The sequence below is a fragment of the Tachysurus fulvidraco genome, chromosome 9 (genome assembly GCF_022655615.1).
Source record: "Tachysurus fulvidraco isolate hzauxx_2018 chromosome 9, HZAU_PFXX_2.0, whole genome shotgun sequence".
Taxonomy (NCBI): Eukaryota; Metazoa; Chordata; class Actinopteri; order Siluriformes; family Bagridae; genus Tachysurus; species Tachysurus fulvidraco.
In genome coordinates this window covers 28,653,695-28,714,642 of record NC_062526.1, presented here as the reverse complement: position 1 = coordinate 28,714,642, position 60,948 = coordinate 28,653,695, and the positions used below count along the sequence as shown (strand labels likewise).

At 39.7% G+C, this 60,948-nt stretch overlaps 9 protein-coding genes across 9 annotated transcripts; 6 read left to right on the top strand and 3 right to left on the bottom strand.

Moving 5' to 3' along the window:
- Window positions 1-5,480: 5,480 nt before the first annotated feature.
- LOC125145554 (trace amine-associated receptor 13c-like) lies at window positions 5,481-6,473 on the bottom strand. Its single transcript, XM_047818868.1, has one exon. The coding sequence runs from the start codon at window positions 6,471-6,473 to the stop codon at window positions 5,481-5,483; it is 993 nt and encodes a 330-aa protein (XP_047674824.1).
- Window positions 6,474-9,387: 2,914 nt separating this feature from the next.
- LOC125145563 (trace amine-associated receptor 13c-like) lies at window positions 9,388-10,380 on the bottom strand. Its single transcript, XM_047818942.1, has one exon. It carries the CDS (start codon window positions 10,378-10,380, stop codon window positions 9,388-9,390), a length of 993 nt encoding a protein of 330 aa, XP_047674898.1.
- A 2,997-nt stretch (window positions 10,381-13,377) lies between these two features.
- LOC125145553 (trace amine-associated receptor 13c-like) lies at window positions 13,378-14,370 on the bottom strand. The gene has a single exon (XM_047818866.1). The coding sequence runs from the start codon at window positions 14,368-14,370 to the stop codon at window positions 13,378-13,380; it is 993 nt and encodes a 330-aa protein (XP_047674822.1).
- Window positions 14,371-15,881: 1,511 nt separating this feature from the next.
- On the top strand, window positions 15,882-16,874 carry LOC113651775 (trace amine-associated receptor 13c-like). The gene has a single exon (XM_027160622.2). The coding sequence runs from the start codon at window positions 15,882-15,884 to the stop codon at window positions 16,872-16,874; it is 993 nt and encodes a 330-aa protein (XP_027016423.2).
- Window positions 16,875-28,261: 11,387 nt separating this feature from the next.
- Window positions 28,262-29,254, top strand: LOC113651739 (trace amine-associated receptor 13c-like). Its single transcript, XM_027160584.2, has one exon. The coding sequence runs from the start codon at window positions 28,262-28,264 to the stop codon at window positions 29,252-29,254; it is 993 nt and encodes a 330-aa protein (XP_027016385.2).
- Window positions 29,255-32,235: 2,981 nt separating this feature from the next.
- LOC113651738 (trace amine-associated receptor 13c-like) lies at window positions 32,236-33,228 on the top strand. The gene has a single exon (XM_027160583.2). It carries the CDS (start codon window positions 32,236-32,238, stop codon window positions 33,226-33,228), a length of 993 nt encoding a protein of 330 aa, XP_027016384.2.
- A 9,354-nt stretch (window positions 33,229-42,582) lies between these two features.
- LOC113651684 (trace amine-associated receptor 13c-like) lies at window positions 42,583-43,575 on the top strand. Its single transcript, XM_027160526.2, has one exon. It carries the CDS (start codon window positions 42,583-42,585, stop codon window positions 43,573-43,575), a length of 993 nt encoding a protein of 330 aa, XP_027016327.1.
- Window positions 43,576-54,056: 10,481 nt separating this feature from the next.
- Window positions 54,057-55,049, top strand: LOC113651770 (trace amine-associated receptor 13c-like). Its single transcript, XM_027160618.2, has one exon. It carries the CDS (start codon window positions 54,057-54,059, stop codon window positions 55,047-55,049), a length of 993 nt encoding a protein of 330 aa, XP_027016419.2.
- Window positions 55,050-58,680: 3,631 nt separating this feature from the next.
- Window positions 58,681-59,673, top strand: LOC113651757 (trace amine-associated receptor 13c-like). The gene has a single exon (XM_027160604.2). It carries the CDS (start codon window positions 58,681-58,683, stop codon window positions 59,671-59,673), a length of 993 nt encoding a protein of 330 aa, XP_027016405.2.
- Window positions 59,674-60,948: the final 1,275 nt, after the last annotated feature.

The following is a 60,948-nucleotide window of genomic DNA, read 5'->3' as shown; positions in this document are numbered from 1 at the left end:
ATAAAGATGAATTTAAATAATGCTAGCAGCAATACAACCTGGAAGTTAGAGCTGGAGGATAATGGTGGGAAAATCATTTAATATAAATTTCCTCCTTTAATATTTTAATTGCAATAATTAACCACCTCTGATTGACCAAAAAAAATTTTTTTCCAGTATATTTTCGAAAGGAATTGCAAATTGTATTTTTCAATATGTGGGCCATAATAATACCATAATTTCTTATGACAAATTATTTAGATTTTGTTTTTAGAATACTTTTTCACTGGATGTATTCTGCTTTATAAAAAAACATGCATGACTTTCAGTGCATGAGAGAGCTTCCAAGGGACCTTCTGCAAAGTGCAAATCCCTAAAAGCGAATACTAAAAAACAGTCAATAACCACCGTAATACACTGTACTGTCACCAAATTCAGCTCACACATCACTGATGTCCTGATAGTTATACTACAACACACTTGGGGGAAATGTGTTTAACTTTTGGGGGAAATATTTTCATATTAAAAAAAAACATTAAAATTATACAAAAAGACATTTCTCCAAAGTTTTTTGCACTTTGCAGACAGTCCCTTGGTTCGCACATAGAGACCTGTATTTTGTCCACGGTGGAGGAAAGCTGATTTTGAGAAAAATTGGGTTGTAGCTGCCTCTCTACATTACTACTATTTGTGTAGTAACAGCATTTAGCTCAGGAGTTATTGACTTGGAAACCTCCAATCTGTGAATTTGCGGCCAACTTTACTTAATTACTGTTGATTTATAGTCCAAAAACATCGGAATTTAAAACGCCAAACCAGCGGAACCCTAGCGTACATTAAATTGGATTGTTAAACTGAGGAAAATATTAGCTAATTTGACCGCTTCCTCAATTAAACTAATAACTAAATGCTTAATAACATGCAATATTGACACATAATGCTGCATATTTCAATTATATGACTGTAAAGTGCCAATCACTTACCTGAGCTTACACAGTCGTGAGGAAAGCAGAAATGCCGCCCGCTGTCCATGTCTCGGTCACATTCCCTCCATAGTCTCACTCCACCAATAGGAGGGAAGCTGCATAGCAACCTGAGGTGTGGGACGGAGGATGTCTGCCGCACTTGATTTCAGGATTCCTGTGTTTTTCCACGTATAAGCCAAAAGTTTACCAGAAGTCCGTGTTTCTCACCGTGTGCCATAGCTCAACCACATATGGTTCTCATGTGTTCGTTGTTATCTGGGCCATATACCTCAAAATGAGTTGTGAACCAAGGGAGCATTTCCAGCCGATTTAAAAATGGCAAAACAAATATGGCCACAATTTGGCCCATATCTGTATAGCCACACCACATCTAGGCCATATGTGCCAGATAATACCCACATGTGGCCCAAACGTAATTGCTATCTGGGAATTATATGTGAAGGCAGAGAAATGTGAGTTCCATGTCACAAAGACCACCTTCTTGGGCTTCATTCTGGCAGCAGGAAGTGTACGGATGGATCCCGACAGAATCAAGGCTGTTAGATTGGCCCCGCCCTGAGACATGTAGGCAGCTTCAGCAGTTCTTGGGATTTGCCAATTTTTATCGTTGATTCATCCGGGGCTACAGCTCTGTTGATGCACCCTTGCACCAGCTAACTTCCCCTGTCAACCCTACTCTTGGGTACCTCAGGCTGAGCAAGCCTTCAAGAAGCTGAAGCAGCTTTTCACCTCGGCCCCCTTCCTCACCTTGCCCGATTCCACTCGACAATTTGTGGTAGAGGTTGATGCGTCTGATACCGGTGTTGGGGCCGTCTTGTCTCAAAGGGACAACCAGGACAATAAACTTCACCCGTGTGCCTTTTTTTCCTGTCGTCTCTCCTCGTCCGAGCGGAACTACACTATTGGCGAACGTGAGTTACTGGCAGTCAAACTAGCACTGGAGGAATGGCGTCACTGGTTGGAGGGTGCGGAACAACCATTTCTGGTCTGGACGGACCATGAGAACTTAGAATATCTCCGGACAGTCAAGAAGCTGAAACCTCAACAGGCTCGTTGGGCACTCTTCTTCAACTTTATGCTGTCCTATCGGCCGGGAACGAAGAACGGGAAGCCAGATTCTCTCTCTCTCATCTCTGGTCCCAAGTTCTCCAGTGGTGTTACAATTCCCGGCTTTTCTGTCACCCTGGCTTCTGTCAGACCCTGTCAGTTCTCCAGCGATGGTTCTGGTGGCCCTCGCTCAGACGTGACACTCGTGACTTTGTCGCGGCCTGCCCAGTATGTGCGCGACACAAGAGTTCCCAATCTCTCCCATCCGGTCTCCTTCGGCCTCCGCCAATCCCTTGGTCAAATATTTCGCTGGATTTCGTCACCGGCCTCCCTCTTTCCGATGGCTACTCCACTATCTTCACTGTGGTCGATTGCTTCTCTAAGCTCGTCCATTTTGTTCCCCTGACCAAACTTTCTTCTGCCAAAGAAATGGCGTCCTCCTTCAGCATGTTTTCCGGCTCCATGGCATTCCGGGAATATAGTCTTTGACAGAGGACCCCAGTTTACCTCCAATTTTTAGAAGGAATTTTGCCAGCTCTTAGGCGTCTCCATTAGCCTCTCCTCTGGGTTTCATCCCCAGTCCAATAGGCAGATGGAACAGCTCAACCAGGAGCTGGAGACGGGTCTCCACTGTCTCTGTGCCGAGGATCATTCGTCCTGGGCCTCCAACTTGGTCTAGGTCGAGTATGCCCATAATTCTCTGCCCTCCGCTGCCACAGGTCTGTCCCCTTTTCAGGCTGCCTATGGCTATCAACCCCCATTGTTCTCTATGCAGGAGCCAGAAGCCTTGGTTCCCTCAGCCTTGGCCCTTGTGAGATGCTGTTGTCGAGTCTGGAGAAGAGCTCGCCTCGCCTTGCTGAAATCTTCCCTGAACTACGCTCGCTGGGCCAACTGCAGACGCCACCCTGCTCCTCCTTACCGTGTCGGGCAATAGGTGTGGCTTTCCACCAAAGACCTCCCTTTGAAGCTGGCATGCAGGAAACTTTTTCAAGGAAGCTTTTTCATTTCCAAGGTTATAAACCCGGCTGCGGTCCGGCTCAAGCTCCCCGGGGTGTTGCGCATCCACCCTACTTTCCATGTTTCCAGGCTGAAACCTGTAAAGGCCTGTGCCAGATGATCTCTTTTCAGTACGTCACGGTCTGTTCTCGCTACTGTCGACTCAGAGTGTGGTTGCCAGGTTGGTTTTATTTTTTCCCCTTTTGTTTTTTTAAGAGAGTTGCTGCTCTGTGCTGCCTCCCTTTTTTCCAGTTTTTTGTCCTCCGATGTTTTCATGCCGATTGGAGTTTATTTTTTGTATTCGGATTACTGTGAACTTTTCTCTCTTCTGTTCCAGTGGATTATTTATTTTCTACTTGTTTTGGATTACTATTATTTCCTGTGAGTGGATTACTTTTGTTCCGCGTCAGAAACTGTTACTCCCACAGAATAATTCCTGCTCCTGTGCTCATGTGTCACCTCCTTACAGTGTCCATGCATGAGGTTTATGTGAACACCTTTACCTGCTATTGTTCCTACTTATTGACTTTACTTACGGACCTCCACCTATATCCATTGTCCAACAAAAAGTGGTACAGCTTTTACAGTCAGATTGATTCTAGGCCTTACTGGCACAAAGTTACAGGGGTTTGAATGCAGATTTTCCTGTCCGCCTGGGTTGTTTCTCTGATAAACTGATTAATCTTATTTTTCTGGAACATGTTAGGGACAAACCAACAACTGTCATAGCCACATGTCTTGGCTTTCACCAAAAAAAATTTCAAGTCAAAAGACCCAAAAATGGATTTTATATGAATATTTTTCTACGGCCCTGGTCGTCGGGTGCAGCGTTTTTGTGTACTTGTTTACTATATAACTTTGAAATAAAAGGCTGCAGGCTCAGTCTGACAAGCCATAAATAAGCCTAGACTCTCGCTCTATCACTCTGGTGTGAAAACAGGCCTGTAACTTGACACCCTGAGCTGTGAGAGGGACAAAAGGTCAGGGATTACGCAAGAATTCTTCTGCGCATCCAGTTCACGCAGACACAGGCAAAGAATGTAAAGCATGTCGCATACCGTTGGAATCGTCTGCTTATTGGCTAAATGGCTGTATAGGTCCCGGCCCATTTCATTGCTATTGGAAGGAGTAATTGTCAGTCAAATGCGGGTTCCCAAAAAATGAGGTCATGCCACCATTGGCTTCCCAGCTGTCTATCTCTGCCATACAAGCACCGATTGGCTCAAATGAGGGCTTATTTGATTCGTTAGGACCTGGGCTATAAATATGACATAGGCTTTGAATTTTTGAATATCCCAATTAGGAGTTAGAGCGGCAAAACGAGATGATGGCGCACTTCTGTTTCCAGTTTTCCGAACACTAACGGAATATTTGCGGCGTGACCAGAGCGTTTTGGATTAAAAGGCTTACAGATTTCAATACCTTGGACCTGTGTGGATTTTTGTGGATTATTTGTGTTGGAATATATTACCCCAGTGAAGAAAGAGACGCGTCTAAATGTAAGGGAAAAACCGGTCTAGCGCCACCTAGGTCAGTTTTGTCCAAAATTTTTTTCTAATTGTATGAAGGCTGTGAATCATACTGTGCTTTGTGTGTGGGCTTAAAAAATTATTGAGAGTATAAACTTTACTAGGTAAATAGGTTTTTTCGTGTTTTTGGAGGATTTGATGCTTTAAAGTTGAATTGAAGCTTGTTTCTGCGTCATCCCCTAGTGGTCACTTCTACTTCCGTGCCGTGTACGGCACAGGGCCCGTAAGAGGTTAAAGCTCTCTTTTGAACATTGGCCTGCATTTGGGTTCTCCCCACCGAGTCTCTCTCTCTGAATGCTGATAGTCACCTACAGTATATAGAGCTGAAATGACAATACAAACTTCTTGACTTGACCTGATTTGGTGTCACAGAAGGGTGTGATTATAAATATACAGTTTGACAATTGTGTATTGATAAGTAGGACCTTCATTGAGACGTCCAAACTCTTTATGATAAATAACACAATTTATGATATCTTTTATTTTCTTGGTGAAAATCTGTTGGTCTTGTTGATGCATGTTAATTTGGAACAAGTGAAAAAAAGATTATTAATGCAGAGTCTTCTAATATCTGCAGAGTTAGAGTTAATTTAACACACCTCATGAAAAATGGATAAAATAGAGCATAAATAACTGGATTAATGGTGGAGTTAAGACAAAGTACGAGCAAAACTTTCAGTAATGTTTAATTTTGTGGTCGAATAATCGTCCAATAAATTGTATGTAAACTGTTAATAAAATATGAAAATAAATACAACAGAAGCTAAATATTTAATCCATATTATAAATTTTTGTAGCAAATATAATTCCTACAATTTACATATAATACAGTACAGTTCACAATATATTCGTGGTTGAAATTTGATTTGTTATAGAAGCTGAAATTATATATAACAGCAATATTTACTGTAGGGACATTAACAGAAATTGTGAAAGAGCGTTTTCATGACCGAACATTGATTAATGCAGAGTCTGTCTGGAATATTTGTAGAGTTACTGTTAATTTAACACACCTCCTGAACCACGGATAAAACAGAGCATAAATAACTGGATTAATAGTGGAATTAAGATAAAGTAGGATCAGAAGTTTCTGAAATGTTTCCATCTGTATTTCAATAACATTCCCTAATAAACTGTAAATAAAATATGGAAGTAAACAGACCAGAAACACAGACACTAAAATACCGAGGACTTTAGCTGCTTTTCTCTCAGATTTCATGGAGTATGAGGTGATTTTCTGTGTTTTAGGCCGTGTGTGATTATTAAGCTCTCTGATAGCAGTGGCATGTTTCTTAGCAATCACAAAAACTCGAGTATACAATATGATTATGACAGAAAGTGGGAATATAAATGAATATATGAGATCAGTTACAGACAAAACCTCATTCAGAATATAATAACACTCGCCAGGACACATTACAGAACCTGTGAAGTTTCCATTGAAATACATGAATGTTAAGTTATAGGCAACCACCAGACACCAGTCAAAAACTATTACAACAGCAGTGACCCTCACAGAGACTCTGGAAGAGTAGAGAAAGGGATTTGAGAGAGCCAAATATCGATCCACAGCAATCAGAGTGATATTATAGATTGATATGATTGTAAGGAAACCATCAATGAACCAAAAACTGATGCAGAAATCTCTCCCAAAAATCCAGCATGACTCGATCGTCCAGGTGAACACAGGTGGCATCACTAAAGCACCAACAAGGAAATCCGACACAGCCAGTGAGAGCAGCAGCATGTTTGTTGGTGTGTGAAGCTGCTTGAAGTGAAGAACAGAGATGATGATGAGCAGATTTCCACACACTGTTAGCAGAACCACAGCAACTGAACACACGTACAGTAAGATATAAACTGCAGGAGATACAGATCTCTCTGGACAGGAGAAATGATCACAGCCATCAGACTGATTAAACTCTTTCAGGTTCATCAATACAGCATTTCTCTAATGGCTGCAGAGTTTAAAGTAAAACAGAAAATGCAAGAAATCATTATCAAATGACTCATGGCTCAGAAGCTCTGGTGATTTTATAGTTTATAGAAATTAGTCACGCCTCCCAAATTTGAGTGACAGTATAATAGATATGATGTCATGGCTTGTGGGAACAAAAGGCCTCAACTAAATATCCCCATCTCAACAACAACATTCAATATAGTGAACATTAGATAAGTGTATAATAAATGTCAGTTAATTATATTTATTGGAAATGTCACTACAAAAACCCACCACATTGGTCACAAACAGATTCAGCTCTTAGTGTTTGTCCTGCAGTCTGTAAGGTTTTCCATTTATATCTGGATCAGTTTAATGCATGACAAATATGTAAATATTATTTTTATTGTGTGAAGATGAACAATGCTGATTTTGTGTCTGTAATGAATAAACATTAATACAATATCCTGCTCTATTGGGGGTAATTAAGGCTGCTCAGGTACTTGTTCAGTCTCTTGTCATTTCAAGACTGGATTGCTGCAATGCACTGCTTGCAGGTCTACCTATGAACACAATTTCTCCTCTGCATATGATCCAAAATGCAGCTTCACAGCATTTTTCAACTTGCCTAAGTTCTCACATACCACTCCGCTGCTGCGATCCCTCCACTGGCTTCCGGGTAAAGCTTATACTATCACATGCTTATGTCAGGGCTATTGTGAATCTGCTACAATCTTCAATGAAGCACTGAAGAATAGTCTAGACCCTGTGACGGGTCTCCTGCTTCCCTGCTACGGCCGGCCAGTGGGTGGAACTGTGTTGCTAAATCGGGTGCCCCTGTTTCTTGTTATCTCTCCTTATTTAAGTTTGGTGTTGATTGTGTTTAGGAAATCTTTTTTCCGCTTGGGATCTGTTTGGGGTTGTTTTCTGTTTTGTTTCTTCATTATTTTGTAAGTATTGTTTTCCATTTGAGTTCTCCACTACACTGTCACGTGTAAACTGTTAAAAACATTCTGTCAAAGCTCAGATTAATGATTCACAAATATTTATTAAATAAAAAATTAACTAGTATTTTGGTTTTCACTGTGTCCTCCCTTTTTTGTCATGACTTGAGCCAGTTGTGATAACCCACTGCAGTTATCTAACAAGTCTGTGTTGCGTCAGTATGTAGATGACATACCTTTACCCACACCAACTCAAGAACAGTGTGAGAAAGACACCATTAAATTGCTCTGTCACATCGCTAAAGGGCGACACAAAGCGAGCAGTCAAAATTGTAATTTGTTCAACAAGAAGTGAAGTTCCTCAGAAGGTAAAATACTCAAGTCGAGCAAAAGAGAGGCAATTCTGAAAATTCCCAAACTGGAAAAAACAGTTAATGTCATTCTTATGCATGCTGTAGGATGTGCTATTGGATTATGCTATTTTAGAGGCACCAATGAGTGCTATTGCTCATGGACAATGCCTGCAACACAGAGCAAAGTGACATGGATGGAGACTGCAAATTATGCATTTGAACACCCACATTAGGTATCTCTGACCAATGAGACCATTTACACAGACTGTGGACAAAAAAGGGGGGTGCATGCCATCAAACTTGCTCCAAGATCATGGGGGCAAACTCAGACCAGTAGCATATTTTTCAGCTAAATTAGATCCAATGTCAGCAGGCCTACCCATGAGTCTCAGAGCAGTGGCTGCAGCAGAAAAGGTCTGCTTAAAATGCTAAAAAGCAGAAAAATACCTCAAGGGACATTGTAGGCTACAGTGAATTAACTCTATTGGTACCACATGCAGTCTTGCAACTGCTTTATAGCACACCCTGCATCCGCAAATCCAACAGCATTGTGGATGATCCCACACACCCCTCACACACACTTCTCCTGCTGAACAAAGGTACCAAAGCATTTGGGCCCTCACAACCAGACTGTGTAACAGTTTCTTTCACACTCCTCCAATATACATCCATGTATACAGCACCACCCGTATCAAACAGTTTACATGCTGTCTTACACATTTCAGTCAACTGCTGTTCTGCACAATACCTTATATTTCTGCTGCTACTATATTAAGTGTTTGTTCCAGTATTTTTGAAGATGCATTATAGAATGTACAGTATGTACATTTTTTGCACTGTCTTTTGTCTTGCACTGTTTGCACCAGATTGCACAGATGCACTTTATGCGGCTAGGACTAACTTACTTATGTCCTCTTTCTTTGTTCTATGTAGCTCCATGGTTTTGGAGAAATGCCTCCATCACTGTGTCACCTACAGTATATAGGGTTGAAATGACAACAAAAGTTTCTTGACTTCACTTGATTTGGTGTCACAGAAGGGTGTGATTATAAATATACAGTTTGACAATTGTGTACTGATAAGGAGGAACTTCATTGAGACGTCCAAACTCTTTATGATAAAGAACACAAATTATTATATCTTTGTTCTTGGTGAAAATCTGTTGGTGTTGTTGATGCATGTTAGTTTGGAACAAGTGAAAAAAAAACTGATTAATGCAGAGTCTTCTAATAACTGCAGAGTTACAGTTAATTTAACACACCCCATGAAAAATGGATAAAACAGAGCATAAATAACTGGATTAATGGTGGAATTAAGACAAAGTACGAGCAAAACTTTCAGTAATGTTTAATTTTGTGGTCAAATAATCGTCCAATAAATTGTATGTAAACTGTATTTATTTTCATAAAATATGAAAATAAATACAACAGAAACTAATTATTTAATCCATATTATACATTTTTGTGGCAAAGATATTTCCTACAATTTACATATAATACAGTACAGTTCACAATATATTGGGGGTTGAAATTTGATTTGTTATAGAAGCTGAAATTATATATAACAGCAATATTTACTGTAGGGACATTTATCAGAAGGTGTGAAAGAGACTTTTCATGAAAGAACATTGATTAATGCAGAGTCTGTCTGGAATATTTGTAGAGTTATGATTAATTTAACACACCTCCTGAACCACGGATAAAACAGAGCATAAATAAATGGATTATTGGTGGAATTAAGACAAAATATGATCATAAGTTTCTGAAATGTTTCTATCTGTAGTTCAATAACATTTCCTAATAAACTGTAAATATAAAATGGAAGTAAACACACCAGAAACACAGACACTAAAATACTGAGGACTTTAGCTGCTTTTCTCTCAGATTTCATAGAGTGTGAGGTGATTTTCTGTGTTTTAGGCCGTGTGTGATTATTAAGCTCTCTGATAGCAGTGACATGTTTCTTAGCAATCACAAAAACTCGAGTATACAATATGATTATGACAGAAAGTGGGAATATAAACGTATATATGAGATCAATTACAGTACAAACCTCATTTAGAAAATAATAACACTCGCCAGGACACATTACAAAACCTGTGAAGTTTCCACTTAAATAGATGAATGTTAAGTTATAGGCAACCACCAGACACCAGTCAAAAACTATTACAGCAGCAGTGATCCTCACAGAGACTCTAGAAGAGTAGAGAAAGGGATTTGAGAGAGCCAAATATCGATCCACAGCAATCAGAGTGATATTATGGATTGATATGATTGTAAGGAAACCAATAAAGAACAAAAAAATGATGCAGAAATCTCTACCAAAAATCCAGCATGACTCGATCGTCCAGATGAACATCGATGGCATCACTAAAGCACCAACAAGGAAATCCGACACAGCCAGAGAGAGCAGCAGCATGTTTGTTGGTGTGTGAAGCTGCTTGAAGTGAAGAACAGAGATGATGACGAGCAGATTTCCACACACTGTTAGCAGAACCACAGCAGCTGAACACACGTACAGTAAGATATAAACTGCAGGAGATACAGATCTCTCTGGACAGGAGAAATGATCACAGCCGTCAGACTGATTAAACTCTGTCAGGTTCATCAATACAGCATTTCTCTAATGTCTACAGAGTTTAAAGTAAAACAGAAAATGTAAAAAGTCATAATCGAATGACTCATGGCTCAGAAGCTCTGGTGATTTTATAGTTTGTACAAATTAATCACGCCTCCCTAATTTGAGTGACAGTATGATAGACATGATGTCATGGCTTGTGGGAACAAAAGGCCTCAACTAAATATCCCCATCTCATGTGTTCTTGAATGGACTGATGGGACACTGGTTGCTGTAACGGTAATTCGTGGAGAATAGAAAATTAAAACCAACAACATTCAATGTAGTGAAGATTAGACAAGTATATAATAAATGTCAGTTAATTATATTTATTAGAAATGTCACTACAAAAACCCACCACATTGGTCACAAACAGATTCAGCTCTTAGTGTTTGTCCTACAGTCTGTAAGGCTTTCCATTTATATCTGGATCAGTTTAATGCATGACAAATATGTAAATATTATTTTTATTGTGTGAAGATGAACAATGCTGATTTTGTGTCTGTAATGAATAAACATTAATACAATATCCTGCTCTATTGGGGGTATGTAAGGGATGCAGTAAACTGTGTGTTTCATAATTAAACATTCAGCATTTAATCTAATGAAGCTGATATAAGCATTTTTAAGGATTTATGAATTTTAATGATTTTAAGGAATTTAAAGGATTAAAGATTTAAATGCTGATTTAAGCATTTTTACTTTTTAAAGAATTCTCTTTTTCTAGTTATGGTAAGTCATCATGATGGTAATAAAAGAGGCAGAGGACTTTATCTCCTTTTCTCTCACATTTCAAGTCTGAGGTATTTAATATGTTTTAGACTGTGTGTGAACAAGAGATTTTGTCACTGCAATTAGAGGACTAGCATTTTAAATGAAATAACCAGTGATGGAGACACTGCATTTACTCTTATCCAGCAGATTAATTGCCACAAGGTGGCACCACATAAATTGTACTTAATTTCTCATGTGTTGAAATACTTTGACCATATTATTATAGAATTATTTTTACTCATGCAAAATGCAAGAGACAAAAAGTATTGCCTGGATAATGTTGCCACAGCTCGCAACCTTGGCGTAACCATGGACAATCAACTGTACTTTTCCTCTAATGTTGCTAATGTGACTCGCTCATGTAGGTTCCTTCTCTACAACATTAGAAGGATTCGGCCATTTTTGTCCACACAGACTGCTCAGGTACTTGTTCAATCCCTTGTCATTTCAAGACCGGATTACTGCAATGCACTGCAATACACTGTCATGTGTAAACTGTTAAAAACATTCTGTCAAAGCTCAGATTAATTATTCACAAATATTTATTAAATAAAAGATTGACTGGTATTTTGGTTTTCACTGCGTCCTCCCTTTTTTGTCATGACTTGAGCCAGTTGTGATAACCCACTGCAGTTATCTAACAAGCCTGTGTTGCGTCAGTATGTAGATGACATACCTTTACCTACACCAACTCAAGAACAGTGTGAGAAAGACACCATTAAATTGCTCTGTCACATCGCTAAAGGGTGACACAAAGCGAGCAGTCAAAATTGCAATTTGTTCAACAAGAGGTGAAGGTCCTCAGAAGGTAAAATACTCAAGTCGAGCAGAAGAGAGGCAATTCTGAAAATTCTCAAACTGGAAAAAAACAGTTAATGTCATTCTTATGCATGCTGTAGGATGTGCTATCAGGATTATGCTATTTTAGAGGCACCACTGAGTGCTATTGCTCATGGACAATGACTGCAGCACAGAGCAAAGTGACATGGATGGAGACTGCAAATTATGCATTTGAACACCCACATTAGGTATCTCTGACCAATGAGACCATTTACACAGACTGTGGACAAAAAAGGGGGGTGCATGCCATCAGACTTGCTCCAAGATCATGGGGCAAACAAAGACCAGTAGCATATTTTTCAGCTAAATTGGATCCAATGTCAGCAGGCCTACCCATGAGTCTCAGAGCAGTGGCTGCAGCAGAAAAGGTCTGCTTAAAATGCTAAAAAGCAGAAAAATACCTCAAGGGACATTGTAGGCTACAGTGAATTAACTCTATTGGTACCACATGCAGTCTTGCAACTGCTTTATAGCACACCCTGCATCCGCAAATCCAACAGCATTGTGGATGATCCCACACACCCCTCACACACACTTCTCCTGCTGGACAAAGGCTATATTAAGTGTTCGTTCCAGTATTTTTTGAAGATGGATTATAGAATGTAGAGTATGTAGATTTTTTCCACTGTCTTTTGTCTTGCACTGTTTGCACCAGATTGCAAAGATGCACTTTATGCAGCTAGGACTAACTTACTTATGTCCTCTTTCTTTGTTCTATGTAGCTCCATGGTTTTGGAGAACCGTCTCCATCACTGTGTCACCTACAGTATATAAGGTTGAAATGACAACAAAAGCTTCTTGACCTGATTTGGTGTCACAGAAGGGTGTGATTATAAATATACAGTTTGACAATTGTGTACTGATAAGGAGGAACTTCACTGAGACATCCAAACTCTATGATACAGAACACAAATTATTATATCTTTTATTTTCTTGGTGAAAATCTGTTGGTCTTGTTGATGCATGTTAATTGGGAACAAGTGAAAAACAATGATTAATGCAGAGTCTTCTAATATCTGCAGAGTTACAGTTAATTTAACACACCTCATGAAAAATGGATAAAACAGAGCATAAATAACTAGATTAATGGTGGAATTAAGATAAAGTACAAGCAAAACTTCCAGTAATGTTTAATTTTGTGGTAAAATAATCGTCCAATAAATTGTATGTAAACTGTTAATAAAATATGAAAATAAATACAACAGAAACTAATTATTTAATCCATATTATAATTTTTTTGTGGCAAAGATAATTCCTACAATTTAGTTCACAATATATTGGGGGTTGAAATTTGATTTGTTATAGAAGCTGAAATTATATATAACAGCAATATTTACTGTAGGGACATTTATCAGAAGGTGTGAAAGAGACTTTTCATGAAAGAACATTGATTAATGCAGAGTCTGTCTGGAATATTTGTAGAGTTATGATTAATTTAACACACCTCCTGAACCACGGATAAAACAGAGCATAAATAAATGGATTATTGGTGGAATTAAGACAAAGTATGATCATAAGTTTCTGAAATGTTTCTCTCTGTAGTTCAATAACATTTCCTAATAAACTGTAAATATAATATGGAAGTAAACACACCAGAAACACAGACACTAAAATACCGAGGACTTTAGCAGCTTTTCTCTCAGATTTCATGGAGTGTGAGGTGATTTTCTGTGTTTTAGGCCGTGTGTGATTATTAAGCTCTCTGATAGCAGTGGCATGTTTCTTAGCAATCACAAAAACTCGAGTATACAATATGATTATGACAGAAAGTGGGAATATAAATGAATATATGAGATCAATTATAAACCAAACCTCATTCAGAAAATAATAACACTCGCCAGGACACATTACAGAACCTGTGAAGTATCCACTGAAATACATGAATGTTAAGTTATAGGCAACCACCAGACACCAGTCAAAAACTATTACAGCAGCAGTGATCCTCACAGAGACTCTAGAAGAGTAGAGAAAGGGATTTGAGAGAGCCAAATATCGATCCACAGCAATCAGAGTGATAGTATAGATTGATATGATTGTAAGGAAACCAACAATGAACAAAAAACTGATGCAGAAATCTCTCCCAAAAATCCAGCATGACTCGATCGTCCAGATGAACACAGGTGGCATCACTAAAGCACCAACAAGGAAATCTGACACAGCCAGAGAGAGCAGCAGCATGTTTGTTGGTGTGTGAAGCTGCTTGAAGTGAAGAACAGAGATGATGATGAGCAGATTTCCACACACTGTTAGCAGAACCACAGCAGCTGAACACACGTACAGTAAGATATAAACTGCAGGAGATACAGATCTCTCTGGACAGGAGAAATGATCACAGCCATCAGACTGATTAAACTCTGCCAGGTTCATCAATACAGCATTTCTCTAATGTCTACAGAGTTTAAAGTAAAACAGAAAATGTAAAAAGTCATAATCGAATGACTCATGGCTCAGAAGCTCTGGTGATTTTATAGTTTGTAGAAATTAGTCACGCCTCCCAAATTTGAGTGACAGTATGATAGATATGATGTCATTGCTTGTGGGAACAAAAGGCCTAAACTAAATATCTCCATCTCATGTGTTCTTGAATGGACTGATGGGACACTGGTTGCTGTAACGGTATTTTCGTGGAGAATAGAAAATTAAAACCAACAACATTCAATGTAGTGAAGATTAGACAAGTATATAATAAATGTCAGTTAATTATATTTATTAGAAATGTCACTACAAAAACCCACCACATTGGTCACAAACAGATTCAGCTCTTAGTGTTTGTCCTACAGTCTGTAAGGCTTTCCATTTATATCTGGATCAGTTTAATGCATGACAAATATGTAAATATTATTTTTATTGTGTGAAGATGAACAATGCTGATTTTGTGTCTGTAATGAATAAACATTAATACAATATCCTGCTCTATTGGGGGTAATTAAGGGATGCAGTAAACTGTGTTTCATAATTAAACATTCAGAATTTTACATAATGAAGCTGATATAAGCATTTTTAAGGATTTATGAAATTTAATGATTTTAAGGAATTTAAAGGATTAAAGATTTAAATGCTGATTTAAGCATTTTTTTCTTTTTAAAGGATTCTCTTTTTCTAGTTATGGTAAGTCATCATGATGTTAATAGAAGTGACAGAGGACTTTATCTCCTTTTCTCTCACATTTCAAGTCTGAGGTATTTAATGTGTTTTAGACTGTGTGTGAACAAGAAATTTTGTCACTGCAATTATAGGACTAATATTTTAAATGAAATAACCAGTGATGGAGACACTGCATTTACTCTTATCCAGCAGATTAATTGCCACAAGGTGGCAGCAAATAAATTGTACTTATTTTCTAATGTCTTGAAATACTTACCATATTATTTAGTTATATTAGTTACTTTTTACTCATGCAAAATGCAAGAGAAAAATAGTATTGCCTGGATAATGTTGCCACAGCTCGCAACCTTGGCGTAACCATGGACAGACTGCAGGACAAACACTAAGAGCTGAATCTGTTTGTGACCAATGTAGTGGGTTTTTGTAGTGACATTTCTAATAAATATAATTAACTGACATTTATTATATACTTGTCTAATGTTCACTATATTGAAAGTTGTTGGTTTTAATTTTCTATTCTCCACGAATTACCGTTACAGCAACCAGTGTCCCATCAGTCCAGTCAAGAACACATGAGATGGAGATATTTAGTTGAGGCCTTTTGTTCCCACAAGCCATGACATCATATTTATCATACTGTCACTCAAATTAGGGAGGTGTGACTAATTTCTATAAACTATAAAACCCCCAGAGCTTCTAAGCCATAAGTCATTCGATTATGACTTTTCACATTTTCTGTTTTACTCTGAAGACATTAGAGAAATGCTGTATTGATGAACCTGACCGAGTTTAATCAGTCTGATCGCTGTGATCATTTCTCCTGTCCAGAGAGATCTGTATCTCCTGCAGTTTATATCTTACTGTACGTGTGTTCAGCTGCTGTGGTTCTGCTAACAATGTGTGGAAATCTGCTCATCACCATCTCTGTTCTTCACTTCAAACAGCTTCACACACCAACAAACATGCTGCTGCTCTCTCTGGCTGTGTCGGATTTCCTTGTTGGTGCTTTAGTGATGCCACCTGTGTTCATCTGGTCGATCGAGTCATGCTGGATTTTTGGGAGCGATTTCTGCATCAGTTTTTTGTTCATTGTTGGTTTCCTTACAATCATATCAATCCATACTATCACTCTGATTGCTGTGGATCGATATTTGGCTCTCTCAAATCCCTTTCTCTACTCTTCTAGAGTCTCTGTGAGGGTCACTGCTGTTGTAATAGTTTTTGACTGGTGTCTGGTGGTTGCCTATAACTTAACATTCATGTATTTCAGTGGATACTTCACAGGTTCTGTAATGTGTCCTGGCGAGTGTTATTATTTTCTGAATGAGGTTTGGTTTATAATTGATCTCATATATTCATTTATATTCCCACTTTCTGTCATAATCATATTGTATACTCAAGTTTTTGTGATTGCTAAGAAACATGTCACTGCTATCAGAGAGCTTAATAATCACACACGGCCTAAAACACAGAAAATCACCTCACACTCCATGAAATCTGAGAGAAAAGCAGCTAAAGTCCTCGGTATTTTAGTGTCTGTGTTTCTGGTGTGTTTACTTCCATATTATATTTACAGTTTATTAGGAAATGTTATTGAACTACAGAGAGAAACATTTCAGAAACTTATGATTATACTTTGTCTTAATTCCACCAATAATCCATTTATTTATGCTCTGTTTTATCCGTGGTTCAGGAGGTGTGTTAAATTAATCATAACTCAACAAATATTCCAGACAGACTCTGCAGTAATCAATGTTCTTTCATGAAAAGTCTCTTTCACACCTTCTGATAAATATCCCTACAGTAAATATTGCTGTTATATATAATTTCAGCTTCTATAACAAATCAAATTTCAACCCCCAATATATTGTGAACTAAATTGTAGGAATTATCTTTGCCACAAAAAAATTATAATATGGATTAAATAATTAGTTTCTGTTGTATTTATTTTCATATTTTATTAACAGTTTACATACAATTTATTGGACGATTATTCGACCACAAAATTAAACATTACTGAAAGTTTTGCTCGTACTTTGTCTTAACTCCACCATTAATCCAGTTATTTATGCTCTATTTTATCCATTTTTCATGAGGTGTGTTAAATTAACTCTAACTTCAATTCAATTGAAGTTTATTTGTATAGCACTTTTTACAATAGACATTGTCTCAAAGCAGCTTTACAGAACATAAACATAGAGCAGAAGGTAGACATAATTAATGATAAAGGAAATAACGAATAATAAAAGAAATAAGAATTTACAGAATAAAAATTCTAGGTTATTATTAGATGTATATAGTTCACAATGTGTATGTATTTATTCCCCTATGAGCAAGTCTGAGGTGACTCAGGCAGCATTGGCAAGGAAAAACTCCCTTAAATTGGTAAAGGAAGAAACCTTGAGAGGATCCGGACTCAAGGGGGAACCCATCCTCATATGGGTGACACTGGGGGTGTGATTGTAATATACAGTCATTTAAATGTTGTATTGGTGTAAAGATCATGGACTTCGGATCTCCTTAGTATCACAGAGTCTAACTGGAGATGTCTCAGGATTCTTAGAATCGGCCTCGGCTCAGTGGACGTCCAAAGGCTTCGTCCCATAGAGGACGTTGGGAGCTGGTACAATGTCTGGATGCCTCGGGATAGGTACAAAGAGAGAAGCATTGGAAAGGGATTAACATATCTGCTGTTCATAAAAATGTGCCGGTCTTATGTACTGGTGCATGATATTATGGGATGTATTATGTGTACGCCTGACTAAAGAGATGAGTTTTTAATCTACATTTAAACTGGGAAACTGAGTCTGAGCCCCGAACACTATCAGGAAGACTATTCCAAAGTTTGGGAGCTAAATATGAAAACGCTCTACCACCTTTAGTAGACTTAGATATTCTGGGAACTACCAAAAGTCCTGAGTTTTGTGATCTCAGAGAGCGTGAAGGATTGTAACGTGTTAGAAGACTAGTTAGATACATGGGAGCTAAACCATTAAGAGCCTTGTACGTAAGTAGCAGCAGTTTGTAGTCAATTCTAAACTTAACAGGTAGCCAGTGTAGAGATGATAAAATTAGGGTTATATGGTCATACTTTCTTGTCCTAGTGAGAACTCTGGCAGCTGCAATTTGGACTAACTGTAACCTATTTATTAAAGATGCAGGACAACCACCTAGTAATGCATTACAATAGTCCAGTCTAGAGGTCATGAAGGCATCAACTAGCTTCTCAGCATCAGATACAGACAGGATGTTTCTTAGCTTGGCAATATTTCTAAGGTGGAAGAAGGCTGTTTTGGTAGTATGGGCAATATGATTTTTAAAAGACAAGTTGCTGTCTAATATAACACCGAGGTCTTTCACTGTCGAGCTACTAGTAACAGTACATCCCTCTAAATGGGAGTTAAGTTGTGAGAGTTTCTGTGCACTGGTTTTTGGACCTATGAGTAGTATTTCTGTCTTATCGCAGTTTAACAATAGAAAGTTGCAGCTCATCCAGTCTTTTATCTCTCTAAGGCACTGAGTTAATTTGGACACTGTGGCTATTTCATCTGGTTTTGATGAGATATATAACTGTGTGTCATCAGCATAACAATGGAAACTAATCCCATGTCTTCTAATAATGTTCCCTAATGGAAGCATGTATATAGAGAAAAGCAGAGGTCCGAGAACTGATCCTTGAGGGACCCCATAATTAACTGGTAATAAACTGGAGGATTCACCATTTAATTCTACAAAATGGTATCGATCAGACAGGTAGGATCTAAACCAACTTAAAGCCTGTCCATGAATACCTGTGTAATTTTGTAAGCGATCTAGAAGAATGTTGTGGTCTATAGTGTCGAATGCAGCACTAAGGTCAAGTAGAAGTTCAAGTGACATACAGTCTTGGTCCGAAGCTAAGAACAAGTCGTTTGTAACTTTAACAAGTGCAGTTTATGTGCTATGATGGGGCCTGAAACCTGACTGAAACTCTTCAAGGATGTTGTTCTCCTGTAAGAAGGAGCTCAGTTGAACAGACACAACCTTTTCAAGTATTTTAGACATAAATGGAAGGTGTGAGATAGGTCTGTAATTTAATAGTTCATTAGGATCTAAGTTAGGTTTTTTGATGAGTGGCCTAATAACTGCCAAACTTAAAACACCAGCTATATGTAACACTTCTTTCAGTAGTTTAGTTGGGATGGGGTCTAGTGAACATGTTGTTGATTTAGCTGTAGTAATAAGTTTTCCTGTCCTGTACTTGTAAAGCTGTGTAAAGCCTTAGGTGAGATTGTGTCACTGGTTGCTCTCATATGTTGGGCGTCACCTATTTTATTCCTGATCCTTTCGATTTTATCAGTGAAGAATCTCAAAATCCTCACTACTGAACTGTGATGGAATAGTGTGTTCAGATTTCTGTTTTTTTGTTAAACTAGCCACTGTGCTAAATAAAAACCTGGGATTGTTCTGGTTATTTTCTATGAGTTTGCTCAGCCCTAGCAGCTTTTAGAGCCTGTCTATAGCTGGACAGACTGTCCTTATACGCAATTCTAAAAACCTCTAATTTAGTTTTTCTCCATTTCCGTTCAAGGTTACGGGTCTCCCTCTTGAGGGTGTGAGTATGACTATTATACCATGGTGCAATTGTTTTATCTCTAACCTTCTGTAATCTGACTGAGGCAACAGTGTCTAATGTGCTAGTGAATATAGCATCTATGCTGTTAGTCATTGCATCTAGGTCGTTTGAGTTTGAGGGTACAGTAAGAAGTCCAGACAGATCAGGCAGGTTATTTGTGAATCTGTCTTTGGTGGTCGGAATAATGGTTCTACCGAGTCGATAATGTGGTGAGACACAGTTAGTCTGTTCTATAGGTAGTGAGTACATTATAAGGTAATGGTCTGTGATGTCATCACTTTGAGGTATGATATCTATATCAGTGACATCTATTCTGTGTGATATTATTAAATCTAGTGTGTGGTTACGTCGATGAGTTGCACTAGTGATGTTTTGTTTAAGTCCAAGTGAGTTTAGTAAGTCCATAAATGTGAGTCCTAAAGCGTCGTTTGTGTCGTCAACATGAATGTTAAAGTCTCCTACAATTAATGCTTTGTCAAAGTTAACCAATAGGTCTGAGAGAAAATCTGTGAATTCTCGAAGAAAAACTGTGTAGGGCCCTGGGGGTCTGGGGCCCGGGGCCCTGGGGGTCTGTACACGGTCGCTAGAGCAAGAGACATCAGGGATTTCTTCGTGTGCATGTGCGATAGTGTAACATTAAGGATGAGCACTTCAAAAGAACTAAATCTATGCTGTGTTCTCTGTGAAGCAGTGAGGTAATCACTAAGGATAGTGGCGACACCACCTCCACGACCACTCAGACGAGGCTCGTGCTTGTAGATATATCCTGATGGTGTAGACTCGTTTAGACTGATATATTCATTTGGTTTAATCCACGTTTCGGTGAGGCAGAGTGCTATAAGGCTTTTATCTGCATAACTCTGCAGATATTAGAAGACTCTGCATTAATAATCTTTTTTTCACTTGTTCCAATTAACATGCATCAACAAGACCAACAGATTTTCACCAAGAAAATAAAAGAAGTAATAATTTGTGTTCTTTATCAAAAAGAGTTTGGACGTCTCAATGAAGGTCCTCCTTATCAATACACAATTGTCAAACTGTATATTTATAATCACACCCTTCTGTGACACCAAATCAGGTCAAGTCAAGAAGCTTGTATTGTCATTTCAACTCTATATACTGTAGGTGACTATCAGCATTCAGAGAGAGAGACTCGGTGGGGAGAACCCAAATGCAGGCCAATGTTCAAAAGAGAGCTTTAATGAGTAAAGTCAATAAGTAGGAACAATAGCCGGCAAAGAAGTTCACATAAACCTCATGGATAGACACTGTAAGGAGGTGACACATGAGCACAGGAGCAGGAATCATTCTGTGGGAGTAACAGTTTCTGACGCGGAACAAAAGTAATCCACTCACAGGAAATAATAGTAATCCAAAACAAGGAGAAAATAAATAATCCACTGGAACAGAAGAGAGAAAAGTTCATAGTAATCCGAATCCAAAAAATAAACTCCAATCGGCATGAAAACACCGGAGCACAAAAAACTGGGAAGAAGGGAGGCAGCACAGAGCAGCAACTCTCTTAAGAAATCAAAAGGGGGAAAAAATAAAACCAACCTGGCAACCACACTCTGAGCCGACAGTAGCGAGAACAGACCGCGACGTACTGAAAAGAGATCATCTGGCACAGGCCTTTACAGGTTTCAGCCTGGAAACATGGAAAGTAGGGTGGATGCGCAACACCCCGGGGAGCTTGAGCCAGACCGCAGCCGGGTTTATCACCTTGGAAATGGGGAACGGGCCAACGAAACGGGGAGCCAGCTTCCTGCATGTCAGCTTCAAAGGGAGGTCTTTGGTGGAAAGGCACATCCATTGCCCGACATGGTAAGGAGGAGCAGGGTGGCGTCTGCAGTTGGCCCAGTGAGCGTAGTTCAGGGAAGATTTCAGCAAGGCGAGGCGAGCTCTTCTCCAGACTCGACAACAGCATCTCACAAGGGCCAAGGCTGAGGGAACCAAGGCTTCTGGCTCCTGCGTAGAGAACAATGGGGGTGGATAGCCATAAGCAGCCTGAAAAGGGGACAGACCCGTGGCAGCGGAGGGCAGAGAATTATGGGCATACTCGACCAAGACCAAGTTGGAGGCCCAGGACGAATGATCCTCAGCACAGAGACAGTGGAGACCCGTCTCCAGCTCCTGGTTGAGCTGTTCCGTCTGCCTATTGGACTGGGGATGAAACCCAGAGGAGAGGCTAATGGAGACGCCTAAGAGCTGGCAAAATTCCTTCCAAAAATTGGAGGTAAACTGGGGTCCTCTGTCAGAGACTATATTCCGGGAATGCCATGGAGCCGGAAAACATGCTGAAGGAGGACGCCATTTCTTTGGCAGAAGAAAGTTTGGTCAGGGGAACAAAATGGACGAGCTTAGAGAAGCAATCGACCACAGTGAAGATAGTGGAGTAGCCATCGGAAAGAGGGAGGCCGGTGACGAAATCCAGCGAAATATTTGACCAAGGTCTGCAAGGGATCGGCGGAGGCCGAAGGAGACCGGATGGGAGAGATTGGGAACTCTTGTGTTGCGCACATACTGGGCAGGCCGCGACAAAGTCACGAGTGTCACGTCTGAGCGAGGGCCACCAGAACCGTCGCTGGAGAACTGACAGGGTCTGACAGGGTGACAGAAAAGCCGGGAATTGTAACACCACTGGAGAACTTGGGACCAGAGATGATCAGGAACAAACAGTTTACCCTCCGGACAGTTCGTAGGAACCGGCAGGTTAGACACGGCTTGCTGAACTGTTCTCTCGATCCCTAGTCGAAGTGCCTGAATAGAAATGGTGTGAGGAAGAATGTGTTCAGCGGTAGCCTCGACAGGATCGGGGGAGAACTGACAAGAGAGAGAATCTGGCTTCCCGTCCTTCGTTCCCGGCCGATAGGACAGCATAAAGTTGAAGAAGAGTGCCCAACGAGCCTGTCAAGGTTTCAGCTTCTTGGCTGTCCGGAGATATTCTAAGTTCTTATGGTCCGTCCAGACCAGAAATGGCTGTTCCGCACCCTCCAACCAGTGACGCCATTCCTCCAGTGCTAGTTTGACTGCCAGTAACTCACATTCGCCAATAGTGTAGTTCCGCTCGGACGAAGAGAGACGACAGGAAAAAAAGGCACACGGGTAAAGTTTATTGTCCTGGTTGTCCCTTTGAGACAAGACGGCCCCAACACCGGTATCAGACGCATCAACCTCTACCACAAATTGTCGAGTGGAATCCGGCAAGGTGAGGAAGGGGGCCGCTTAAGCTTCGAAAAGCTGCTTAGTTCTTGAAGGCTTGCTCAGCCTGAGGTACCCAAGAGTAGGGTTGACAGGGGAAGTTGGTGCAAGGGTGCATCGACCGAGCTGTAGCCCCGGATGAATCAACGATAAAAATTGGCAAATCCCAAGAACTGCTGAAGCTGCCTACGTGTCTCAGGGCGGGGCCAATCTCTAACAGCCTTGATTCTGTCGGGATCCATCCGTACACTCCCTGCTGCCAGAATGAAGCCCAAGAAGGTGGTCTTTGTGACATGGAACTGACATTTCTCTGCCTTCACATATAATTGGTTCTGAAAAAGTCTCTGGAGCACAGTGCGATGTCGGAACTTAGAGCACGCCTCCAAGTGGACACATCGCATGGTGACCTCCACACTTAGACTTTTGGTTAATAAAGACTGTTTTAGTTAGACTTAACTGATAACTTTATAATTACTACAAACAAAATACTGAGAAAACTCCTCAGACCTGAATGAGAATGAGCAAACTTCTTTATTGTGGTCAGTCAGCCAACAATTCTCGAAAAGATATTTCCAAGTTGAAAGTAACAAATGAAAAACCCAAAAAGAGCATCGTCATGCAATCAAAAACAAAACTCTGAAGACGTTCTTACAAAGTAAAGTTTTTACACCCCACCGACCCTCAGAAAATCTCCTCCATATATACCCTGGTGCTCCTAGGAACCTCCTCTTTGGTTCCCAGTATTTCTTAGAGTCTCACGGTGAAGTTCCACCTGGTGACCTTCCTCATATCAACTTATTTACCGGCATCACCTCCTATGTTTTCTAAATACAGTAATATCCTGTTCACTAATTTCCTCTTATTTCCCAGCACCTTTTACCCATATGCCTATTTATGGATTTTCCTCCCCTTAGTTCCCAGGACCTAGGTCTGGGAACCAAGGTCTTCTTCATTCTACATAACAATTTATGAGATAAGGTCTGGGAACCATGGTCTTCTTCATTCTACATAACAATTTATGAGATAAGGTCTGGGAACCATGGTCTTCATTCTACATAATAATTTATGATATAAGGTCCGGGAACCATGGTGTTCTTCATTCTACATAATAATTTTGTATTTGTTATTACAAATGTGTTCAAAAGTGCTTTAAATCCTGGTGAAAGTCACTTTTGCCTCTCCGGATTCCTCATCCTTTCCCCTACCCAAGGCCAGTGCCTGCTGATATCATGGCAGGCTATCACCGCTTCCAACTGCTTCATATCACCCATGAGCTCACTACGTTTCTGGAACAGCTCTGTTCTCCTGAACTTCCTGAGCATCCTAATCTATTGTCCCATATTGTTATATGGTTATTTTATTTCTCTAGTTATATATTACCTTAAGATTATTACAACATCTGGGGTTTATTCCCATGTGTTTTATGACTCCATTCATAATCCCCTTAAGGCATATCACTCTGCTTTTAAGGCATTCCTGGGTTCAAGGATTTTTCACAACAGCGGACATGACTGGTGTGTTCCTCGGGCGTGCAGGAGAAGATGAGGATGTTGTCCAGGTAAACGAACACAAACAGATTTAACTTATCCCGTAAAACATCATTTATCAGCGCTTGGAACACTGCTGGAGCATTAGTGAGACCGAATGGCATCACCAGATGACCAGTGGGGGTGTTGAATGCGGTCTTCCATTCGTCACCCTCCCGAATACAAACTAGGTGATAGGCGTTCCAAAGATCCAGCTTTGTGAAAATGGAGGCTCCTTGGAGGAGCTCAAAAGTGGAGGCCATGAGTGGCAAAGGGTAGCGATTCTCAACGGTGATGGCATTAAGACCCCGATAGTCGATACAGGGCCGTAGTGTACCATCCTTCTTTTCCACAAAGAAAAATCCAGCATGGGCTGGGGATGACGATGGGCGGATAATACCTGACTCCACGGACTCTTGTATATACTGGGTCATGGCCTCCCTTTCAGGCTTGGATAGGTCTTACAACCGGCCCCAGTAGGGAACAGTGCCTGGCAGGAGGTCGATGGTGCAGTCATAAGGTCTATGAGGTGGCAGGGAAGTGGCACGAGCTCTACTGAACCCTTGTCCCATATCATGGTATTCAGCCAGCACCAGAGAGATGTCGGATGGCAGGTCCTCCTTGACTAATAATGGGCAGGGTGTCAAGGTGGACAGGCAGTGAGCCTGGCAGTAGATCCCCCAACCAAGGACCTGGCTGCTGGATGAATCCAGATGAGGGTTATGCTTCTGAAGCCAAGGCAATCTAAACATGACTGGAGCGTTAGGCGAGGGGATAACTAGGAAGGAGATCCACTCCGTGTGTTCACCGGCAATGTACACTAACAGGGGCTTATGGTAGCGAACTCGGTGGAGGATATGGCCATCCAGGGCCCACACCTGGAGAATGGTGGGTAGTGGTTCAGTCTCGATCCCCAGTTGACGCACTAACTCCTCATCAAGGAACCCTGCGACAGCTCCAGAGTCAACGAAAACCACGAGATCGTGTCCCTGGCTCCCGATCTGTAAACGTGCTTTGAGAAATGGTTTCAAGCTCGTCGGGATGTTCTCGGGCCGTGAGTACATCCTTAACCTGGGGAGCTAGGCCACGGTAGAATGCATCGTAGAGAGCTGTTGGGTTCCACCCACTGTCCCCAGCTGCCATACGGAAATCCACAGCGTACTCCGCCACAGAGCGAGACCCCTGAGATGATTCGAACAGGGCTCGAGTGGCGTCCATCTTGGGTAGCATGGAGTCAAAAACCTTGCGCAGTTCTGCCGAAAAGGCATCAAATGAAGAACAGATGAAAGACTGACATTCCCACTTTACGGAAGCCCAGATCTTGGCCTTCCCAGATAACAAGGAGATAACGTACACTACCTTATACCGGTCCGAAGGGAAGGAGGAGGGTTGGAGCGGCAAAGTCCCGCCTCTCCAGAGAAGTGCTTGGGGTGAGGCAGGTGTGGCTGCCGCATGGGGTTTTGCTCTACCACGGGTAGGGGGGGCTGGGCTGGTGGCATCAGAAATGGCGAGGAGGCCTGTGCTGTGGTGAGCATGCTCATGCGTCGAATGAATTCATTAGTGGACGTGGCTATCTCCTTGAGTTGACGTTCATGAGCAGCGGAGGATCTAGACAAGGCGTCAAGCTGTGACTGTAACTCCTGAGATCCTGCTGGGTTCATTGTTGGCCAGATGATACTATCAGCTTTCAGAGAGAGAGACTCGGGGGGACACAAACGCAGGCCAATGTTCAAAATAGAGCTTTAATTAGTAAAGTCAATAAGTAGGAGCAATAGCAGGTAAAGGTGTTCACATAAACCTCATGCATAGACACTGTAAGGAGGTGACACATGAGTACAGGAGCAGGAATTAGTCCTTGGGGGTAACAGTTTCTGACGCGGAACAAAAGTAATCCACTCACAGGAAATAATAGTAATCCAAAACAGGGAGAAAATAAATAATCCACTGGAACAGAAGAGAGAAAAGTTCATAGTAATCCGAATCCAAAAAAAAACCTCCAACCGGCAGGAAAACACCGGAGCACAAAAAACTGGGAAAAAGGGAGGCAGGAGAGAGCAGCAACTCTCTTAAAAAAACAAAAGGGGGAAAAATAAAACCAACCTGGCAACCACAATCGGAGCCGACAGTATCAAGAACACTGGCAAACTTTTAGACCGGAGGCAACAGGATGACTCACAGACCGCGGCGTACTGAAAAGAGATCATCTGGCAACAGTCCAGCATGAACGGCACGCTTAAATAGTGCTGCCGAGTATAAAAGACTGGCGACTCAGGAATGACGTCACAAGTAGGCACCACGAACGGGAGCTACGGAGGAGTACGCTGACAGTGACGCAGTGATGGAGACGTTTCTCCAAAACCATGGAGCTACATAGAACAAAGAAAGAGGACATAAGTTAGTCCTTGCTGCAATAGTGCATCTGTGCAATCTGGTGCAAACAGTGCAAGACAAAAGACAGTGGAAAAAAAATCTTTTATTTAATAAATTTTTGTGAATAATTAATCTGAGCTTTGACAGAATGCTTTTAACAGTTTACACATGACAGTGTATTGCAGTGCGTTGCAGTAATCCGGTCTTGAAATGACAAGGGATTGAACAGTACCTGAGCAGTCTGTGTGGACAAAAATGGCCGAATCCTTCTAATGTTGTAGAGAAGGAACCTACATGAGCGAGTCACATTAGCAACATTAGAGGAAAAGTACAGTTGATTGTCCATGGTTACGCCAAGGTTGCAAGCTGTGGCAACATTATCCAGACAATACTTTTTGTCTCTTGCATTTTGCATGAGTAAAAATAATTCTATAATAATATGGTCAAAGTATTTCAACACATGAGAAATTAAGTACAGTTTATTTGGTGCCACCGTGTGGCAATTAATCTGCTGGATAAGAGTAAATGCAGTGTCTCCATCACTGGTTATTTCATTTAAAATGTTAGTCCTCTAATTGCAGTGACAAAATTTCTTGTTCACACACAGTCTAAAACACATTAAATACCTCAGACTTGAAATGTGAGAGAAAAGGAGATAAAGTCCTCTGCCTCTTTTATTACCATCATGATGACTTACCATAACTAGAAAAAGAGAATCCTTTAAAAAGTAAAAATACTTAAATCATCATTTAAATCTTTAATCCTTTAAATTCCTTAAAATCATTAAAATTCATAAATCCGTAAAAATGCTTATATCAGCTTCATTATTTTAAATGCTGAATGTTTAATTATGAAACACACAGTTTACTGCATCCCTTACATACCCCCAATAGAGCAGGATATTGTATTAATGTTTATTCATTACAGACACAAAATCAGCATTGTTCATCTTCACACAATAAAAATAATATTTACATATTTGTCATGCATTAAACTGATCCAGATATAAATGGACAGCCTTACAGACTGCAGGACAATCACTAAGAGCTGAATCTGTTTGTGACCAATGTGGTGGGTTTTTGTAGTGACATTTCTAATAAATATAATTAACTGACATTTATTATATACTTGTCTAATGTTCACTACATTGAATGTTGTTGGTTTTAATTTTCTATTCTCCACAAATTACCGTTACAGCAACCAGTGTCCCATCAGTCCAGTCAAGAACACATGAGATGGGGATATTTAGTTTAGGCCTTTTGTTCCCACAAGCCATGACATCATATCTATTATACTGTCACTCAAATTTGGGAGGCGTGACTAATTTCTATAAACTATAAAATCACCAGAGCTTCTGAGCCATGAGTCATTTGATTATGACTTTTCACATTTTCTGTTTTACTTTAAACTCTGTAGACATTAGAGAAATGCTGTATTGATGAACCTGACAGAGTTTAATCAGTCTGATGGCTGTGATCATTTCTCCTGTCCAGACAGATCTGTATCTGCTGCAGTTTATATCTTACTGTACGTGTGTTCAGCTGCTGTGGTTCTGCTAACAGTGTGTGGAAATCTGCTCATCATCATCTCTGTTCTTCACTTCAAGCAGCTTCACACACCAACAAACATGCTGCTGCTCTCACTGGCTGTGTCGGATTTCCTTGTTGGTGCTTTAGTGATGCCACCTGTGTTCATCTGGACGATCGAGTCATGCTGGATTTTTGGGAGAGATTTCTGCATCAGTTTTTTGTTCATTGTTGGTTTCCTTACAATCATATCAATCTATACTATCACTCTGATTGCTGTGGATCGATATTTGGCTCTCTCAAATCCCTTTCTCTACTCTTCTAGAGTCTCTGTGAGGGTCACTGCTGCTGTAATAGTTTTTGACTGGTGTCTGGTGGTTGCGTATAACTTAACATTCATATATTTCAGTGAATACTTCACAGGTTCTGCAATGTGTCCTGGCGAGTGTTATTTCTTCCTGAATGATGTTTGGACTGTAATTGATCTCATATATTCATTTATATTCCCACTTTCTGTCATAATCATATTGTATACTCGAGTTTTTGTGATTGCTAAGAAACATGCCACTGCTATCAGAGAGCTTAATAATCACACACGGCCTAAAACACAGAAAGTCACCTCACACTCCATGAAATCTGAGAGAAAAGCAGCTAAAGTCCTCGGTATTTTAGTGTCTGTGTTTCTGCTGTGTTTACTTCCATATTATATTTACAGTTTATTAGGAAATGTTATTGAACTACAGATAGAAACATTTCAGAAACTTATGATCATACTTTGTCTTAATTCCACCAATAATCCATTTATTTATGCTCTGTTTTATCCATGGTTCAGGAGGTGTGTTAAATTAATCATAACTCTAGAAATATTCCAGACAGACTCTGCATTAATCAATGTTCTGTCATGAAAAGTCTCTTTCACACCTTCTGATAATGTCCCTACAGTAAATATTGCTGTTATATATAATTTCAGCTTCTATAACAAATCAAAATTCAACCCCCAATATATTGTGAACTAAATTGTAGGAATTATCTTTGCCACAAAAATTTATAATATTTATTAAATAATTAGTTTCTGTTGTATTTATTTTCATATTTTATTAACAGTTTACATACAATTTATTGGACGATTATTTGACCACAAAATTAAACATTACTAAAAGTTTTGCTCGTACTTTGTCTTAACTCCACCATTAATCCAGTTATTTATGCTCTATTTTATCCATTTTTCATGAGGTGTGTTAAATTAACTCTAACTCTGCAGATATTAGAAGACTCTGCATTAATCAGTTTTTTTCACTTGTTCCAAATTAACATGCATCAACAAGACCAACAGATTTTCACCAAGAAAAAATATATAATAATTTGTGTTCTTTATCATAAAGAGTTTGGACGTCTCAATGAAGGTCCTCCTTATCAGTACACAATTGTCAAACTGTATATTTATAATCACACCCTTCTGTGACACCAAATCAAGTGAAGTCAAGAAGCTTTTGTTGTCATTTCAACCCTATATACTGTAGATGACACAGTGATGGAGACATTTCTCCAAAACCATGGAGCTACATAGAACAAAGAAAGAGGACATAAGTAAGTTAGTCCTAGCCGCATAAAGTGCATCTGTGCAATCTGGTGCAAACAGTGCAAGACAAAAGACAGTGCAAAAAATGTACATACTGTACATTCTATAATGCATCTTCAAAAATACTGGAACGAACACTTAATATAGTAGCAGCAGAAATATAAGTTATTGTGCAGAACAGCAGTTGACTGAAATGTGTTAGACAGCAGGTAAACTGTTTGATACGGGTGGTGCTGTATACATGGATGTATATTGGAGGAGTGTGAAAGAAACTGTTACACAGTCTGGTTGTGAGGGCCCGAATGCTTTGGCACCTTTGTCCAGCAGGAGAAGTGTGTGTGTGAGGGGTGTGTGGGATCATCCACAATGCTGTTGGATTTGCGGATGCAGGGTGTGCTATAAAGCAGTTGCAAGACTGCATGTGGTACCAATAGAGTTAATTCACTGTAGCCTACAATGTCTCTTGAGGTATTTTTCTGCTTTTTAGCATTTTAAGCAGACCTTTTCTGCTGCAGCCACTGCTCTGAGACTCATGGGCAGGCCTGCTGACATTGGATCTAATTTAGCTGAAAAATATGCTACTGGTCTGAGTTTGCCCCCATGATCTTGGAGCAAGTCTGATGGCATGCACCCCCCTTTTTTGTCCACAGTCTGTGTAAATGGTCTCATTGGTCAGAGATACCTAATGTGGGTGTTCAAATGCATAATTTGCAGTCTCCATCCATGTCACTTTGTTCTGTGCTGCAGGCATTGTCCATGAGCAATAGCACTCAGTGGTGCCTCTAAAATAGCATAATCCTGATAGCACATCCTACAGCATGCATAAGAATGACATTAACTGTTTTTTCCAGTTTGGGAATTTTCAGAATTGCCTCTCTTCTGCTCGACTTGAGTATTTTACCTTCTGCAGGAATTAATTGTCCTGTGAACTTCACTTCTTGTTGAACAAATTGCAATTTTGACTGCTCGCTTTGTGTTGCCCTTTAGCGATGTGACAGAGCAATTTAATGGTGTCTTTCTCACACTGTTCTTGAGTTGGTGTGGGTAAAGGTATGTCATCTACATACTGACGCAACACATGCTTGTTGGATAACTGCAGTGGGTTATCACAACAGGCTCAAGTCATGACAAAAAAGGGAGGACACAGTGAAAACCAAAATACCAGTTAATCTTTTATTTAATAAATATTTGTGAATCATTAATCTGAGCTTTGACAGAATGTTTTTAACAGTTTACACGTGACAGTGTAGTGGAGAACTCAAATGGAAAACAATACTTACAAAATAATGAAGAAACAAAACAGAAAACAACCCCAAACAGATCCCAAGCGGAAAAAGATTTCCTAAACACAATCAACACCAAACTTAAATAAGGAGAGATAACAAGAAACAGGGGCACCCGATTTAGCAACACAGTTCCACCCACTGGCCGGCCGTAGCAGGGAAGCAGGAGACCCGTCACAGGTTCTAGACTATTCTTCAGTGCTTCATTGAAGATTGTAGCAGATTCACTATAGCCCTGACATAAGCATGTGATAGTATAAGCTTTACCCCTACCGGAAGCCAGTGGAGGGATCGCAGCAGCGGAGTGGTATGTGAGAACTTAGGCAGGTTGAAAAATGCTGTGAAGCTGCATTTTGGATCATATGCAGAGGAGAAATTGTGTTCATAGGTAGATCTGCAAGCAGTGCATTGCAGTAGTCCAGTCTTGAAATGACAAGAGACTGAACAAGTACCTGAGCAGCCTTAATTACCCCCAATAAAGCAGGATATTGTATTAATGTTTATTCATTACAGACACAAAATCAGCATTGTTCATCTTCACACAATAAAAATCATATTTACATATTTGTCATGCATTAAAGTGATCCAGATATAAATGGACAGCCTTACAGACTGCAGGACAAACACTAAGAGCTGAATCTGTTTGTGACCAATTTGGTGGGTTTTTGTAGTGACATTTCTAATAAATATAATTAACTGACATTTATTATATACTTGTCTAATGTTCACTATATTGAATGTCGTTGGTTTTAATTTTCTATTCTCCACAAATTACCGTTACAGAAACCAGTGTCCCATCAGTCCATTCAAGAACACATGAGATGGGGATATTTAGTTGAGGCTTTTTGTTCCCACAAGCCATGACATCATATCTATTATACTGTCACTCAAATTTGGGAGGCGTGACTAATTTCTATAAACTATAAAATCACCAGAGCTTCTGAGCCATGAGTCATTTGATAATGATTTCTTGCATTTTCTGTTTTACTTTAAACTCTGTAGACATTAGAGAAATGCTGTATTGATGAACCTGACAGAGTTTAATCAGTCTGATGGCTGTGATCATTTCTCCTGTCCAGAGAGATCTGTATCTCCTGCAGTTTATATCTTACTGTACGTGTGTTCAGTTGCTGTGGTTCTGCTAACAGTTTGTGGAAATCTGCTCATCACCATCTCTGTTCTTCACTTCAAACAGCTTCACACACCAACAAACATGCTGCTGCTCTCTCTGGCTGTGTCGGATTTCCTTGTTGGTGCTTTAGTGATGCCACCTGTGTTCACCTGGACGATCGAGTCATGCTGGATTTTTGGGAGAGATTTCTGCATCAGTTTTTGGGTCATTGATGGTTTCCTTACAATCATATCAATCTATAATATCACTCTGATTGCTGTGGATCGATATTTGGCTCTCTCAAATCCCTTTCTCTACTCTTCCAAAGTCTCTGTGAGGGTCACTGCTGTTGTAATAGTTTTTGACTGGTGTCTGGTGGTTGCCTATAACTTAACATTCATGTATTTCAATGGAAACTTCACAGGTTCTGTAATGTGTCCTGGCGAGTGTTATTATATTCTGAATGAGGTTTTGTCTGTAACTGATCTCATATATTCATTTATATTCCCATTTTCTGTCATAATCATATTGTATACTCGAGTTTTTGTGATTGCTAAGAAACATGCCACTGCTATCAGAGAGCTTAATAATCACACACGGCCTAAAACACAGAAAATCACCTCATACTCCATGAAATCTGAGAGAAAAGCAGCTAAAGTCCTCGGTATTTTAGTGTCTGTGTTTCTGGTCTGTTTACTTCCATATTATATTTACAGTTTATTAGGGAATGTTATTGAAATACAGATGGAAACATTTCAGAAACTTCTGATCCTACTTTATCTTAATTCCACCATTAATCCAGTTATTTATGCTCTGTTTTATCCGTGGTTCAGGAGGTGTGTTAAATTAACAGTAACTCTACAAATATTCCAGACAGACTCTGCATTAATCAATGTTCTGTCATGAAAACGCTCTTTCACAATTTCTGTTAATGTCCCTACAGTAAATATTGCTGTTATATATAATTTAAGCTTCTATAACAAATCAAATTTCAACCACCAATATATTGTGAACTGTACTGTATTATATGTAAATTGTAGGAATTATATTTGCTACAAAAATTTATAATATGGATTAAATATTTAGCTTCTGTTGTATTTATTTTCATATTTTATTAACAGTTTAAATACAATTTATTGGACGATTATTCGACCACAAAATTAAACATTACTGAAAGTTTTGCTCGTACTTTGTCTTAACTCCACCATTAATCCAGTTATTTATGCTCTATTTTATCCATTTTTCATGAGGTGTGTTAAATTAACTCTAACTCTGCAGATATTAGAAGACTCTGCATTAATAATAATTTTTTCACTTGTTCCAAATTAACATGCATCAACAAGACCAACAGATTTTCACCAAGAAAATAAAAGATATCATAAATTGTGTTCTTTATCATAAAGAGTTTGGACGTCTCAATGAAGGTCCTCCTTATCAATACACAATTGTCAAACTGTATATTTATAATCACACCCTTCTGTGACACCAAATCAGGTCAAGTCAAGAAGCTTGTATTGTCATTTCAACTCTATATACTGTAGGTGACTATCAGCATTCAGAGAGAGAGACTCGGTGGGGAGAACCCAAATGCAGGCCAATGTTCAAAAGAGAGCTTTAATGAGTAAAGTCAATAAGTAGGAACAATAGCAGGTAAAGGTGTTCACATAAACCTCATGCATGGACACTGTAAGGAGGTGACACATGAGCACAGGAGCAGGAATTATTCTGTGGGAGTAACAGTTTCTGATGCGGAACAAAAGTAATCCACTCACAGGAAATAATAGTAATCCAAAACAAGGAGAAAATAAATAATCCACTGGAACAGAAGAGAGAAAAGTTCATAGTAATCCGAATACAAAAAATAAACTCCAATCGGCATGAAAACATCGGAGGACAAAAAAATGCGAAAAAGGGAGGCAGCACAGAGCAGCAACTCTCTTAAAAAAACAAAAGGGGGAAAAAATAAAACCAACCTGGCAACCACACTCTGAGCAGACAGTAGCGAGAACAGACCGCGACGTACTGAAAAGAGATCATCTGGCACAGGCCTTTACAGGTTTCAGCCTGGAAACATGGAAAGTAGGGTGGATGCGCAACACCCCGGGGAGCTTGAGCCAGACCGCAGCCGGGTTTATCACCTTGGAAATGAAAAAGCTTCCTTGAAAAAGCTTCCTGCATGCCAGCTTCAAAGGGAGGTCTTTAGTGGAAAGCCACACCTATTGCCCGACACGGTAAGGAGGAGCAGGGTGGCGTCTGCAGTTGGCCCAGCGAGCGTAGTTCAGGGAAGATTTCAGCAAGGCGAGGCGAGCTCTTCTCCAGACTCGACAACAGCATCTCACAAGGGCCAAGGCTGAGGGAACCAAGGACTGGACTGGGGATGAAACCCACTATTGGACTGGGGATGAAACCCAGAGGAGAGGCTAATGGAGACGCCCAAGAGCTGGCAAAATTCCTTCCAAAAATTGGAGGTAAACTGGGGTCCTCTGTCAGAGACTATATTCCGGGAATGCCATGGAGCCGGAAAACATGCTGAAGGAGGACGCCATTTCTTTGGCAGAAGAAAGTTTGGTCAGGGGAACAAAATGGACGAGCTTAGAGAAGCAATCGACCACAGTGAAGATAGTGGAGTAGCCATCGGAAAGAGGGAGGCCGGTGACGAAATCCAGCGAAATATTTGACCAAGGTCTGCAAGGGATCGGCGGAGGCCGAAGGAGACCGGATGGGAGAGATTGGGAACTCTTGTGTCGCGCACATACTGGGCAGGCCGCGACAAAGTCACGAGTGTCACGTCTGAGCGAGGGCCACCAGAACCGTCGCTGGAGAACTGACAGGGTCTGACGGAAGCCAGGGTGACAGAAAAGCCGGGAATTGTAACACCACTGGAGAACTTGGGACCAGAGATGATCAGGAACAAACAGTTTACCCTCCCGACAGTTCGTAGGAACCGGCAGGTTAGACACGGCTTGCTGAACTCTTCGCTCGATCCCTAGTCGAAGTGCCCGAATAGAAACGGAGTGAGGAAGAATGTGTACAGCAGTAGACTCGACAGGATCGGGGGGGAACTGACAAGAGAGAGAATCTGGCTTCCCGTTCTTCGTTCCCGGCCGATAGGACAGCATAAAGTTGAAGAAGAGTGCCCAACGAGCCTGTTGAGGTTTCAGCTTCTTGACTTTCCGGAGATATTCTAAGTTCTCATGGTCCATCCAGACCAGAAATGGTTGTTCCGCACCCTCCAACCAGTGACGCCATTCCTCCAGTGCTATTTTGACTGCCAGTAACTCACGTTCGCCAATAGTGTAGTTCCGCTCGGACGAGGAAAGACGACAGGAAAAAAAGGCACACGGGTGAAGTTTATTGTCCTGGTTGTCCCTTTGAGACAAGACGGCCCCAACACCGGTATCAGACGCATCAACCTCTAACACAAATTGTCGAGTGGAATCGGGCAAGGTGAGGAAGGGGGCCGAGGTGAAAAGCTGCTTCAGCTTCTTGAAGGCTTGCTCAGCCTGAGGTACCCAAGAGTAGGGTTGACAGGGGAAGTTAGCTGGTGCAAGGGTGCATCAACTGAGCTGTAGCCCCGGATGAATCAACGATAAAAATTGGCAAATCCCAAGAACTGCTGAAGCTGCCTACGTGTCTCAGGGCGGGGCCAATCTTTAACAGCCTTGATTCTGTCGGGATCCATCCGTACACTCCCTGCTGCCAGAATGAAGCCCAAGAAGGTGGTCTTTGTGACATGGAACTCACATTTCTCTGCCTTCACATATAATTCCCAGATAGCAATTACGTTTGGGCCACATGTGGGTATTATCTGGCACATATGGCCTAGATGTGGTGTGGCTATACAGATATGGGCCAAATTGTGGCCATATTTGTTTTGCCATTTTTAAATCGGCTGGAAATGCTCTCTTGGTTCACAACTCATTTTGAGGTATATGGCCCAGATAACAACGAACACATGAGAACCATATGTGCTTGAGCTATGGCACACAGTGAGAAACACGGACTTGTGGTAAACCTTTGGCTTATACGCCAAAGTGCGGCAGACATCCTCCGTCCCACACCTCAGGTTGCTATGCATCTTCCCTCCTATTGGTGGAGTGAGACTACGGCGCGAATATGACTGAGACACAGACAGCGGGCGGCATTTCTGCTTTCCTCACGACTGTGTAAGCTACGTTCAGGTAAGTGATTAGCACTTTACAGTCATATATTTGAAATATGCAACATTATGTGTCAATATTGCATGTTATTAAGCATTTAGTCATTAGTTTAATTGAGGAAGGGGTCAAATTAGCTAATATTTTCCTTAGTTTAACAATACAATTTAATGTACGCTAGGGTTCCGCTGGTTTGGCGTTTTAAATTCCGATGTTTTTGGACTATAAATCAACAGTAATTAAGTAAAGTTGGCCGCAAATTCACAGATTGGAGGTTCCCAATTCAATAACTCCTGAGCTAAACGCTGTTACTACACAAATAGTAGTAATGTAGAGAGGCAGCTACAACCCAATTTTTCTCAAAATCAGCTTTCCTCCGCCATGGACAAAATACAGGTCTCTATGTGCGAACCAAGGGACTGTCTGCAAAGTGCAAAAAACTTTGGAGAAATGTCTTTTTGTATAATTTTAATGTTTTTTTTTAATATGAAAATATTTCCCCCAAAAGTTAAACACATTTCCCCCAAGTGTGTTGTAGTATAACTATCAGGACATCAGTGATGTGTGAGCTGAATTGGGTGACAGTACAGTGTATTACGGTGGTTATTGACTGTTTTTTAGTATTCGCTTTTAGGGATTTGCACTTTGCAGAAGGTCCCTTGGAAGCTCTCTCATGCACTGAAAGTCATGCATGTTTTTTTATAAAGCAGAATACATCCAGTGAAAAAGTATTCTAAAAACAAAATCTAAATAATTTGTCATAAGAAATTATGGTATTATTATGGCCCACATATTGAAAAATACAATTTGCAATTCCTTTCGAAAATATACTGGAAAAATTTTTTTTTTGGTCAATCAGAGGTGGTTAATTATTGCAATTAAAATATTAAAGGAGGAAATTTATATTAAATGATTTTCCCCCCATTATCCTCCAGCTCTAACTTCCAGGTTGTATTGCTGCTAGCATTATTTAAATTCATCTTTATTGCAGAGACCAAGAGGGGGGTAGGAGGGAGCGAATGAAGAAACACGAGGCCCAACAAAACACTGCCGACCCTCATTAGGCACATCAAAACTCAATTTCTCAATTTAAGTTCTCTGTACAAGTTAATCTGATTTTTTTGTATTTTTTTCTGTGATTTTTATTACTCTGAGTTGAATGCATTCTTAAATGTATTCTTATGTTTACTCTTAAAGCTGTAATTATTTAAACACTTGTTTTGAAGTAAATTGTTTTAAGTACATTTGTTGTTGAGTGTTTCATTTACCTTTAAGTTAATAAGACTTTTACATACTGTCAGCTGCATGTGTGGCACATATGGGCCAATAGATTTTAACAGAACTCAACCATACTAAAATTGCATATAAGGCTCATATTTGGGCCACATTAAATTGTATTATTTGTCTCATGTTTGGTGGAGTTATGGCACTCCTTTGGTTCAGTTCTTTCAAATAAGAGGTGTGCCATATTTGGGCCACATAAAATTACTTTTGGCTCATGCTTGGTGGACTTATGGCACTGCTTTGGTTGAGTTTTGGCAAAGAAGAGGTGTGCCATATTTGGGCCACATAAATTACATTTGGCTCATGCTTGGTAAACTTACGGCACTGCTTTGGTTCAGTTTTGGCAAAGGAGATGTGGGCCATATCTGGGCCGACAAACACAAACTAATCTGGGCCACAGCTCAGCTGTTTATCTGGCCCAAATATGGGCCAAAGGAAATTTGCTGACTGGGATGGTATAAGAAGCACCAAATTTTCAAGTAACGTAACATACAGATTCCATTAGAGATTAAAAAAGATTCCATTAAAGATTCCATTAAAGATTTTAACAGAGCCATATTGTGTTGGTCATTTACAATCTCTCTTAGTCACACACTCACCTGAAAGGCTCATTATGCAGCTCATTATGCGGGCCTTTGTCTTCTCAGGGGTGAATTACACTAATATTCATGATAGTTGACGTCTACTTGCTTATGGCTTGTACTTGCCTGGACTGTACTGCATCTTGTACAGTCCGCAGTACTGTTTCAATACTCTGCTGCTGAACTTTTGAGTTTCCGTCCGTGTTTATATGACTCAATATCTCCTGTACTGCTTGCTCATCCGGACATCTTATATCTGCCTAGGCGGAAATATATTCATCGTGGCTCTCGGCGGAACTTCTGGTTTAATAAATCAAGTGATATAAAGTCATTATGGTCAGCTGTTCGACGCCCACCAAGGTACGGCGGTCGCCGCGCCGGTCAGCGTGTGCTGGCGAACCTGGCTAACTCGGCTAACTCGGCTACCAGACCAAGCAACAACAGCACTGTCAGTTTCGGTCTTCTTAACATCTGCTCTCTTACGAGTAAAAGGCATCTTGTGCAGGATCTTCTTGCAAATCGCAAGATTGATTTTCTCTGTTTGACCGAAACATGGCAGCAACAAAATTACTTTATTGCACTCAACGACGCCATTCCGCCAGGGTTTGTTTACATCACTCAACCACGTGATTCTGGTCGAGGAGGAGGTCTGGCGATAATCTACCGTGAGAAGTGGAGACTGAGGTCAGTGAATGTTTCTGTCTCCCACTCATTTGAGGCTGCAGTTTGTCGGCTCTCTGGATCTACTCCAACTATTATCAGCTCTGTATATCGACCACCAAAATTTAACAAGGATTTTATCCCTGACTTTGCTGCTTTTTTGAATGAAATAACTACTCTTTCACCAAATATAATTCTTGTGGGGGATTTCAATATTCACATGGATGATGTTCACAACAACCTTGCTAAAGAATTGACATCTTGTCTGGATAGCTTCGGACTGCAGCAACATGTGAATTTTCCCACGCATATTAAAGGACATACTTTGGATTTAATCTGTTGTTCAGGTGTCTCTCCAGGCAACCTCAATGCAGACTTTTTTCCATGTACTGATCATCTGTTACTGTCCTTTAATGTTGATCTTCCTCTCTTCAAATCAAAATCTTCACGTATTATATCATTCCGGAAAATCAAGGACATTAATTTGGACAACTTGTCTTTAAGCATTGCAAGTCTTCCTAGGGCTGACAGCTGTTCCACTCCAGATAATTTGGTCTCTCAGTACAATAATAGTCTCCATAATTTGTTGAATACTTTTGCTCCAGTTAAGACTAGGACTGTTTCATTTACTGTTACTGCACCCTGGTTCACTCCTTTTCTCAGGCAATTAAAAGCAAAAGGACGACAGCTTGAGAGACTTTTCAGAAGAACTGGCCTTACTGTCCACAAGGAAATGTACTCAGAACATATGTCTCACTATAAAGACACTATTGCTAAAGCTAAATCTACATACTATTCTGGCTTAATCGGTTCTAATGAAGGGAATTCAAAGCTTCTTTTTTCCTTATTGAAAAATTTTACAACACCCACCGACTCACTTCCCTCTCATTTGTACTCATCTGATTTCTGCAATACTTTAGCATCATTCTTTACCTCAAAAATTGAAGGCATTCATCGTCAACTTATGGCCACTCCTGTTTCTACTCCATGTGTCTCAGTTCTACCTGTTCCTACACAATTGTTCTCTGAGTTTATTCTGCCCACAATTGATGATATCTTAAAACTTATTCATCAATCTAAATCTTCAACCTGTGTTCTTGATCCTTTACCAACTGTCCTTGTTAAGGCTACTGCTTCCTCTCTGTCCCAGTTTATTATGGATATTATTTATTCTTCCCTTACCACTGGGGCTGTTCCTTCTCTTTTCAAAACAGCTGCTGTAACTCCAATTCTAAAGAAACCAGGTTTGGACACCAACAACCTTAATCATTTTCGTCCTATTTCTAATCTTCCTTTCATTTCTAAAATTTTGAAAAAAGTTGTTGCTGCTCAACTTCATATCCATTTGTCTGGCAATAATCTATATGAACAATTCCAATCTGGTTTTCGCCCATTTCATAGCACTGAAACAGCTCTATTAAAAGTCACAAACGATTTGCTTATAGCAGCTGATTCTGGTTTACTATCCATCCTCCTTCTCCTTGATCTGAGTGCAGCTTTTGATACAATTTCCCACGATATTCTTTTAGACAGGCTTTCCACTATTGGCATCACCAACACGCCTCTGAAATGGTTTCATTCATATCTCTCTGATCGCACACAGTTTGTTCAACTAAAATCATTCACCTCTTCTGTAGTTTCCGTTACCTCTGGTGTTCCCCAGGGCTCTGTTCTTGGCCCTTTGTTATTTATTACTTACCTTTTACCCCTTGGTCATATTTTTCATAAACATCAGGTTAAGTTTCATTGCTATGTGGATGACACCCAGCTCTACCTTTCCACAAAACCACATTCCAAACTCCCTCCATCTGCTCTTTCTGATTGTCTCATTGACATAAAATCATGGTTTTCAGCAAATTTTCTTAAACTAAATAGCAATAAAACAGAATTTCTCCTTATAGGCACAAAAACTGTGCTTAACAAATTTTCGAATTTTCTTATTTCCATTGATGAATCTCTCATAGCTCCCTCATCTCAGGTTAAGAGGCTTGGTGTCATCTTTGATAGTACCCTTTCTTTTACCTCACATGTAAATAATGTTACTCGGGCTGCATACTTTCACCTTCGAAATATCAATAGGCTTCATTCCTTTCTCACCACTCAATCTACCACCACTCTTATTCACAGTCTAGTAACCTCCCGGCTTGACTACTGTAATTCTCTTCTTATTGGGCTTCCTCACAAAACCCTTCATAAGCTGCAACTCGTTCAAAACTCTTCTGCCCGTATTATCACTCGTACTCCCTCTATCCATCATATTACACCTGTTCTGGAACAGCTACACTGGCTTCCCATTCATTTTCGTATCAAGTATAAAATTCTTCTTCTAACATTTAAAGCTATCCACAATCTTGCACCTTCATATCTTCTTGATCTTCTTCATACTCCAAAACCAACTCGCACTCTTAGGTCTTCTTCTTCCACTCATTTCATTGTTCCCTCTGTCCGTCTTGTAACGATGGGGAACAGAGCTTTCAGTTACTCTGCACCTCAGCTCTGGAACTCACTTCCATCTGAGCTCCGTAATATTGATTCTCTTTCATCATTTAAATCTCAGCTTAAAACTCATCTGTTTAGTTTAGCATATTCTAGATCATGATTTGTAATGTTGGTCCAATTTTTTTTTTTCTATGCAAGTATTGTATAACTATATTTTTTGTTGTTTTTCTTCTTCTTTTGTACGGTGACCTTGAGTGTTAGAAAGGCGCCTTTAAATAAAATGTATTATTATTAGTATTATTACTTGCATATGCCGTTTACAAACAAAAAGTGTCTTAGAAAATTTAAATCAATATATTGTTTTCTGTGAGCGAGTAAACAAGATGATTTTCACAGAATTTTGAAGCAAAAACTCTAAGATCCAGTTCTCAAAAGTCCTGTGAACCAATGTTCTGTATGTGTTTTATGGCCTTATTCAAGTGATTTATAATGTTTCATTTTTCACTAACCATGCATAAACATTGTTTTCTCAAAAACACAATCATGTACATACAAGCTGCTCACATATTATTGTAGTCCAGTTTGTGCTGATTACAGTGATATTAGACTTTAGCCATTTATATCTTCATAAGCAACTGAAAAAAAGCACAAATTCAGGGTATGACAAAACTTCTCCATGCCCAAAAAACCCTTAGACCCCAGAGGGTTAAAATAATATGTTATCTGAGAAGGACAGCCTTACTGACTGCAGAACAAACACTAAGAGCTGAATAAATGTGGTGGGTTTTTGTAGTGACATTTCTAATAAATATAATTAACTGACATTTATTATATACTTGTCTAATATTCACTATATTGAATGTTTTAATTTTTAATTCTCCGTGAAATACCATTACAGAAACCAGTGTCCCATCAGTCCAGTCAAGAACACATGAGATGGAGATATTTAGTTGAGGCCTTTTGTTCCCACAAGCCATGACATCATATTTATCATACTGTCACTCAAATTAGGGAGGCGTGACTAATTTCTATAAATTATAAAATCACCAGAGCTTCTGAGCCATAAGTTATTCGATTATGATTTCTTGCATTTTCTGTTTTACTTTAAACTCTGTCGACATTAGAGAAATGCTGTATTGATGAACCTGACAGAGTTTAATCAGTCTGATGGCTGTGATCATTTCTCCTGTCCAGAGAGATCTGTATCTCCTGCAGTTTATATCTTACTGTACGTGTGTTCAGCTGCTGTGGTTCTGCTAACAGTGTGTGGAAATCTGCTCATCATCATCTCTGTTCTCCACTTCAAGCAGCTTCACACACCTACAAACATGCTGGTGCTCTCTCTGGCTGTGTCAGATTTCCTTGTTGGGACGTTAGTGATGCCACCTGTGTTCATCTGGACGATTGAATCATGCTGGATTTTTGGGAGAGATTTCTGCATCAGTTTTTGGTTCATTGATGGTTTCCTTACAATTATATCAATCTATAATATCTCTCTGATTGCCGTGGATCGATATTTGGCTCTCTCAAATCCCTTTCTATACATGAACAGAGTCTCTGTGAGGATCACTGCTGCTGTAATAGTTTTTGACTGGTGTTTGGTGGTGGCCTATAACTTAACATTCATGTATTTCAGTGGAAACTTCACAGGTTCTGTAATGTGTCCTGGCGAGTGTTATTTTTTACTACATGAGGTTTGGTCTGTAATTGATCTCATATATTCATTTATATTTCCACTTTCTGTCATAATCATATTGTATACTCGAGTTTTTGTGATTGCTAAGAAACATGTCACTGCTATCAGAGAGCTTAATAATCACACACGGCCTAAAACACAGAAAATCACCTCACACTCCATGAAATCTGAGAGAAAAGCAGCTAAAGTCCTCGGTATTTTAGTGTCTGTGTTTCTGGTGTGTTTACTTCCATATTTTATTTACAGTTTATTAGGGAAAGTTATTGAAATACAGACAGAAATATTTCAGAAACTTCTGATCATGCTTTGTCTTAATTCCACCATTAATCCAGTTATTTATGCTTTATTTTATCCGTGGTTCAGGAGGTGTTTTAAATTGACTGTAACTCTACAAATATTTCAGACAGACTCTGTATTAGTCAATGTTCTTTCATAAAAAGTCTCTTTCACACCTTCTGATAATGTCCCTACAGTAAATATTGCTGTTATATATAATTTTAACAAATCAAATTTCAACCCCCAAAATAATGTGAACTGTAAAGTAATGTATTATGTATTTAGTAGGAATTATCTTTGCTACAAAAATGTATAATATTGATTAACTAATTACTTTCTAGTGTATTTATTTTCATATTTTATTAACAGTTTACATACAATTTATTGGACGATTTTTCATCCACAGTATAAAACATTACTGAAAGTTTTGATCGTACTTGGTCTTAATTCCACCATTAATCCAGTTATTTATTTTTCAGGAGGTGTGTTAAATAACTGTAACTCTGCATTAATCTTGTTTTTTCACCTGTTCCAAATTACCATTCATCAACAAGAAAAACAGATTTTCACCAAGAAAATAAAAGATAATAAGAAAATAATTTGAACATTTATAGTAAATAATATTTGATGATAAAATTGTGGTAATGTCCCATACATGAACAACATCCAAATGCAAAGTCCCATATCATATTTGCAAATCCACAGCTCAGGGGACTTGTACAGTACAGATATCCAGGTATATATAGATTAACACAAAAAACCAATGGAAAAAAAACATATCCTGGAATTGTTCAGCATCATCCTCGTTCACCACATAGAAAAGCATTGCAGCTGCGAGCATCACTTTGAACACAGAGTAAGCCTTCTTCTACCTTAGAAATATTGGCAAGCTAAGAAAGATCCTATACTTATCTGATGCTGAGAAGCTAGTTCATGCATTTACTATTGTGTACTAAACTGGACTATTGTAATGCATTACTAGGTGGTTGTCCTGCATCTTCAATAAATAGTTAGTTCAAAGAATTCTTACCAGGACAAGAAAATATGATCATATAACCCCAATTGTATCATCTCTACACTGGCTACCTGTTACAAGGTTGATTACAAACTGCTACTACTTATGTACAAGGCTCTAAATGGTTTAGTTTTCATTTATCTAACTAGTCTTCTAATACTTCCCATAATCGTGTGCTTTAGTACATGCACATTATCATCAAGTGCTTCCTAATATTATGAACAGCAGTGATGTTAATTCCTCTCCACTGCTTCTCTTTTTCTACCCATTCTGAGGCATCCAGAGATTGTTTCAGTTCCAATTGTGTTCTGTATCGTAAAGAGTTTAGACGTCTCAATGAAGGTCTACCTTATCAATACACAATTGTCAGACTGTACATTTATAATCACACCCTTCTGTGACACCAAATCAAGTCAAGAAGCTTTTATTGTCATTTCAACCCTATGATGCAGTACATAGTGAAATGAGACGTTTCTCCAAAACCTTGGAGCTACATAGAACACAGAAAGAACTAAGGACATAAGTAAGTTAGTTCTAGCTACATAAAGTGCATCTGTGCAATCTGGTGCAAACAGTGCAAGACAAAAGGCCGCGCAAATTTTTTTTTTAAAAACACTACCAGACATTACACAAAAACAGCACCAACCAGAGTACATACTGTACATTCTATAATACATCTTCAAAAATACTGCAACAAACACTTAATATAGTCGCAGCAGTTATATAAGGTATTGTGCAGAACAACAGAATGACTGAAAGGTGTAAGACAGCATGTAAACTGATTGATAAGGGTGGTGCTGTATACATTGATGTATATTGGAGGAGTGTGAAAGAAACTGTTACACAGTCTGGTTGTGAGGGCCCAAATGCTTTGGTACCTTTGTTCAGCAGGAGGGAGAAGTGTGTGTGAGGGGTGTGTGGGATCATCCACAATGCTGTTGGATCAGTAGATGCAGCATGTGGTGTAAATGTTGTTGTGAACCAGTGGCATACACGGGATGTTATCAGACACTGGCATGCACGGGATGGAGTTGCAGGTCTCTACCTACACCCTGATACTGGTTCTCTTAATACTGGTTCTCAGCAAATAAATAATAACAAATATAAAGGTACACCACAACCAATTATTAACTTATCTGTCAGTAGAAAGACAGACATAGATAATGCAAAGAGAAGGAGAAATAGGGAAAGAAAAGTGAAATGTAAGGTGAATAAACAAAGGAAAATTGATGTAAAAATACAAAAGGTTGAAGAATTGGTTGAATGGTTGAAAGTTTTGAATATGAGTGTTTAGAAGAAGACACTGAGGGATCAGATGCTGTACCTAGACAGCTGGAAGAAGATTCCAAACGAAAAGAAGATTATAATGCATTATTTGTTATTATGTTTATTTTCAGAATGTTCAATAAAATTCTGAAAAGATTTTCTTTTTCTTATAATCATGTATCCTAATGTAGTAGAGCTGATTAGATTAATATTGCTTATTTTACTGTAAACTTAGATGAAAAGCTGTTTCTTGTAGTGAAAGCTTATAAAGCCTACTGTGTATTACTGGGATTATCTGCATGCAAAGTGTTTCAAGGCCTGCTGTTGAAGTGAAGCCTTTTGTGTATTCACGGGGAGTATAGCTTGCTGTTGAATTCCATGGCGAGAGAAAGATGCAGTCCCACAGTATATAATCACAATCTGACAAGTTGCATGAAGTTTACTGTAGCCATATGACTATATATGGACATGTTATCTTGAGGATTGAGGAAAAAAAGACTTTAGTAGACCACACAGAGTTGACGGCGAGATATGTTTGGGAACCGAGATGTGTGTATGAAATAAGATGGTAGCCGTCTAAAAGGCACAAAGCCAACCAAACCTGACAGCCAAATCCAACTGGCCACAGTAAGAATGTATAAAAGCTCGCCTTGAATCACATTGTGCATGCATTCTATTGTAGACAGCCTTAGGGCATGATATACTTTAGGTGCATCATGGAACAAACGCAAGTTTACACTTTGTGAGAATAATTGTATAAAACAATCTTTTCTGGAAATGTTGCAGACTTTCTGTATAGAGCACATTGTTCTTTCTCTCTCTCTCACACACACACACACATACACACACCCCCACACACACACAGACACACTCTTGTCCCTACCATAATTACAACAGATGGCCCTTCCATAATCATTCTTTATGTTACCAACCATGGGAACTAAGGGGAAGTATACTGTATGTTCACTTCCCTGATAAGAGCTGACTTCCTTGGGGTAACTGAGAGGTCACCTAAACAGAGATGCACACACACATACCAACACACACACACTCACTACACCCTCCCTCTTCTTGTACGACTATATATTCATGCTTTTCCTAATAAACTTTGGAACTTCTCTTTGAAAGACTGATGCATATGTGTTTCATTGAGACTTTCCCAAGGCCTTGTGGAGAACAGAAATTGAGCAGAGGAACAAGAGGCTGAATTTTAGGTTATCCTGCCCAGGTGGCAGATGAAAAGAGGGTTACCCTGTCCAGGCGACAGATGAGAATTCCTTACAGTACTTGGGGGCTCGTCAGGGATTCTGATAAGTGCTGATTTGGTATCTTGTCATACCAGTTAAAGTGTAGGCACTTACCTCGTGTACTGGTATTTATATTGGGGATATCAGAAGGGCAGGCAAGTGCTGATTGGTATCTAGTCATACAGTTCAAAGTGTAGGCAGTACTGTGCTGATATCCATATCTGTGTATAGAATGTATGCACTATGTGTAAGGGAATTCGTCACTGCTTATTGAACCAGTGAAATAGCACACGCAATGTCTCTAAGGTCAGAAGGCTATAAATTTATTTGATCGCCCTCTTTGTCTCGATCGCTGGTCTCCAATTGTGTTGTGTTAATTGTGTTGTGTTGTTTGTGTGTAATAATATTTGTTGTACCTATAGTTGGACATGGGTAATTCAGGAATAAAATATCCTAAGCCAGACAACAAGGAAACTCCTCGTGACTGGATGAACCATTTTGGTCTCATAATGGTGACTCGGCCCGAGGGAGTAGCTGAGGGAGAGGCCGAGGAGGAAGTAATTCATACTCCCGAAGCCCCAGCATCTGTTTTTATTGTAGTAGGAATGGGCATTGGATTCATGAATGTAGAAGACTTAGAGAGATAGGAGATGTTCCCGTAGGTCCCCTTCCAGCACTGCCTCCCCAACCACAAACAGGGGAAGTTAGGATGAATCACCGATAAAAATTGGCAAATCCCAAGAACTGCTGAAGCTGCCTACGTGTCTCAGGGCGGGGCCAATCTCTAACAGCCTTGATTCTGTCGGGATCCATCCGTACATTCCCTGCTGCCAGAATGAACCCCAAGAAGGTGGTCTTTGTGACATGGAACTGACATTTCTCTGCCTTCACATATAATTGGTTCTGAAAAAGTCTCTGGAGCACTGTGCGATGTCGGAACTTAGAGCACGCCTCCAAGTGGACACATCGCATGGTGACCTCCACACTTAGACTTTTGGTTAATAAAGACTGTTTTAGTTAGACTTAACTGATAACTTTATAATTACTACAAACAAAATACTGAGAACACTCCTCAGACCTGAATGAGAATGAGCAAACTTCTTTATTGTGGTCAGTCAGCCAACAATTCTCTAAAAGAAATTGCCAAGTTGAAAGTAACAAATGAAAAGCCCAATAAGAGCATTGTCATGCAATCAAAAACAAAACTCTCAAGACGTTCTTACAAAGTAAAGTTTTTACACCCCACCGACCCTCAGAAAATGTCCTCCATATATACCCTGGTGCTCCTAGGCACCTCCTCTTTGGTTCCCAGTATTTCTTAGAGTCTCACGGTGAAGTTCCACCTGGTGACCTTCCTCATATCAACTTATTTACTGGCATCACCTCCTATGTTTTCTAAATACAGTAACATCCTGTTCACTAATTTCCCCTTATTTCCCAGCACCTTTTACCCATATGCCCATTTATGGATTTTCCTCCCCTTAGTTCCCAGGACCTAGGTCTGGGAACCAAGGTCTTCTTCATTCTACATAACAATTTATGAGCTAAGGTCTAAGGTCTGGGAACCATGGTCTTCTTCATTCTACATAACAATTTATGAGATAAGGTCTAAGGTCTGGGAACCATGGTCTTCTTCATTCTACATAACAATTTATGACATAAGGTCTGGGAACCATGGTCTTCTTCATTCTACATAACAATTTATGAGATAAGGTCTGGGAACCATGGTCTTCTTCATTCTACATAATAATTTATGATATAAGGTCCGGGAACCATGGTCTTCTTCATTCTACATAATAATTTTGTATTTTTTATTACAAATGTGTTCAAAAGTGCTTTACTTCCTAGTCAAAGTCACTTTTGCCTATCAGTCTTTTGACAGATGTCCTGAGGATTAATCCTTCATTCAAATACAATGAGGAAGTTTCTCTTTTGCTATCTTCTTCTGTATATATGATTTTTACTGATTATAAGTCACTCTATGAGTCTGGTTTATGTCACAAGTTATTATGTTAAAAGCTCTTACCTATTCGTTATCTTATACTGTTACTGTTGCTAAGCTCTTGCTGCTATAATGTTGCTTGTGTACAAATTGAGTTTTTTGATGACTCCTCAAGCCTGCTAACCACCTGAATTTTTTATGATCTCAGCCTGTCTTAGCCCAGCCTGGGAAAAGACAAGCTGAGATCATAAAAAATTGGTCACACCATCCGGATTCCTCGTCCTTCCCCCTACCCAAGGCCAGTGCCTGCTGATGTCATGGCAGGCTATCACCGCTTCCAACTGCTTCATATCACCCATGAGCTCACTACGTTTCTGGAACAGCTCTGTTCTCCTGAACTTCCTGAGCATCCTAATCTATTGTCCCATATTGTTATATGGTTATTTGATTTCTCTAGTTATATATTACCTTAAGATTATTACAACATCTGGGGTTTATTCCCATGTTTCTTACGACTCCAATCATAATCCCCTTAAGGCATATCACTCTGCTTTTAAGGCATTCCTGGGTTCAAGGATTTTTCACAACAGCGGACATGACTGGTGTGTTCCTCGGGCGTGCAGGAGAAGATGAGGATGTTGTCCAGGTAAACGAACACAAACAGATTTAACTTATCCCGTAAAACGTCATTTACCAGCGCTTGGAACACCGCTGGAGCATTAGTGAGACCGAATGGCATCACCAGATGACCAGTGGGGGTGTTGAATGCGGTCTTCCATTCGTCACCCTCCCGAATACAAACTAGGTGATAGGCGTTCCAAAGATCCAGCTTTGTGAAAATGGAGGCTCCTTGGAGGAGCTCGAAAGCGGAGGCCATAAGTGGCAAAGGGTAGCAATTCTTAACGATGATGGCATTAAGACCCCGATAGTCAATACAGGGCCATAGTGTACCATCCTTCTTTTCCACAAAGAAAAATCCAGCACGGGCTGGGGATGACGATGGGCGGATAATACCTGACTCCACGGACTTTTGTATATACTGGGTCATGGCCTCCCTTTCAGGCTTGGATAGGTGGTACAACCGGCCCCAGGGGGGAACAGTGCCTGGCAGGAGGTCGATGGCGCAGTCATAAGGTCTATGAGGTGGCAGGGAAGTGGCACGAGCTCTACTGAACCCTTGTCCCAGATCATGGTATTCAGCCGGCACCAGAGAGATGTCGGATGGCAGGTCCTCCTTGACTAATAATGGGCAGGGTGTCAAGGTGGTCAGGCAGTGAGCCTGGCAGTAGATCCCCCAACCAAGGACCTGGCTGCTGGATGAATCCAGATGAGGGTTATGCTTCTGAAGCCAAGGCAATCTGAACATGACTGGAGCGTTAGGCGAGGGGATAACTAGGAAGGAGATCCACTCCGTGTGTTCACCGGCAATGTACACTAACAGGGGCTTGGTATGGTAGCAAACTCGGTGGAGGATATGGCCATCCAGGGCCCACACCTGGAGAATGGTGGGTAGTGGTTCAGTCTCGATCCCCAGTTGACGCACTAACTCCTCATCGAGGAACCCTGCGTCAGCTCAAGAGTCAACGAAAACCGCGAGATCGTGTCCTTGGCTCCCGATCTGTAAACGTGCTTTGAGAAGTGGTTTCAAGCCCGTCGGGATGTTCTCGGACCGCGAGTACATCCTTAACCCAGGGAGCTAGGCCACGGTAGAATGCATCGTAGAGAGCTGTTGGGTTCCACCCACTGTCCCCAGCTGCCATACGGAAATCCACAGCGTACTCCGCCACAGAGTGAGACCCCTGAGATGATTCGAACAGGGCTCAAGTGGCGTCCATCTTGGGTAGCGTGGAGTCAAAAACTTTGCGCAGTTCTACCGAAAAGGCATCAAATGAAGAACAGATGAAAGACTGACGTTCCCACTCTACGGAAGCCCAGATCTTGGCCTTCCCAGATAACAAGGAGATAACGTACACTACCTTATACCGGTCCGAAAGGAAGGAGGGTTGGAGCTCAAAGATCACCAAACACTGCATCAGGGATGCACGGCAAAGTCCCGCCTCTCCAGAGAAGTGCTCAGGGTGAGGCAGGTGTGGCTCTCGCATGGGGTTTTGCTCTGCCACGGGTGGGGGGGCTGGGCTGGTGGCATCAGAAATGGCGGGGAGGCCTGTGCCGTGGTGAGCATGCTCATGCGTCGAATGAATTCATTAGTGGACGTGGCTATCTCCATGAGTTGACGTTCATGAGCAGCGGAGGATCTGGACAAGGTGTCGAGCTGTGACTGTAACTCCTGAGATCCTGCTGGGTTCATTGTTGGCCAGATGATACTATCAGCTTTCAGAGAGAGAGACTCGGGGGACACAAAGGCAGGCCAATGTTCAAAATAGAGCTTTAATGAGTAAAGTCAATAAGTAGGAACAATAGCAGGTAAAGGAGTTCACATAAACCTCACGCATAGACACTGTAAGGAGGTGACACATGAGCACAGGAGCAGGAATTAGTCCTTGGGGGTAACAGTTCCTGACGCGGAACAAAAGTAATCCACTCACAGGAAATAATAGTAATCCAAAACAGGGAGAAAATAAATAATCCACTGGAACAGAAGAGAGAAAAGTTCGTAGTAATCCGAATTTCCTGAGGCAGGAAAACACCGGTGCACAAAAAACTGGTAAAAAGGGAGGAAGCAGAGAGCAGCAACTCTCTTAAGAAAACAAAAGGGGGAAAAATAAAACCAACCTGGCAACCACACTCTGAGCCGACAGTATCGAGAACACTGGCAAACTTTTAGACAGGAGGCAACAGGATGACTCACAGACCGCGGCGTACTGAAAAGAGTTATATAAGGCAGTTATATAAGGTATTGTGCAGAACAGCAGTGAAATGTGTAAGACAGCATGTAAACTGTTTCATATGGATGGTTCTGTATACATGGATGTATATTGGAGGAGTGTGAAAGAAACTATTACACAGTCTGGTTGTGAGGGCTCGAATGCTTTGGTACCTTTGTAGAGCAGGAGAAGTGTGTGTGAGGGGTGTGTGGGATCATCCACAATGCTGTTGGATTTGCGGATGCAGGGTGTGCTATAAAGCAGTTGCAAGACTGCATGTGGTACCAACAGAGTTAATTCACTGTAGCCTACAATGTCTCTTGAGGTATTTTTCTGCTTTTTAGCATTTTAAGCAGACCTTTTTCTGCTGCAGCCACTGCTCTGAGACTCATGGGCAGGCCTGCTGACATTGGATCCAATTTAGCTGAAAAATATGCTACTGGTCTGAGTTTGCTCCCATGATCTTGGAGCAAGTCTGATGGCATGCACCCCCCTTTTTTGTCCACAGTCTGTGTAAATGGTCTCATTGGTCAGAGATACCTAATGTGGGTGTTCAAATGCATAATTTGCAGTCTCCATCCATGTCACTTTGCTCTGTGCTGCAGGCATTGTCCATGAGCAATAGCACTCAGTGGTGCCTCTAAAATAGCATAATCCTGATAGCACATCCTACAGCATGCATAAGAATGACATTAACTGTTTTTTTCCAGTTTGGGAATTTTCAGAATTGCCTCTCTTCTGCTCGACTTGAGTATTTTACCTTCTGAGGAACTTCACTTCTTGTTGAACAAATTGCAATTTTGACTGCTCGCTTTGTGTCGCCCTTTAGCGATGTGACAGAGCAATTTAATAGTGTCTTTCTCACACTGTTCTTGAGTTGGTGTGGGTAAAGGTATGTCATCTACATACTGACGCAACACAGACTTGTTAGATAACTGCAGTGGGTTATCACAACTGGCTCAAGTCATGACAAAAAAGGGAGGACGCAGTGAAAACCAAAATACCAGTCAATCTTTTATTTAATAAATATTTGTGAATAATTAATCTGAGCTTTGACAGAATGTTTTTAACAGTTTACACATGTATTGCAGTGCATTGCAGTAATCCAGTCTTGAAATGACAAGGGATTGAACAAGTACCTGAGCAGTCTGTTTGGACAAAAATGGCTGAATCCTTCTAATGTTGTAGAGAAGTAACCTACATGAGCGAGTCACATTAGCAACATTAGAGGAAAAGTACAGTTGATTGTCCATGGTTACGCCAAGGTTGCGAGCTGTGGCAACATTATCCAGGCAATACTTTTTGTCTCTTGCATTTTGCATGAGTAAAAAGTAATTCTATAATAATATGGTCAAAGTATTTCAACACATGAGAAATTAAGTACAATTTATTTGGTGCCACCTTGTGGCAATTAATCTGCTGGATAAGAGTAAATGCAGTGTCTCCATCACTGGTTATTTCATTTAAAATGTTAGTCCTCTAATTGCAGTGACAAAATTTCTTGTTCACACACAGTCTAAAACACATTAAATACCTCAGACTTGAAATGTGAGAGAAAAGGAGATAAAGTCCTCTGCCTCTTTTATTACCATCATGATGACTTACCATAACTAGAAAAAGAGAATTCTTCAAAAAGTAAAAATGCTTAAATCAACATTTAAATCTTTAATCCTTTAAATTACTTAATATCATTAAAATTCATAAATCCTTAAAAATGCTTATATCAGCTTCATTAGATTAAATGCTGAATGTTTAATTATGAAACACAACATTTACTGCATCCCATAATTACCCCCGATAGAGCAGGATATTGTATTAATTTTTATTCATTACAGATACAAAATCAGCATTGTTCATCTTCACACAATAAAAATCATATTTACATATTTGTCATGCATTAAACTGATCCAGATATAAATGGACAGCCTTACAGACTGCAGGACAATCACTAAGAGCTGAATCTGTTTGTGACCAATGTGGTGGGTTTTTGTAGTGACATTTCTAATAAATATAATTAACTGACATTTATTCTATACTTGTCTAATCTTCACTACATTGAAAGTTGTTGGTTTTAATTTTCTATTCTCCACGAATTACTGTTACAGCAACCAGTGTCCCATCAGTCCATTCAAGAACACATGAGATGGGGATATTTAGTTTAAGCCTTTTGTTCCCACAAGCCATGACATCATATTTATCATACTGTCACTCAAATTAGGGAGGCGTGATTAATTTGTATAAACTATAAAATCACCAGAGCTTCTGAGCCATGAGTCATTTGATTATGACTTTTTACATTTTCTGTTTTACTTTAAACTCTGTAGACATTAGAGAAATGCTGTATTGATGAACCTGACAGAGTTTAATCAGTCTGACGGCTGTGATCATTTCTCCTGTCCAGACAGATCTGTATCTCCTGCAGTTTATATCTTACTGTACGTGTGTTCAGCTGCTGTGGTTCTGCTAACAGTGTGTGGAAATATGCTCATCATCATCTCTGTTCTTCACTTCAAGCAGCTTCACACACCAACAAACATGCTGCTGCTCTCTCTGGCTGTGTCAGATTTCCTTGTTGGTGCTTTAGTGATGCCATCAATGTTCATCTGGACGATCGAGTCATGCTGGATTTTTGGTAGAGATTTCTGCATCAGTTTTTTGTTCTTTATTGGTTTCCTTACAATCATATCAATCCATAATATCACTCTGATTGCTGTGGATCGATATTTGGCTCTCTCAAATCCCTTTCTCTACTCTTCTAGAGTCTCTGTGAGGGTCACTGCTGCTGTAATAGTTTTTGACTGGTGTCTGGTGGTTGCCTATAACTTAACATTCATCTGTTTCAGTGGAAACTGCACAGGTTCTGTAATGTGTCCTGGCGAGTGTTATTATTTTCTAAATGAGGTTTGTACTGTAATTGATCTCATATATACGTTTATATTCCCACTTTCTGTCATAATCATATTGTATACTCGAGTTTTTGTGATAGCTAAGAAACATGCCACTGCTATCAGAGAGCTTAATAATCACACACGGCCTAAAACACAGAAAATCACCTCACACTCCATGAAATCGGAGAGAAAAGCAGCTAAAGTCCTCAGTATTTTAGTGTCTGTGTTTCTGGTGTGTTTACTTCCATTTTATATTTACAGTTTATTAGGAAATGTTGTTGAACTACAGATAGAAACATTTCAGAAACTTATGATCATACTTTGTCTTAATTCCACCATTAATCCATTTATTTATGCTCTGTTTTATCCGTGGTTCAGGAGGTGTGTTAAATTAATCATAACTCTACAAATATTCCAGACAGACTCTGCATTAATCAATGTTCTTTCATGAAAAGTCTCTTTCACACCTTCTGATAAATGTCCCTACAGTAAATATTGCTGTTATATATAATTTCAGCTTCTATAACAAATCAAATTTCAACCTCCAATATATTGTGAACTGTACTGTATTATATGTAAATTGTAGGAATTATATTTGCCACAAAAATTTATAATATTGATTAAATAATTAGTTTCTGTTGTATTTATTTTCATATTTTATTAACAGTTTACATACAATTTATTGGACGATTATTTGACCACAAAATTAAACATTACTGAAAGTTTTGCTCGTACTTTATCTTAATTCCACCATTAATCCAGTTATTTATGCTCTGTTTTATCCATTTTTCACGAGGTGTGTTAAATTAACTCTAACTCTGCAGTTATTAGAAGACTCTGCATTAATCAGTTTTTTCACTTGTTCAAAATTAACATGCATCAACAAGACCAACAGATTTTCACCAAGAAAAAAAATATAACAATTTGTGTTCTTTATCATAAAGAGTTTGGACGTCTCAATGAAGGTCCTCCTTATCAGTACACAATTGTCAAACTGTATATTTATAATCACACCCTTCTGTGACACCAAATCAAGTGAAGTCAAGAAACTTTTGTTGTCATTTCAACCCTATATACTGTAGGTGACACAGTGATGGAGACGTTTCTCCAAAACCATGGAGCTACATAGAACAAAGAAAGAGGACATACTGTAAGTAAGTTAGTCCTAGCCGCATAAAGTGCATCTGTGCAATCTGGTGCAAACAGTGCAAGACAAAAGACAGTGCAAAAAATTTACATACTGTACATTCTATAATGCATCTTCAAAAATACTGGAACGAACACTTAATATAGTCGCAGCAGTTATATAAGGTATTGTGCAGAACAGCAGTTGACTGACATGTGTAAGACAGCATGTAAACTGTTTGATACGGGTGGTGCTGTATACATGGATGTATATTGGAGGAGTGTGAAAGAAACTATCACACAGTCTGGTTGTGAGGGCCCGATGGCTTTGGCACCTTTGTCCAGCAGGAGAAGTGTGTGTGAGGGGTGTGTGGGATCATCCACAATGCTGTTGGATTTGCGGATGCAGGGTGTGCTATAAAGCAGTTGCAAGACTGCATGTGGTACCAATAGCGTTAATTCACTGTAGCCTACAATGTCTCTTGAGGTATTTTTCTGCTTTTTAGCATTTTAAGCAGACCTTTTCTGCTGCAGCCACTGCTCTGAGACTCATGGGCAGGCCTGCTGACATTTGATCTAATTTAGCTGAAAAATATGCTACTGGTCTTAGTTTGCCCCATGATATTGGAGCAAGTCTGGTGGCATGCACCCTCCTTTTTTGTCTACAATCTGTGTAAATGGTCTCATTGGTCAGAGATACCTAATGTGGGTGTTCAAATGCATAATTTGCAGTCTCCATCCATGTCACTTTGTTCTGTGCTGCAGGCATTGTCCATGAGCAGTAGCACTCATTAGTGCCTCTAAAATAGCATAATCCTGATAGCACATCCTACAGCATGCATAAGAATGACATTAACTTTTTTTTTCCAGTTTGGAAATTTTCAGAATTGCCTCTCTTCTGCTCGACTTGGGTATTTTACCTTCTGCAGGAATTAATTGTCCTATGAACTTCACTTCTTGTTGAACAAATTGCAATTTTGACTGCTCGCTTTGTGTCACCCTTTAGCGATGTGATAGAGCAATTTAATGGTGTCTTTCTCACACTGTTCTTGAGTTGGTGTGGGTAAAGGTATGTCATCTACATACTGACGCAACACAGACTTGTTAGATAACTGCAGTGGGTTATCACAACTGGCTCAAGTCATGACAAAAAAGGGAGGACGCAGTGAAAACCAAAACACCAGTTAATCTTTTATTTAATAAATATTTGTGAATCATTAATCTGAGCTTTGACAATGTTTTTAACAGTTTACACCTGACAGTGTAGTGGAGAACTCAAATGGAAAACAATACTTACAAAATAATGAAGAAACAAAACAGAAAACAACCCCAAACAGATCCCAAGCGGAAAAAGATTTCCTAAACACAATCAACACCAAACTTAAATAAGGAGAGATAACAAGAAACAGGGGCACCCGATTTAGCAACACAGTTCCACCTACTGGCCGGCCGTAGCAGGGAAGCAGGAGACCCGTCACAGGGTCTAGACTATTCTTCAGTGCTTCATTGAAGATTGTAGCAGATTCACAATAGCCCTGACATATGCATGTGATAGTATAACATTACCCCTACCGGAAGGCAGTGGAGGGATCGCAGCAGCAGGGTGGTATGTGAGAACTTAGGCAAGTTGAAAAATGCTGTGAAGCTGCATTTTGGATCATATGCAGAGGAGAAATTGTGTTCATAGGTAGATCTGCAAGCAGTGCATTGCAGTAGTCCAGTCTTGAAATGACAAGAGACTGAACAAGTACCTGAGCAGTCTGTGTGGACAAAAATGGCCGAATCCTTCTAATGTTGTAGAGAAGGAACCTACATGAGCGAGTCACATTAGCAACATTAGAGGAAAAGTACAGTTGATTGTCCATGGTTACGCCAAGGTTGCGAGCTGTGGCAACATTATCTAGGCAATACTTTTTCTCTCTTGCATTTTGCGTGAGTAAAAAGTAATTCTATAATAATACGGTCAAAGTATTTCAACACATGAGAAATTAAGTACAATTTATTTGGTGCCACCGTGTGGCAATTAATCTGCTGGATAAGAGTAAATGCAGTGTCTCCATCACTGGTTATTTCATTTAAAATGTTAGTCCTCTAATTGCAGTGACAAAATTTCTTGTTCACACACAGTCTAAAACACATTAAATACCTCAGACTTGAATTGTGAGAGAAAAGGAGATAAAGTCCTCTGCCATTTCTATTACCATCATGATGACTTACCATAACTAGAAAAAGAAAATTCTTAAAAAAAGTAAAAATTCTTAAATCAGCATTTAAATCTTTAATCCTTTAAATTCCTTAAAATCATTAAAATTCATAAATCCTTAAAAATGCTTATCAGCTTCATTATTTTAAATGCTGAATGTTTAATTATGAAACACACAGTTTACTGCATCCCTTAATTACCTCCAATAGAGCAGGATATTGTATTAATGTTTATTCATTACAGACACAAAATCAGCATTGTTCATCTTCACACAATAAAAATAATATTTACATATTTGTCATGCATTAAACTGATCCAGATATAAATGGACAGCCTTACAGACTGCAGGACAAACTCTAAGAGCTGAATCTGTTTGTGACCAATGTGGTGGGTTTTTGTAGTGACATTTCTAATAAATATAATTAACTGACATTTATTCTATACTTGTCTAATCTTCACTATATTGAATGTTGTTGGTTTTAATTTTCTATTCTCCATGAATTACCGTTACAGAAACCAGTGTCCCATCAGTCCATTCAAGAACACATGAGATGGGGATATTTAGTTGAGGCCTTTTGTTCCCACAAGCCATGACATCATATCTATCATACTGTCACTCAAATTTGGGAGGCGTAACTAATTTCTATAAACTATAAAATCACCAGAGCTTCTGAGCCATGAGTCATTTGATAATGATTTCTTGCATTTTCTGTTTTACTTTAAACTCTGTAGACATTAGAGAAATGCTGTATTGATGAACCTGACAGAGTTTAATCAGTCTGATGGCTGTGATCATTTCTCCTGTCCAGAGAGATCTGTATCTCCTGCAGTTTATATCTTACTGTACGTGTGTTCAGCTGCTGTGGTTCTGCTAACAGTGTGTGGAAATCTGCTTGTCATCATCTCTGTTCTTCACTTCAAGCAGCTTCACACACCAACAAACATGCTGGTGCTCTCTCTGGCTGTGTCAGATTTCCTTGTTGGTGCTTTAGTGATGCCACCTGTGTTCACCTGGACGATCGAGTCATGCTGGATTTTTGGGAAAGATTTCTGCATCAGTTTTTGGTTCATTGATGGTTTCCTTACAATCATATCAATCTATAATATCACTCTGATTGCTGTGGATCGATATTTGGCTCTCTCAAATCCCTTTCTCTACTCTTCTAGAGTCTCTGTGAGGGTCACTGCTGTTGTAATAGTTTTTGACTGGTGTCTGGTGGTGGCCTATAACTTAACATTCATGTATTTCAATGGAAACTTCACAGGTTCTACAGTGTGTCCTGGTGAGTGTTATTATATTCTGAATGAGGTTTTGTCCGTAACTGATCTCATATATTCATTTATATTCCCAATTTCTGTCATAATCATATTGTATACTCGAGTTTTTGTGATTGCTAAGAAACATGCCACTGCTATCAGAGAGCTTAATAATCACACACGGCCTAAAACACAGAAAATCACCTCATACTCCATGAAATCTGAGAGAAAAGCAGCTAAAGTCCTCGGTATTTTAGTGTCTGTGTTTCTGGTGTGTTTACTTCCATATTATATTTACAGTTTATTAGGGAATGTTATTGAACTACAGATAGAAACATTTCAGAAACTTCTGATCATACTTTGTCTTAATTCTACCAATAATCCATTTATTTATGCTCTGTTTTATCCGTGGTTCAGGAGGAGTGTTAAATTAACAGTAACTCTACAAATATTCCAGACAGACTCTGCAGTAATCAATGTTCTTTCATGAAAAGTCTCTTTCACACCTTCTGATAATGTCTTCACAGTAAATATTGCTGTTAAACATAATTTCAGCTCCTATAACAAATCAAATTTCAACCTCCAATATATTGTGAACTGTACTGTATTATATTTAAATTGTCAGAATTATCTTTGCTACAAAAATGTATAATATGGATTAAATAATTAGTTTCTGGTGTATTTATTTTCATATTTTTTTAACAGTTTACATACAATTTATTAGATGATTTTTCAACCACAGAATGAAACATTACTGAAAGTTTTGCTTTGTCTTTATCTTAATTCCACCATTAATCCAGTCATTTATGCTCTGTTTTATCCATTTTTCAGGAGGTGTGTTAAATTAACTGTAACTCTGCAAATATTCATAAACATGAACAAACATCCAAATGCAGTCCCATATCATTTTTGCAAATCCACAGCTCAAAGGACTTGTACAGTACAGATACCCAGGTATTATGGAAGGAATCTTGAAGGGCAGTTCCTCACTTATACCACTTTTCACAAATCTCAGTTCACTTTACATCAGAATAACAACAATTTGAGTTCTCTCTCTCTCTCTCTCTCTCTCTCTCTCTCTCTCTCATATATATATATATATATATATATATATATATATATATATATATATATATATATATATATATATATATATAATCTCACAGAAGTGAGTACACCCCTCACATTTTTTAAAATATTTTATTATATCTTTTCATGTGACAACACTGAAGAAATGACACTATGCTGCAATGTAAAGTACTGAGTGTACAGCTTGTATAACAGTGTAAATGTGCTGTCCCCATAAAATAACTAAACGCACAACCATTAATGTCTAAACCACTGGCCACAAAAGTGAGTACACCCCTAAATGAAAATGACCAAATTGGGCCCAATTAGCCATTTTATCTTCTTAGTGACATGTGACCCGTTAGTGTTACAAGGTCTCAGGTGTGAATGGGGAGCAGGTGTATTAAATTTGGTGTTATATGGCACCTCATAGCAAAGAACTCTCTGAGGATCTGAAAAAAAGAATGGATGCTCTACATAAAGATGGCTTAGGCTATAAGAAGATTGCCAAGTCCTTGAAACTTAGCTGCAGCACGGTGGCCAAGACCATACAGTGGTTTAACAGGACAGGTTCCACTCAGAACAGGCCTTGCCATGGTCAACCAAAGAAGTTGAGTGCACGTGGGCAGCATCATATCCATTGCTGCAAAGGTTGAAGCGTGGGGGATCAGCTTGTCAGTGCTCAGACCATATGCCA

Bases quoted from the DNA above. Each gene is read 5' to 3' on its own strand.
- LOC113651738 (XM_027160583.2), top strand. From the start codon at position 32,236: ATGAACCTGACAGAGTTTAATCAGTCTGATGGCTGTGATCATTTCTCC.
- LOC125145563 (XM_047818942.1), bottom strand. From the start codon at position 10,380: ATGAACCTGACAGAGTTTAATCAGTCTGACGGCTGTGATCATTTCTCC.
- LOC113651684 (XM_027160526.2), top strand. From the start codon at position 42,583: ATGAACCTGACAGAGTTTAATCAGTCTGATGGCTGTGATCATTTCTCC.
- LOC125145554 (XM_047818868.1), bottom strand. From the start codon at position 6,473: ATGAACCTGAAAGAGTTTAATCAGTCTGATGGCTGTGATCATTTCTCC.
- LOC113651739 (XM_027160584.2), top strand. From the start codon at position 28,262: ATGAACCTGACAGAGTTTAATCAGTCTGATGGCTGTGATCATTTCTCC.
- LOC113651770 (XM_027160618.2), top strand. From the start codon at position 54,057: ATGAACCTGACAGAGTTTAATCAGTCTGACGGCTGTGATCATTTCTCC.
- LOC113651757 (XM_027160604.2), top strand. From the start codon at position 58,681: ATGAACCTGACAGAGTTTAATCAGTCTGATGGCTGTGATCATTTCTCC.
- LOC125145553 (XM_047818866.1), bottom strand. From the start codon at position 14,370: ATGAACCTGGCAGAGTTTAATCAGTCTGATGGCTGTGATCATTTCTCC.
- LOC113651775 (XM_027160622.2), top strand. From the start codon at position 15,882: ATGAACCTGACCGAGTTTAATCAGTCTGATCGCTGTGATCATTTCTCC.